At 39.6% G+C, this 72,089-nt stretch overlaps 1 protein-coding gene across 1 annotated transcript; it reads right to left on the reverse strand.

Moving 5' to 3' along the window:
• Nucleotides 1-12,805: 12,805 nt before the first annotated feature.
• Nucleotides 12,806-50,430, reverse strand: LRRN1 (leucine rich repeat neuronal 1). Its single transcript, XM_058563481.1, has 2 exons — nucleotides 50,254-50,430; nucleotides 12,806-15,571 (listed from the first exon to the last, which is right to left on the reverse strand). The coding sequence occupies exon 2, from the start codon at nucleotides 15,291-15,293 to the stop codon at nucleotides 13,143-13,145; it is 2,151 nt and encodes a 716-aa protein (XP_058419464.1). The 5' UTR covers nucleotides 15,294-15,571; nucleotides 50,254-50,430; the 3' UTR covers nucleotides 12,806-13,142.
• Between the last annotated feature and the right edge of the window lie 21,659 nt (nucleotides 50,431-72,089).

Below are 72,089 nucleotides of genomic sequence, written 5' to 3' on the forward strand. Positions count from 1 at the left end.
GTGGAGAAGGATACAGACTCGCTTTCTCTTATGGACTGCGTCAGTTCTTTAATGGTAGTTGAGGTTGGGAAATAGCCTTTCTTCTTGAAAGCGGTGCTTCTTTTTTTACTCTCTCTATTAATTCTAGGGAGGTCTGTTTTGTATATACAGACATGTGTCGCTTAATAACGGGGATACATTCTAAGAAATGTGTTGTTAGGCGAACATCATAGAGTGTACTTATACACACCTAGATGGTATAGTCTACTACACTCCTAGGTTATATGGTACCAATCTTATGGGACCGCTGTCATATATGTGGTTCCTTGTTGACCAAAATGTCATTATGTGGCACGTGACTGTATTTTGGACACTTGATCTATGGTCATAGATCCGTTTGCCTTCCTGAAGATGACATTGATTATGTCATTCTCATTGTTCAAAATCCTTCACTGGCTCTCCAATACTTGCAGAATAAAGTCTCAGGCCTTCACTCTGGCACTCAGTTTTCCTCATAATCAAATCCACGATAGTGTCATGGTTATGAGCTTAGATTCTGGGATTCTATATCTGATTCTTCCTCTTGGGTGACCTTGGGCAAATTGCTTAACCTTTCTAAGTCTCCCATTTCCTCATGTCTAAAATGGAGAAAACAATGGAACCTATCTCATGGGGTTGTTTTGGAGATTAAATGAAATTATGCATATAAAGTGCTCACCATTGTGACTACAACACTAAAGGCTCAATAAAAGTTTAGTTTTTATGTCTCTCTCTCCTGATCCAGCAACTGAACTAATTGCTGCTGCAAGCACTGTTGCAAGTACCCCATAATTTACATTTTCTTTCAGACTTTTTTGCCTAGTGCTTTTCCTCACTCCTTCTCCCCTTTCTCAAGTTCAAATGTTCTTCATTCTCTGATGCCCTGTCACAGTGTTGCGTCCTCCCTAAATGCTTCCCCAAAATTAACTCCTACTTTCCTGCTCTCCACAGTTCTAAGCGATCTCTCCTTTCTCTAAATTGCCTTGACAGTTTTTCTGAGGTGAAAGTGGCAGCCACTTGAATCAAGGACTTGAATCTTCTGGACTCCCACTTAGGTGGTTGAGCTCTGGCGCATGTTTCTTTCTTTCCCATGTATCTCTTGGATGGGGTAATGTCAGTCTTCCCTAACATGCTGCTTGGCCCTAACTAGTAAACACAACCACCCTGTGATCACGTCCAGCACACAGTAGATGCTCAATAAATATTTATGCAGGGAAAGACTCTTTGTGGAGTGAAAAGAACTCTTTGTGGCTACTACATATATCACTCCATTAGAAGACCTTGTTTCATCCTAAATTGAAATTCCTCAGGAAGTGTGTATAGTGAGATACTAGGAGCCTTTGAACTTTGAGCCTGATCCTGGGAGGATTTGGTGACATGTCAGATATATTTTATGGCTCATGAATTTAAGTTGGTTTTGGGGATTCTATACATGAGAGCTGAATCTTTGCAGATTAATGGTTCTTTTTTGTATGGCAGCTATCATTTTCACTCATGGTCCAGGTTACAAATGATTGCCTGGGAGGCAAAGTGCTTTGGTATTTGAAGAGATTATGATGGATTATTACTGTCTTGCCATCTTCTTCCTTCACAAGATGGCAGAAAAAAAGATGAAGTCCCCTATATTTTGAAAAAATGTCTCTTTTCAAGAAGAATAGAAACAGCCTTGGGGGCTGCTGCTTGTGGTTTTGCTCAATTGATCTGGGCAAGGTGTTGAAGTAATAATAGAAAGGAACTTCCCACGTATATTATAGGAGCTAAAAGCAAGACTGTCATAACTGGAACTGTATATGACCACAGATTATTTGTCCTTGACAGACTAAATGAAATAAGCCTAAGGCAATTATTCTGATGATGCAAGGTAGGAAAATTTGGAGGGAAAGCTCAAGTTTTTGTATTTCTGAAATTCAGAAGACCTTGGTTCTAGTTTCAGTTTCTCTACTCACTGGTTGGGAGGTCTTGGCCAAGTTAATATCTTTCCCTGGATCTCAGTTTCTCCATCTGCAAAAGAACAGTGTTGAGCTAAATGGTCTGTAAAGGTTCCCTCAACTTTCATTTATCAGTAAGCATTGATGAGATACCAGTAGATCAGAGGCACCCACTTGGTGAATGAAGAAAGCAGAACTCGCTTTGTATGTCATTGTGAAGAAGGTGCTCTACCTAGAGTTCACTATAAGAGCTGGCTAATTGTATGTACCCATCCAAGCAAGCCTCCTAAGAAGGACTTTTATGGGCTGAATTGTGTCCCCTCGAAATTCATATATTGAAGTCCTAATCCCCCAGTACCTCAGAATATGACTGTCTTTCAAGATAGGGCCTCTAAAGAGGTAATTAAGTTAAACGAGGGCATTAGGGTGGGCCTAATCCAATACGACTGGTGTTCTTATAAGAAGAGGAGATTACTACACAGACATATACACAGAGGGAAGACCATGTAAAGACACAGGGAGAAGACAGCCATCTACATGCCAAGGAGAGAAGCCTCAGAAGAAACCAACCTTGCAGATACCTTACGTCAGACATCTAGTCTCTAGAACAGTGAGGAAATAAATTTCTGTTGTTTAAGCCACGTAGTCTACGGCACTTTGTTATGGCAGCCATAGAAAACCATTACAAGGTTTGGTCTCTGTGCTCTCTAAAGAAAAGTAGCAATTCTATTAGGGGGCAGGGGGAAAATTTTAGAAAAATTGGGGTGAAAGGAGAGAGTTGGAAGGGCTGCCCCTGAAATTTTGTTTCCTAAGTGCCCAGCCTTGGGGCAGAAGTTGGACATATATTCACTCATTAATTGTGGGTGGGGGGAGAAAACAATTAAGAAGTTGCCCTGGGTCAGGCGCTTCTTAGTCTTGGGGATGCAGTAGTGAGTAGTGGTTCCTCCCCCTATATCTTCCAGTGTGGATAAAGTCGGCAGCCTTCACAGTTTCTAAGAAGGAGAAAACACGCTGATGAGAGAAGGTATTACAGGCTGAACTATCTTAATCTGAGAGTTTGGAGAAGCCTTGTCTAAGGAAGCTCTGAGGAAAGAGTGAGGATTAAACAGGGGAAAGAGAAGAAGGTCTTCCAGGGAGAGTGTGTGTGTGAAGGTGGGAAGGTAAAATCAAGGCTCTGAAAAGCAGACTAGTATGGCTGAAGTACTGAGAGCAAGAAGCAGGGATGTGAAATTTGAAGGTAGTGAGTTAGAAAAGATAAGCAGCTTAATACTTTTTATAAAGGAAGAGACCAAGACTAGGGCTGGGATTGAATCATCCAACCCATCCGGCTGTGACTGCTGGCCATTCTGGACCCTATCAATCATTCTCTGGTCTCCCAGAGGACTAGCCAAAGGATGCTCAAGCCAACCATGTGCAACTTTTAGAATTCATGGAAAGAGCTTCTACTCTGGATTTGTCTTTCTATATTCCCTGGGGAATTGGCTGGGACAACTTAAAAGAAAATGTAAAATTTAGGACCCTTCCTCCACTCTTCTAGGTCCAACTTTAAGTTCTCATTCTCCAGAATTGATGATGTCTGGAGAGAAGAAGAGAACCCAAATGAGAGACGGCTTAGGAGTAATTGTAGAAATGTCAGACAGCTTTGCTTAGAGAAAATGAGAAAAGGAGAGGGAAAAGCAGATGATTTGCAAAAGACCAGTTTAAAAGGCTCTTCTTTCAGCAAACTTTGATTTGTCCTTTCTCTGCTTCTACAATGGTTGCATGTTACAGAGCTTTGAGGAAAGGAAGTAGATTTCTGTCTGCACTCTACCCCTAAGCAGACTTTTCTGTCTACACTGTCCCCATTGTTTGGCATTTCTACAGTGGCTGCATGGCTCTCTTTCCATTTCTCCCCTAGTGTCATTATTCTTCCCGAAACTCCTCCCAAACCTGGTCATTGGTAGTTGTAGAACATGAGGGGGATTGTGTATGGATTCCTGCGAATCATCTTCAAAATGCAAGGTTTTTTGGGGGAAAAAAACAATAAAAAGGGGGATGCCTGTGCTAATTTGAATAAGGCTTCCAGGGTTTGGGGAATTGGGAAAGTGTACTCCACTGAACCATAAAGAATACGTGCTCAGGGCCGGCCCAGTGGCTTAGCGGTTAAGTGCGCGCTCGGCTACTGGCGGCCCGGGTTCGGATCCCGGGCGCGCACCGACGCACCACTTCTCTGGCCATGCTGAGGCCGCGTCCCACATACAGCAACTAGAAGGATGTGCAACTATGACATACAACTATCTACTGGGGCTTTTGGGAAAAAAAGGAGGATCAGCAATAGATGTTAGCTCAGAGCCGGTCTTCCTCAGCAAAAAGTGGAGGATTAGCATGGATGTTAGCTCAGGGCTGATCTTCCTCACAAAAAAAAAAACACAAAAAAACCAAAAAAAGATTAGGTACTCATTTGTGTGGGGAGTATTTGTGACTGCCAAATCCACTGACAGTTGCTACATGCCCAGGAAAGGGAAGATGTTGTGTTGTGTGTTCAGGAAAGAAGCTTGGGGGCTGAAGACAAATCCCAACAGTCGCACATCACCACAAATATCTCAGCCCACACAAATGTCCTGGGTTGCATGATTTCCACAAACTTGGATTGAATTTAAGGCAGAATTTCCCAGGCCTCCTCAATACAGAAGAGTAAAAGAAAGAAAGGAAATACAAGAAATGCAGTCTGTTCCCCTAAGCAACCAAATGCCAGCTTGCTCTCTGTAGCAGTCCAAAAATCTATTACCCGACAAAACAAAAGCTAACTAGGAAGATGAACTTAGTTAGAGTAAAAACTTATTATTCACTCCAAAGTCAAAGTTGTGAATGACTTCATTCATTCACCAAACCTCTATTGACTTTTGGATTGTCCAGTGTTTTTCACTGTCTATAAAACTGCCTGTTTCAATTTATGTACCTAATATGGGAAGCTAACTATAACTTAGCTTGTCTTTCTGGGGAAATGGATTAGAATGAAGATATCTGTAGAATGGTATTTGAATCTTTCCTCAGAAGAGAACAGTAATTCAAACGGTGGGTTGATGGAATCTGACAATAGGCTTGGACAAATCTCCAAATGATAAAAACACCATTAAGTATTATGTCCACCAATATACTTGTTCAGAGCAGAATTAGGAAAAAGAAACTTTTCTACCAGTCTCTTCTTGTTATCATGAATTTCTGTTCTCAGGAATTAATCAAGGTAAGAATCCAAAGGAACTCCCATAGGAATAGATTCTAGATTCACAAGTATTTTATATTAGGTTATGCTACAATGTCTAGACATCTTTTACTTTGGAAACAAAGGGGGTGCCATGTGTGAGTTTAGAGGTAGATGTATCAAAGCGTGGCTTGTTCTTTGTTGCTGTTCCCAGCCTAAGGCCTCCTTTGTTACAACACTAAAAAATTAGAATTTTTTTCTAAAGTGAGTGGACAGAAATATTTATATTTAGTGGGCAAGAAGCAAGTTGAACAGAGGATTAATTTGTGCTTTAAAACCCCACATAATCAGTTTTCATTTTCCAACCACGCACTTCCTTGACACCTCAACCTCAGAGCTGCAAGCAACTTACTTGAAATCACACAGCTGACACCACAGACACGGTAGATACCAAAGGAAACTTGTACTAAGTGCAGGCCATTGACTGGAGGAGATGTAAGCATTAAGGCAATCTCTTATCTGTTTAATGCTTGGGTTTTATGTATTACCACAGCTGAGATTCCACACTGAGGCCCCAGGGCTTGGGAGGTTTATCAAGTGGCTCTTGCAAGCTTCTCTTATCTCACCTGGAAGGCACTCCCCCAAGGATTACATGGAATGGCTGAAAAAAGTTAAATCAGGAGCAAAGCTCCTTCTGAGGACCATAGGCTCATTGTATCACCCAGCCTCTCCCTCTCATCTCTCCACAAAATCTTGCTATAGATTCTCTCCTTCCTCCGCTTCCTATTTAGTTACTCTATATTTTAGTAGCTCCTAGCCCATCACCAGAATGCCTCCAGAATCTCCATCTCCTCTTGGAAGAATTCTTCTATGTACTTGGAAGCTCTGTGATCAGGAGCATTTGCTCCCTTTGCCTAGGATGCCCTCCCTCTGGATGTCATTTCGTTGAACGCTCACTTCATCTTTTAATTCTGAGCTTAAGTAGTGAGATTTGAAGTTTGAGCTCCTCAAACCGACCACGGTTCTTCTTTCCTGTGTTTTGTGCCACCATTTCATCCTCTTGGTGGTAGTTCTCATACTGAGTGGTCATTTATGTGGATGTCCATCTTCCTCCGTGACTGTGCCCTAGAGAGCATGTGCACAGGAGGCTCATTTATTTATGCCCCTAGTGTCTGACATAGAAGAGGTAAAATGCTCCCAAAAGAAGGAATTGTTCAATCACTGGATATCCATATGATAGATGATTATACAAACTTGAACATCATGCTTTCCAAGAGAATTTAATAATATGGGAAGATGCTTATTTGTAGCATGAAGGGAAAAAAACAATATACAAAACCATATATACCAGGATTTTAATTTTATATTCATAAAGATGTATATTTTGTAATTATATGTATATACATATATAAATATACACATAGAGAAAAAAAGACTAGAAGTATACCAAATTTCACTTGTTATTTTGGAATTGTGGAATTATATACTATTTTTTCTTAATACCTATTTTTCTCCAGATTCTCCATAGTGAACATATGTTTCTGTTATAATCAGAAGGAAAAAAATACCATTTTAAAATAAATGGCAGATAGGAACTCTCTTATGATGGTGGGGCACACCTAAGCCAGTTAGAATAAAATTTGGTGAAATAAACCATTGTTATAAGTGTGTGATATTCTAATAAGAGGGAAAATAATATGGGAGCATATATTTTAGTTAATTTTCATAGTGGCCTTTTTTTTCATAGTTTCATCAGTAGAACACAAGATATTTAAACCAATTTGCCTCTTAGAAGATACAAAGTAATATATTTTTAAATGAAGGGCAATTGAGATCACAAAGATTTGAGATTAGGCATAAAACTCCTCACTTTAACAGTTCTCCAGGGAGTTTGTCTGCCCTGCACCCCCATCCTCTGGAATGATTTACAGGAAAGGTAAGATTAGACTACACGGGGCATCAGAGCAAGTGTTTGCTCTGGATGATGTGGTATAGCTTTAAAAATAGATCAGAGAAATGATTAAAATGTGAGACTAACTTTAACGGTTACAAAAGAAAAAAGAGTGAGGCAGCATTTTTCCTCTTACCTAAACCTGTGGCATTAATCCCATGTTAACAAACCTTTTGTGAGAAGGTCTTTGAAAGATCCTCGAAAGGTCATGAAACCCCTTTTCCTTGCTCCTCACTCTCAGGAAAGAACTAAATCAGTTAGGCAAATGAGATGGCAGCCCAGTACTCTGGGCACCTCTTTAGCTAGAAAACAGTTTAGTGGTTAGTCTTGGGCCTTGGAGTCTGACAGCCAGGGTTGAAATCTTGGCTTCATCACTAGGACTGATGAACTGACGCTCAGTTTCTCCATATGAAAAATGGGGATGTATCTACTTCATAAATATACCTACTTCATGAAGTTAATGAAGATTATGTGAGACGATACAGGTCAACTGCTCAGCACATCCGGATCATGCGAAGTGCTCACTATATGGCAATATGTGGTACCTAATCTGACTTCCACTGCCCATCCCCTTTTGTAACTATGTTTTCTTGCACAGCTTCAGTATCTTCCGTTTGTTTGTATGGAGTTGTCACAAACTTTGAATAGTTGTGCTTTACTTTTTCCTCTCTTTGGCTTGCTATTTCCATATATTGATCTCAGGTTTGGGTCTTAAATTAGACCCTGTACTCTGAGGCCTCACTGCTGGGCAGTGCCTTCCTTTGTGCCATTTTTCCTTCGTCTCGAGTGCCAAATTGAATTCTGGGCTATGTGTTCTACACTCCTGATCCAAATTTAGCTTGTAGACCATTTTATAGTTGAAAAACCTCAAGTTTTAGTCATAGAGACCTCGAGTTTTAAGTTCTGCCTCTTATCAGCTGTGTGATTTCAGTTAAGTTGCTTCCATCTCTGAGGTTGAGTATCCATTTTTCTCATCTCTAATGGAAGGACAACGGTAATCACCTCCAGTGGCAATTAAGAGGATTAAATGTAAATGATATATTTGATGCTGCTAGCAGAGGGCGAGATACACAATAAATGTTTCTCTCTCCTTATTCCTTCATAAGCCACCATTGTAAATGGTTTGTTTTCTTTCCTCCCATGACCACCCTGTCTTCTGTTTATATTAGTGAGACATGCTAATGTGCAGACTGATGTATTAAAATACTACTTAATTCAGGACAGCCCCCTTATTAGAAATTCATGACCATTCTGTCAGGGCCCAGGCTGAAATTTACCTTGTCAGTTTAATCTTATGGGCGAGAGACCGGGAGGCCAAGGTGGAAAGGAGAAGAGTGTCATGGTCTCACCCACTTGGCGCCCAGAGCTACTTTCATGAGGTGCGTGAAACTGGTTTTGCCTTATATTAAGTAGTACATAACTCAGAAAATGGGGTATGTCAAGAGGGCTGTCACATTTATTAAAAAAAACACACACACACACCCTTTTAATGTCTTATGGCCTCCAGATGGACTTTTTTCGAGAGAACAGCGAGTTTCCTGAGTATAAATATCCCACAGACTCCACAGACTTGGTGATTCTACAAAAGCCATGTTTCCAGGTGTGTCAGAAACCACCCTTGCAACTGCCTGATTGTATGAACTTCACATTTTCCCATTTAAGCTTGGGAGCTAAACACTGAGTTTGTCACTAATTTTACATAAGCCTTCCATGGTTGATCGCTAAGGAAAGAATGAGCCTAGAATCTCCTCCATAAAACCTTTACAATTTTTAGTTTTCAGAGTGGGTAACAGAGAGAACAGTATTGGGAGAATTGAAGGTTAGAATTAAAATTTACCCCAATGTAAACACAGTTTTGATGTGTATCTCCCAGATCCCCGATTTCTTAAGAGGGAAGAGAGAAATGCATTTAAAAACATAAAGCAAGCCTTCAGTGTCATCTCCCATGAGCTCTCCTTTATGTACTTACTGTGCCTTTCCCATGTGCCTTGTGCCCTCCAGCCTCTGACCTTGACAGATGCTCCTTGCTCTACCTTAGAAGGGCCTGGATGGAGGGAGAGGAAACTGGAAGTGAAGGGCCTCATCCTTGTCTTCCACTTACAGAGCTGTACGGTGTCAGGAAAATGATTACTTCTCTGGGCCTTAGTTTTCTTATCTGTAAAGTGGGAAGAATAATACCCAATTTACCTGGACTATTTGCAGGATTAAATTAAATCCTCAATTTCTCAGGATCTGTAGTACAGAAAAGGACTCTGAGATACACCAGTGGTCAAATGGCTGTGGGAAATGCTGTCTACTTTATATTAGTACCGTCAAGTCTCTGAGGAGTTCTACAATACCAGAAACACATTTAGTTCTGTTAACCTGTGCTGGGCAATGCTGAACCAGCAAGTACAAAATGATGAGTTCCCTTGCCATCTCCTTATTCTTACCAGGTACCCTAAGTTCTCCACTTCGAGTACAGAGAGAAGGAGCTGATACTGGCACATGTGGGGGCAGAAGAGGATGGTGGAGAAATCATGCCCACCAGATTAGATCAAACCTTGCAGAGATTCTAGGCCAACATCATTCTAGAGCTTCAGATGGTGATTCTAAAACTCATCTTTAAAGAAATATTTTTCTTCCAGCTAATCTCTTATGAATAATAATTTAAAAAGTCTATTTGTAAGCAGGGTGAGACTGGAAAAATTGAGGTGAAGAAAGCACTTTCAGATGTAGTTAGAATGCATCAGAAGCAGTTAAATTCTCCTTTTCAATGAATAGAAAACCAGAAAGTATGGTTTTCCTGGTAAAGTGTTGGAGATACAAAATGTTTTTTTTCCCCAGTGTTAAGAACAGTAATGAACAAAAGAAAATGCCTTGGAAGATGAATACAGAGACAGAAAGCAAACACTAAGAAAGGGATTGATTGTGGTGTCCTTAGCAAATAAAGAAATGAATGAACAATAAGTAGAAAACCACGTGAGAGAAAACAATGGACTTTGGTATTGTTTGTAAAGAAATGGAGATGATTGCTTTTTTCCAATCACAGCCAAATTAGAAAAATTGATAACCAAACACTGTATTTGTTTTTATATTCATGGCATCAGTTCAATTTGTCATTAATTAAATGGGCAAATTAGGAAATGCCTGTTTTAAGAAACTGCTCCAAAAATAACTTTGTAAAATCAGGTTAGAGATACATTATATGCCCTGAGGGCAACAGGAAACAAAAGGGAAAATATGAAATTAGAAAGTGACCTGTAACCATCACTTCAGTGGTAGAGGTGATATAAAACAACTAGGTCCATTATAATCAGGACCTAGTTTGATTTCTAATTTCACTAGCTGTCTAACTTATCGAATTAAATTAAGTACAAATGAAGAAGTACTTGGCTCGGGGAAAAAAGTACTATGCCATTTTGTTTTCTATCAACTGAAAACCAACCCAATTAGCACAGACAAGGAAAAATAAGCTCAAATATTTTATTGGAGGAGGAAATTAAAAGGGTTTTCCCCTAAACTAACCTGGCAAAAGGTAGTTGACAAAAACACTTGGATTCACCGGTGCTTGCTATATATCCAGAATAGAGAAATGGTTGTTTTCCTTCATTTATATTTGAGTACCAATTATTCGCCAGGTTCAAATCATTGCTTTATGGGATAAACGATGCCTCCTCCCTGCTCTGGACCTAATGCTTCAGTGTCACTCCCCTTTCACCACTTGCAGATTTAGCAGGAGAGCTGTTAGATGATCCACTACTCTCTGTAGGTATTTGAAGACAAGAATTCCCTGACAGGAACCACCCCTGCCCCCAGGTTGCATCCCAAGCATCTCCAATTCTCTCTGTTTCCCACACACACGCGGCAATACCAACAATGTAGCAGTTTTCCTGACACGGCCCCCCCCCCCCCCCCCCCCCCGGGTCTGCCCTTGTGCTAAAATTGGTCCTGAGTAAACTGGAACTTGAGGATATAGTGCATTTTTGAAGCAGGGACACCAGATGTTGTTGAGAACTGTAAAAGATGGCTCTGCATGGGAATCTGGAAGGATGCTGGACCCAGAGCAACAGATGGAGTGCAGAGTTCTCAATGTGCAGGAGGGTCTGACCTGGGCATGTTACACATCTTGCCTGGGTCTAGGTTTTTCTCACCAACAAATAAAGGCTGTGGGAAGAGATGCTGCTAGCTCAGATAATTGTTTTTCAGCTGCAGCTTCAGCATTTGAAATTCTTTTTTTCCCCCTTAGAAATGGGAAGGAAAGTGATGATCTCTTTGTGTAAGTGATTCATGAAACAAGGAATTTTACAAAGAAAGAAACCCTTCTGCCTGCCTCACCTGCACTTTCTTTCGGCTCATTTTTCCTTGCTTTTGCTCAGCTGGCACCTGCTTGCTCTCTGTCCCTTTTTACAATCTCATTGTTTCTGGTGTGACAGCATGTCCCTGGCAGCAGGTGCCATCTGGTAGGGCCTTTCTTTATTGCTCTGCTTTATCAATCCACATTTTCAAATAGGTCCTTTCTCCTTTAACTGTATCTTTAGCCACCACCTGCCCCCCCGCCCCCACAACACACACACACTTTGTGGAACTGGCCTCCTACCTAAATCTAGCCCCCTCTGTTCTAAATTTTACACACACATTTCCTGGGAAAGACTTAATTCTGCAAAACTGACTATATATATTATTTAGATGAGAAATGCCAATTGTACAGAAGTTGTTCTGTTTTCTATTAATCATTTACTTGTCTCAGCAGATATCTCCATACTGATATATGGAGTAATATGGATCGAAGGATATAGACAGCTGTTAAAAAATAACATGTAATACATTTTGGAATACTACATAGCTCTATGTTTTAGACTTTGATCGCAAGTGTGGATACTACTAAAAAAAATCAGATTTTAACAAAACTCTTACAGAAAAGGAATATGACATATCCAATGTATGTGTGTATGTGTGTATGTATCTATATTTTACCATATTTAGTTATGCACGGGATACAGTAATATACCTTTTTTCTTCATATGAACGTTTTCCTCCATTAAGTTCTGGTCAGTAATATTTAAAATACAGAAGTCTTATTCATTAAAAGATCTTCATTAAAATAGATAGTTCTTCCCTTAGAAAAAGAATTCAAAACTTTTTAGGGCCTAGTTTTAAAAAGCAACATGCTGTAGCTGATTTATTTTAGTGGTTTTTTTTTAGGGATGTGAAAACTATCACCACTGCAACTAGTAAGAACTATAAATGATACATTATTGCAAGTGTTCTAAAAAATCAGAACAAAACTAATTTATTATAGTTCTGTCTTCATTATACACCACATGTTGGTGAGTTAAACACAACAAAATTATTATCTTTTCTTTTAAAAGTGTCTACTAAAGATAAAAAGAATAAGGTAACAATTAACGTAGTTTGTTACATTAAAAAATCTGATATACATATTTCTATTGCCTGTTAGCTTGTTCTAAGCCTCTTTAACTATTACAAAAAAAGAAAAGTCATTGTTCAAAGGCAAACATTCAATTCAGTTGATACAACATTACAGTACAGTCAACTAACATCATTCAATGAAGGTAACAAGTCTAGCCTTAGCTTCTTGAGTTAAAAGTCTGTAGACCAGATTGCTACAAAAGGTTCAATGCTGCTTCACAACTGTGTTAGCTTTTTGGAGAACATGGTACTTTCTACTGATGGCTTCAGAAGAAGGGGTCATGCTACTGGTAAAAGCACAGGGGAACCCCAACCTGTCATTAATCATTTTATTGAGCACTGTAGTTAGAACAGCATTATTGAATTTAGCACAACTAAAACAAAATAATAATAATAATAATAATAATAATAATAATCATAATAATGATAAGAATAAAAACCACACACAAACTGGAAGCCTAGAGATGCTGCCAGTCTTGTCAAACCCTTGCGATACGCTATACTAAAAAAATTTGAAATATCCACCCATGCTCTCCACTCTGCCACAAACTAGCAAAGTCAAAAATACAAAAGTCTTCAACTTGTTACTTTTGCAGAATAAAGCAAAAACGTCTTTGTGCTCCTTACTACCAGAAGCAAAATATCCACTGAGTTACCACATGTAATAGCTTCTGGATGTGTCAACCTGGGTTGGCTTGGTGTCTGCAGAACCATCTTTGTCTTTCTCGCTGTCACCTTCCCAGAGGTTAATGAGTGGTGGGTATAGCTCATTTAGTGGGATTGAAGAGGTCTTTTGCATATACTTTTTTAATGAATGGTGGTAGCTTTTTCTCTTAAATCTTTTGGCAATGTACACAGCAATGGACACAAGACTAATGACGGCAAACATGGACCCCATTACTGCAGCAAGGGCTGTACTGGTTTCTTGATCAGAAATGTCCAGTGCGAAGGCAGCATTTTTGGTTGTGACATTAACACATGACTTTTGAGTCTGCTGATGAATATTGGACACTGTGAGACACACTTCATAATCTGTGGAAGGCTGCAGATGTGTTAGGTTGTACTCGTGAACATCTACTGGGACCCTGGCAGTATATGTTATGTGGGGGTTGTCAATCTTCATGGTAGCAGATGACCATTTTAAGTTTGATGTCATGACATTGGAATTAACTTTCCAGGACACTAAAATGGAATGAGATTCTGTCTGCTTGACATATATTTTCAGCACCTGGGTACCATCCAGAAGGGTTCCATTAACCTTAATTGTCACCACGCGAGTGTCTGCACCTTCGACATTCTGGGCAACACAGGTGTACCTTCCTGAGTCTTCAATTTGTATGTTAGCTATTTCCAAGGTACCTTCACTACTTAGCTTGTATTTATCTGCAACGGTTTCTACAGTTATCTTATTTCCAAGGGGAGTGACCCAGTAAATTTCAGGTTCTGGCTCAGCCATCGCCCGACAGTCTAGGAAAACTGTTGTGCCAATATCCATGTTTAAATGATTTGGGAATGTGTCATGAGATATCATTGGGAGGCACTGTTCACTTGAATCCTGGATTAAAACTTCTTTCACCTGCTGCCCTCTATATTCGGGCGGCATGGCACAGAACATGGATAAGGGCTCCATGAAGCGGATGTTTGTCTTGTTGGAGTTAATCCAGTGGATGACACAGTCACATCTCAGGGGATTGCTATGGATGCTGATCTCACGCAGATTGGGAAGGGATTCTACCGTCTTTTGATAAATGGCATTCAAGGCATTGTTGTTCAACATCAAGCTTTCCAGGGCAGGAACACTTCGAAAAGCTAAGCGGTGGATGTAGGATAATTTGGGGTTATTGGTGGCTTCTAGCTTTGTGAGTTCAGGCAAGTTATCCAGGGCATAGCGGTCCACGGAGACGAGATCCCCCATATTGTTGATTCCCAGTTCTTTTAACCGAAGCATATTTTTGAAGTCTCCTTCTTGGATTTTGTGGATGGGGTTTTTGTTGAGGTCTAAGAATTTCAAATTTGGAACTTTTTGCAGAGCAAGTTGAGGGACTTGGATCAGTTTGTTATCATAAAATGACAGACTCTCGAGGCTATCCAAGCCCACCAAGGCATTTCCAGGAACATCAGTGAGATACATTCCTGCCAAAACCAAGCTTCTCAAATTTGAGAGGGATTTGAAGTTCATATCCAGAATTCCAATCACAGGATTTTCCCCAATCATGAGAATTTCCAGGTTGGGTGTTGAATCAAACCAGCGGCTATCAATAACTTTCAATTTGTTAGAGTTCAGGTGGAGCCTTAAAAGATTTTTTAAGCCTGAAAAAGCATTAGCAGAAATAGTGCTAATCTGGTTATGGTTGATGTAGAGTTCTTGAAGGTTGCTGAGATCTTGCAGACAGTAATCAGTCATTTCCGTAATCTGATTTTCCTCCAAATGTAGAGTAGTGAGCTGGGTCAGGTTTGCCAGCCCTACCTCCTTAATATTTGTAAAGTTGTTTTGGGAGAAATCTAGCTCAGTTAAGTTGAAAAGCTGCTGAAGCTCATCCACGGTCTTGGCGATGTTATTGCTCTGTAGGAGAAGCACTTGTGTATCACTGGAAAGGTTGCTGGGAATCCTTGTTAAGCGGAGATCATTGCAATCAACAGTGGTGGCTTCTCTGTATGTTGACTGTGGGGTAAACCAGGGCCTAATTTCACATACACAAAGTTGTGGACACTCAGTATTTTGTAGCGAAGATCCAGTTAATGAAGTCATTAGCAAGCCCAGCACCAATTGGCAAGCTGCTAAAACAAAGCTCATCCTAGCCATGCTGGCTTGCTGAAAAAGCTCAACCCCTAACGCGCGTAAATTTTAACAACAGGTGAACACTATATAGTGATATGTAGCACAGCAAGCAGAAAATGTAAACATTCAAGCAAAGTCTCAGTTGAGATGTGTAGAATTCCAGAGTCCAAAGGGATGGTCTTCTGGAGTTTTCAAAAGGCAGGAAGCAATTTGCAGTCTTTTATCTGTGTCTCTCAATTCCAGGCATGCCCACAGCTCTGTGGCATAAGTTACTTCAGCCAAATCAAAGTCTGGAGATGTGCCTGAAAATTAGATTAGGACAGATGTTATGTTTATTCTCCATAGTTTCTACATAATAGCCTTTCTTTTGTCTACTAAAAAGGCATAATCACTTACAAATCTAATAACAGAACGTTCAAAATAATTAAGAAAGCTTTTACATTGCAAGATTCTTAGTATATTCCACTTACTAAACTAAAACTGGTTACCACTTTTACAATTAAATTGGGACTGCTTGTATTATTGGGTAAAATCATCAAACACACACACATACACTTAATAGGAACACTCAGAAAAACCCACGGATGTCATTCCTTTAAAAACTAAGGTGACTTTAGAAACTACATTATAATTATGGCTCCAAAGAAATCAAAAGGTCAAAAGCAAAACAAGAAAGGCAGTTTATTAAAGACTCAAAGGTCATCTTTAGTTATGTTTAAATTAATACCTCATTTGTTTTCAGCAATTCTGCCTTTTTCAAATGGTATATTCTGTAGACATATCCAGCCAATGCTTTTCTAGCTCAATTATTCTCATACAAAAAGTTAATTTAACACAACTACAAAAGGAAAATACCAGTTTTTCGTATATTCTAATAGCCACAACTGATCTTAACTGAATAAAACAGTAAAAGGACTCTATTCTGTCATACCACTGGTCTTCATTAAAAACACAAACATATTTATACATGTCTATACATCTCATGTATAATTTCATCAATCACATGGGAATGCCACTGGCCACTTAGTAGCTATAGACCGTGGATATAGTGGATATGTTATTTAACCTCTTGAAGCCTCATCTTCTTCAACTATAAAATAGGGTTGGTCGTAAAAGTACCTCTCTCTCATAGGATTATTGAGACAATTAAAGGAATCTATGTAAGGCTCTTAGTGTAGTGCCTGCCAGATATTAAAGCTTGTAGAGTTAATTATATTTATTATTATCTTATTATATCTCTCATCTATTTTAGTTTTAGCTAAATAGTGCTTGTTGGAGGACAAGTAAAAGAAGGAAAGCTGGGATATTTGATTTTATTTAGCCATCATCTACTGGTTTTAATAAGGTCTTCTGAGATCAAATACATATTGCTCACCTGCTTGTAAAAATATTAGTAGTTAATGGTTCTAGTTTTCTGGATTCCAATCAGGTGTAAAAAGCCATTATGGATCCAGTGTCTGGCTTGCTTTCCCACGACTAGGCCAGTTACTTGCTAAGGTATTAAAAGTAGAGTTTTTATGTTTCCTTACATTTGTCTTTCTGTAATGAACTTCAGCTTTGAGTATTGAAGGAATTTCAGAGACTAGTATTTTCTTTATTCTCTTAAGATTACTGTCAGGATTCAATAAAATAGAGCACATAATGTGCTTGAAGCCTAGAGTTCAACACATAGCAAGCTTTCAATTCATATTAGCTGCTATTATTATCTTTTTACTTTGCAAACATAGTTATCCTCGTGGTTGACCAAGAAGTATAATAATACAAATAGCCAGTCCTAAAAGTTCTGTACTTGTCATATTTTAGTAGAAAGAAAGAAAGAAAGAAAAGTCCTACATTTTTTGTTGTTGTTGTTTTATAAAACATGCAAACCAAGATACTGGTTTAACAAGATGGAATTTTTAAAAATCATCCAATCCAGATCTGGCAAGTTGGAGGTAGGGGAAGGAAATGAATGTGTTGCATAATGATGGATACTTGCTATTCTCTGTGGGGAAGAAACACATTGGCATTCTCCTCCCCCTAATCTGGTTACTTTACCATATATCATGTATGTGCAAAACTTTTCAATATTATAAAACTACCTGATTCTGACTTTTATCAGGACATTACATAAAATGAAAACATACCTCAGAGAATAACATTTTCCAAATATTATTACCTCCACCAATTTCTTCTATGCTTTTTGTTTCCATTTAAAGTAATCCTAAAAACAGGTGCAATGACCACAATACATGTTAAGAAAATTCCTGCCACACAGGAATTTGAATTATTCCTTATTCATAATTCAAAATAGAAAACCAAAAGAATAAATCTGCCCTTCATAACCCTGAGATGGAATTGCAACTAATTTTTTTTGTTTTGACTGAATTTAAGGAAACATAGCAAGAAGTAAAATATGCATTAAAGTTGTGTGAGACTCCCAAAACAATCTGTTACCATTGAAAAATATCTTTTATGGGGCTATACTTTGAATATTGTCACGAGTCATGCCTCTATTTTAGTTTAAATTATATGATTTGAGATAACTGTATTGCAATACTCAAATTTCTCTTTGATACATACACACACCTCTTTAAACCAACCACCAACAAGCCACACAAGCTCAGAATGCCAGATATCATATCAAACACAGAGGGAAGACATTTTCCTCTCCCCTGTCTGCACTTGGTTCCTTTGCCAGCAGAGAAATGAAACTTCCTTAACACAAAACAAGATGTTTAAGATGTTTCTATTTGTATACCATTCTAAATTCTCTTTAATGTATTTCCCCAGCCTAATTTTTGAACACGACATTATATATAGAACAAAGCTTCATAGAGTAAAACCATTTTATACATATAAAACAGAAGGCATGTCTCAGGAGCTAGTCACTAACAGTGTTTAAAGGTAAATCCATTTTCACAACAAGAGAAGAAAACTACAGACCAATATCCCTGATGAATCTTGATGCAAAAATCCTCAACAAAATACTAGCAAACTAAACTCAACAGTACGTTAAATGATTATACACCATGACTAAGTTGGATTTATACCTAGAATTGCAAGTATGGTTCAATGTATGAAAATCAATCAGTGTAATACACCATATTAACAGAATGCATGACAAAATCCACATGATCATCTCAGTTGGTGCAGAAAATGCATTTGACAAAATTCAACACCCTTTCATGATAAACTAGGAATAAACTAGGAATAAAAGGAAACTGTCTCAACATAATAAAAGCCATATATGAAAATCCCACTGCTGGGGCTGGCCCCGTGGCTTGGTGGTTAAGTGCGCATGCTCCACTACTGGCAGCCTGGGTTTGGATCCCGGGCATTCACCGACGCACTGCTTGTCCGGCCGTGCTGAGGCGGCATCCCACATACAGCAACTAGAAGGATGTGCAACTATGATATACAACTATCTACCGGAGCTTTGGGGAGAAAAAGGGACAAAAAAGGAGGAGGATTGGCAATAGATGTTAGCTTAGGGCCAGTCTTCCTCAGCAAAAAAGAGGAGGACTGGCATGGATGTTAGCTCAGGGCTGATCTTCTGCACACACACACAAAAAAAGCCCACTGCTAAAATCATATTTAATGGTGAAAGAGTGTAAGCTTTTCCTTTAACATCAGGAACAAGGCAAGGATGACCACTTTTGCCACTTCTATTCAACTTAGTACTAGAAGTCCTAGCCAGAGCAATTAGACAAGAAAAAGAAATAAAAGGCATCCAATTGGAAAGGAAGAATTAAAATTGTCAGTTTGCAGATGATATGATCTTATATGTAGGAAACTGTAAAGATGCCAAAAAAATCCCCGAACTGTTAAAACTAATAAACAATTTCAGTAAAGTTGCAGAACACAAAATACATAAAATCCAGTTGTGTTTCTATACACTAAAAATGGCCAATCCTAAAATTAAATTTAGAAAATAATCTGACTTACAATAGCATGAAAAAGAATAAAACACTTAGGAATTAAGCAAGAAGGTGAAAGACCTGTACACTGAAAACTACAAAACACTGCTAAAAGAAATAAAATATGTAAATAAATGGAAAGACATCCCATGATCATGGATTGGAAGACTTAATATTGTTAAAATGTCCATACTACCAAAAGTTATCTACAGATTCAATGCAATTCGTATCAAAATCTCATGGCAATTTTTGCAGAAATAGAGAAAAAAAATCTTAAAGTTGAATCTTAAAATTCATATGGAATCTCAAGGGATCCCAAATAGCCAAAACAATCTTGAAAATGAACAGAGTTGGAAGCCTCACACTTCATGACTTCAAAACACACAACAATGCAACAGTAATCAAGAGGGTATGGTACTGGCATAAAGATAGACATATAGACCAATGGAAGAGAGAGCCCAGAATTAAACTCTTCTGTATATGATCAAATGATCTTTGACAAAATTGCCAAGACTACACAATGAGGAAAGGATAGTCTCTTCAACAAATGGTGTTGGATATCCACAGGCAAAAGAATGAAGTTGGACCCTTACCCTATACCATACACAAAAATTAACTCAAAATGATTAAAGACTTAAATGTAAGACCTAAAACTAGAAAATTCCTAGAAGAAAACATAGGGAAAAAGCTTCAGAACATTGGATTTGGCAATGATTTCTTGGATATGACATCAAAAGCACAGACAACAAAAGCAAAACTAGACAAATGAGACTAAATCAATGTTAAAAACTTCTACATATCAAAGGACACAATCAGAGTGAAAAGACAATCTATAGAATGTGAGAAAATATCTGCAAATCATTTATCTGATAAGGGGCTAATGTCCAGATTATATAAGGAACTCTTACAACTCTACAGCAACAACTGCAACTCAACAAAAAAAAATCTGATTAAAAAATAGGGAAAAGATTGGAATAGACAATTCTCCAAAGAAGATATACAAATGGCCAATAAGTATATGAAAAGATGCTCAACATCACTAATCCTAAGAGAAATACAAATCAAAACCACAATGAGATATCACCTCCTACTCTTAAGGATGGTCACCATCAAAAGAACAGAAAATAAGTGTTGGTGAAGATGTGGAGAAACTGGAACTCTTGTGCAGTATAAGTGGGAATGTAAAATGGTGCATCCATTATGGAAAACAGTATGGACGTTCCTCAAAAAATTAATAATAGAATTAACAGATGATCCAGCAATCCCACTTCTGGGTATATATCCAAAAGAATTCAAAGCAGGATCTCAAAGAGACATTTGCACACCAATGCTTACTGCAGCATGATTCACAATAGTCAAGAGATGGAAGCAACCCATATGTCCATTGATGGAAGAATAGAAAAAGAAAATATGGCATATACATAAAATGGAATATTATGTAGCCTTAAAAAGGAAATCCTATCACAACTACAGTATAGATGAATCTCAAGGACATTTTACTAGATGAAATGAGCCAGTCAGAAAAGGACAAATACTGTATGATTCTACTCATATGAAGTATCTCAAGTAGTCAAAATCATAGAAACAGAAAGTAGAATGGTGGTTGCCAAGGGTTGTGGGAATGGAAGAAGAAGAATTAGTGTTTAATGGGTATAGTGTCAATTTTGCAAGATGAAAAAGCTTGAGAGATCTGTTGCACAACAATGTCAATATATTTAACACTACTGAACTGTATAATTAAAAATGGAAGATGGTAAATTTAATGTTTTTTTAATCATAATAAGAAAAGTAAATCCATTGTAATTCAGGCCAACTTTTATCATATACATACAAATTAATTATCTTAAATTCTAAGACAAACAAAAAATAGCTGGCATAGATTTTTAAAAAGTGAAATTGCTTTGTTCTAGTGCTGACTGGACTAAGTAGGTCAAATGTGAGAAGAAAATGTCCTGCTAATTAGCAGAATGATGTTCCACAAACAAGTCTGGCAGTTTAAAGAAACAATACCTTAAATAACAAACCATGGCTTTAAAGTCCTCAAATTGGCAAGGGACATATTTCAAAGAGATCCACAATTATGTAATTACATTTGATGCTTCTTCCAATAAGAAATGTTTGGAACACTCTGCTCTGAATATAAAATTCCAGAGGAAAGGGACTGCATGGTCATCACCATCAGTGAATTGGCACTGACCTCCATTTTCCCATGGAATTATGTCAGATGGGATGTTTAACAAAATCACAATATTTGGTAGGACTTTGGGCCAGGATCCTTATGCATTAAGTTCTTAAGGAGTTGGGCGAAAGAAATAAGCAGTCACAAGAACATGATGGTTATGTGAATTCTATTTATACTAAAAATCAGATAGCTCAGCTTATAGAACGAATTCTGTCCTGAGGGATCAAATGATCCATATTCAGATTCTGACTTCTTCACTTATTAGATGTGTTACTTTGTACAAACTATGTAAATTCTCTGTCTCAGTTTCCATAGCTAAAATTAAGGCTAATTATATATACTTCGTATATGAAAATTGTGATAACTAAATAAAATAATCTATGTGAAGGTGTTCAGCCCAGAACCTGGGAAAGAATCCAGCACAGAGCCCTCGAATATGTATTTGAATTTCTGGAACCTCATCAAGTTTGCCATTAAATTTCACACTCACCCTGTAGGGCTATTGTGAGGTAGTGAATAAGAAAATCTCTTTTAAGACCCTTGGGCATGATAGCTGTTTAGAAAAAAATCATCATTATTATTTTTTACCATTTCCATTATATTTTCAACCAGTGTTATTGGAATTAAGTGTTAAAAGTCCAGAGGCCAAATATTGCAGTAGGGCTAAATTAAAATGCTATGCGGGCAAGAAAATTATGAAATACAAATCTCCAACCTGGAAATTAACATCATCTGATAGACATTGTAGTTATAGCAATGAAGAACTAAAATTCTGATTCCCAAAATATGAAGAAAAATGCCTTCTTAGGACATGTGCTTTTATGCATACTTTCTTTGGTAGCCAAATTCACACCATGTACATAATGTTTAGAAAAATCATTCTTTTAGCTCTATTGGTCCCCCATATAGATCCAGGGCTAACGTGGCAGTCAAATTTTCTTATTTTCTTTTGGGAATGGCTTGAATGATGGGGAAATGAGATTTTCATTCAAGTAAGCTTTCCTTTTGGTTAAAAAATGCATTGTCTCAATATAATCCCAATACAAATTCTCCCTCTAGCCACTCTCATGGCGGGGGGGGGGGGGGGGGGGGGGGGGGTGAAGAGGAAGGACAAGGTGGAGCCAGACAGCACTCTATGGATTGACCTCCCAGAGGGTGTTCCCTTGTGCCTCAAGGCCACCCTGACTTCGGCTGCAGGTACTGGCTGATTGTTAGACTCCCAAGGGCTATAAGCTTTTTGAAACAAGAGTTTAGTATCGAGTTAAGAGTATGGCTTCTAGACAAACAGACGTGGTGTCAAATTCAGTTCTCTGACCTTGGGCAAAATTATCGAAGCTTTTTTTCTGAGTCTGTTTCCTTTTTTTAGAAAATGGAGAGCATAAATCCTATTTTGCAAGGGTGGTGAGAGAATTAGACTGAGATGTTAAATGTAAAGCTTTTGGCAAAGGGCCTGGCACATAGCAAGTGCCCAGTAGATGTTAGCTATTATTATTTACAAGTTTGATGTCTCATATTGGATCTGAGTCTTTTTATGGGTGTTGAGGATGAAAGGAAGGAGTGGGTAGTTGAAATCAGTAGAGGGTGTCTTTTGTGGTATTAGCAACTACAAGTTCTGAAAAAGGCCTGGCCAGAAGCCTTCTAACAATGTAGATGGCTAGTGCAGGTAGAGCCAGAGAGAGATATTACAGCAAATTCTTTATGGAGGGTATATTTTATTTCCCTTGGGAAGGAAGAAAGGTCTTGCAAGTACATTCTGGATGCTGAATTTGCATCAACTATTTTTAAAGGCATTAGTTTCTTGGACTTTTGTCTGGCCCCTGACCCTTTCTGACTCTTAGATTTCTTTCTCCAACCATTTTCCAAAATTGTGTTCCTTGTTCACACATTATCCAAAGCGAAAACACTCTGTCGTGTGTGTTAGTGATTGCAGATGGAGGGTGCATATGGGAGGAAGAACTATAACACTCTCCATGATGTGTTAAGGAAACAATGAAGTGTATCCCCTTGCAAGAACATAATGGAGCTTGCTGAGGCTCTTTTGCATAAGGAACTGTTCCTGAGACCCCACATGACTCATCAGCAAGCAGTGCAGCAACCTGCCTGAGCGGCCCACCCACAGAATGAGGGCGGGAAAGGGACTCTTAATTTTGGCTTCACCACAAACTTCCGAGGTGACCTTGAGCAAGTCTAGTAAATTCACGTCCTATTTTATTTATCTTAGACTAAGTAGGTTGAGAGGAAAGGTGGTCATAGCTGCCCAAGCCAAAAGGAACTTCAAGAAGTTATCTTAACCCATTCTCCTGGTGTCATGAAAAACCATACTTCTAGCCGTTTTCAGAGAGGCAATCCTTCTTCTTCCCTCCTTCCTCCTCCTTCTTACCTCCCTCTCCACTCCCTCCTTTCCTCCCTCTCCCTTTTTTGTTATTAAATTGTCGTGAGGGCATGGAGTTTGATTTTGCCAAAGACCTCAAATTCCAATGCCTTCAGGGCCTAGGTAGTGAAGTGAGTCTAACACAGTCATGTAAAAAGCTGGAGTGTGCGTGCACTCCAAAAGGTATTCAAAAATGTTTTCCACTGTGCAGGCCAAACAAAACCCATCTGCTTTCTAAGGCCTTTTATGGCCAGTTTGCAACCTCTAAATAAGTATGATAATAATATCACCTATAATGCTCAGCTAATGGGAGTATTTGATAACTAGATGATTAGACATAAATTTTAAAATATTATTGGCAACTACTGCATATGTGAAAACCTATAATTAGAAACTCAGTGTATTATAGTGTGAATCTGCTCTGAAAACTTTAGTGCTTTTTTAGAAAGCATTACATTTATAAAAATTCATTTTACACTCTTTTGTTTTGCAAGACCTACTTTTAAAGGCAGGCAGAACCTTAGAGATCCCCTAGGTGATCCAAGATGACCCAGTTAGCTGGCAGAACAACAAAATAAAACCCAAATGCCTTGATCTCCAATTCAGCATTTCCTAATTTTGACCACTTTAAATTTCTGTGTTGGTTTTCCTGGTTCCCAGGGAAAAATTTGATTGTCCTCTCCCTAATTTTATCTTCTTCTTCTCCTTTTTCTTCTTCTATTTGTTATTATTAATTAATAAAGTCTCAAAAATTCTCGGGTATGCTTGGGTGGTATAAATGCACTAGTGTGCACAGAAGAGGATGGACACAAGTGATCTTTTGATTCCCCCTCATTTTCTTCCTCTTTGGGGCCAGGGCAAATCCATCTCACTGCAGGTGCAGTCTCGGCCAACATCTCTGGGAAAAGCCCAAAGGCGCAGCTGGTCTCCAAGCTGAGCATAAAAGCTGGGGTCACAATTCATTCAGCTCCTGAGAGGAACTGGGCATGGACAGCACATTAGTCCTTGCAAGAGTGTTGGCCAGGCATGGTAAACAGGGCAGGGCTGGACTGGATAGACTGAAGAATTACAAAAGAAAACTTAAAAAAGAAAGAAAGAAAATTGAAAAGCCAAAAGCCCAAACAGAGCCAGCTGGTGTGAATCCAAAACCAAGTAGGTGGCTTGGCAGAGTCGGGAAAGGTGCTTGTGGAAAAGCCCTGGGGAATAACATCTACTTCAGATTCTGATTTGGCTTTAACTGATCAAAGGCAAGCAAGCTTGCCTCTGTGAGATATGAAAAACACAAACTGTGAAAGTTGGATAAGGTCTTGGAGATCACCTGGCACATCAAAAACAACCTCTCATTTTACAGAGGACAACACCTCAGAGAGGTGAGGCCATATATTTGGAGGCTAACCTTGACTCCATTCCTACTCTCCAAACACATGATCCTTTACTCTACACAACCTGGCACAGCTTCACTTAGTTAGTCTAGGCTGAGTTAAAATTTGTATTTTTGATCATTTGGGCAGGGTCTAAAACTCTTTGAAGGATGTTGCCCTCTAGCACTCCATCAATCAGTTACCATTTATTAGAAGCACAGGAAAACATCATTCAATTTAGGGAGAGTGCAGTGGCTTGTTTTCTTTAATAACCTCCATCCTGACCTTTGCTTAGGCAGATCAGGGATAGGGTGGACAGCTCAATCAATCATGCTGATGGTCAACTTATTCTAAAAAATTAAGTCAGGTCAGCTAAACAATGTTCATTGATTTTTTTTTTTTTAACATGGCAATGAATTGATCATAGTGGTTGATCTGTTCTACATAAGCACGGCCAAACTGCAAGTTTAATTTGTAAAATGCATAAATTAAATTTCTCCTAATTTGATGATGAAGTGTGTTGCAAACTGCATAAGGGCATAGAAATTCAAATGTAAGAAGTGTAAAGTGGATTTGAAAAATGAGTAGGAGTTGGAAGCAGGCATTCAAGATAGGAGAGACCTCATGAATAATATAATAATAATATGAATATAGCAAACTTTACTACTAGACTTACTTTAATAAAAGACTTACTATGTATTAACCACTATAGTGAGCGACTTACATGTGTATAGTATAAAGTCTGATCATTCCTATTTTTCAAGAAGAAGTTGTCACTTGTTCAAGATATCAAGTGAGAGGATGGTCAAGGAAATAGGGCCCATGCCCTAATGCTATCTAGCTCTGAATCCTACCTGGTTTGCAGATAGTTTGAGAAGCAGTGTGGTACAGAGACTGGAGCATTGGACCAACAGTTAGGGGACTCGAGTCCTAATCTTTGGTTTTGCCTCCAACTCAGATCATGCTGGCCATCTTCCCTGCCTGTAAGTGATGAGGTTGGGCTAAATTTAGACAACATCTTATGGCTCCTCAAGCTCCAGGATTTTAGATATTTAATGCTTCTTTTCTGGGTTGCTACTCTTGAAGGCACTCAGGTAAGCAGCACTCCTTATGACTGGGAGCAAAGCACTTGGTTCTGGTTTAAGAGAAACTGTGTTTAGTACTTTTTTTTTGTGAGGAAGATCAGCCCTGAGCTAACATCTGCCAATCCTCCTCTTTTTGCTGAGGAGGACTGGCCCCGGGCTAACATGTGTGCCCATCTTCCTCCACTTTATATGGGACGCCGCCACAGCATGGCTTGACAAGTGATGCAATGGTGTGTGCCCGGGATCTGAACCCCTACGCCACCAGGCTGGCCCCTGTTTAGTATTTTTTTTAAAAAAAAAGAAAGGCATGGTCTTAAGAGGCAGACAGAGCTAAATCCATATCCTGGCACTACCTATGGTGCCTTGGACAAATTAGTCCACCTCTCTGGGCCTTGGTTTCCTCATCTGTTAGAAGGAGATAGTTATATATCTGCATCATGTGGGTGCCTGAAGATTGTCTCTCAGGTCATGAGAGAACCTGTCTTAAGCAGTGCCTGCTACATAGTAGAATCTCAACCATCATAAATTTCCTTTTGAAGTTCTCAACTTAGAAAATTAGAATTGAGTGCTGAAAACCTAAGTTAATATTTACTCTTCCAATAAGGAAATTAATGCACTTCCTGAAAATTATCTGGAACAGATTTCTTTTCTTTCTTTCTTTTTTTTAAAAACTCAATCCTTATTTGCTGCTTTATTTTTTCCTCACAACATCTCTGGGAGGTAAGCTGTATGATCATCCCTTTTCACACTGAGGAAACCGATGCCCAAGACACACAGCTAGAAAGTGATGGAGCAGGATTCAAACTGAGACAGCCTGGCTCCAAAGCCCATGCCCTAAACACCACCTCCCACATGCTACATTATCATCCCAATGAACACCCAATTTGGAATTGGATGAATGGGGCTGTCCATGAAGTATCAGAAGTATAGATGGAGAGGGAACTTGCTGGGAGTATTTACAGCTCTTGAAGGCAATAGAGATTCTTCCCAAATGACTGGAGCTCAACAAATCATAGTGAAGATCTAGGGATGGTTCATCTCTTTGCCAAATAGCTTGGGTACCACTGAGACATCCTCTATTCTTTGGGTAAGGACAGATTTCTAGAATACTAGAAAGAATTTTAAGCAAAGGCACAGGAATATTTCTGCAGTTTGGTTTGCATTGAATCTTATGGGATAATCTGGTAGGTCTCAAGATTTTTATTTTATTTTATTTTAATATGATATACAGGTATATAAGCAGGTGTACTTTTCCCTCAGACCAAACAATGGGCAGGACTCAGACAAGGCTCAACCTGAAAACTCCCCAAGTATCACATGACTGCCTTTAAAATTCAATCCCCTCTTTCCCAGCCCATTTCTAGAATGTACTTTCAAAGGCTATGTCACCTTTGGAAGTAAGAAAAAAGTCACACATTTATTTTAACGAGACAATGCTAATTAAATCTTTGCATGCTAGTTACTTAGGATTTCAATTTTGTAATTTGATGGTAAGTCTCTTGAAAGGATTCTCCTTTGCAAGCACTATATTAAAAAGTGCATACCTCTCTACACTAAGAGAGGTGGAATGACACCCAAAGCATTTCCATTCCTAATTGTCTTGGAAAGAAGTGTTCCAAATGAGTTAGATCCTTAAAGGAGTTACAGCTCAAACAAACAAAGAATAAACAAGAGACGGGCATTTACCAACACATTTACATATCGATCTTAGTTACTCTGGAGGCAAAGATATAAACCATAAGCAAACAGAATTAAATTGTTAGCCCAAGAAAGACAGGAAGCATCCTTTCCCAACTGAAGTATTTTCTATCCTTATAGACACTTGTCATTTTTTATATCTATGTTCATTGCAGGGTCGTTTTGGCTGAGTAGTAGTCATAATAATAACAGCAGTTAGTACTTACCAATAGCAGTTAGCTCTTACCATGCAACATGCACTGCACTAAGCACTTGACGTAAATTTTTATTTAATACTTACAACCCTATAAGGTGGGAACCATTATTTTTCCTATTTTTATGGATGAAATGGAGACAAAAAATGAAACATCCAGGCCAAAGTCTTTCGAGTCAGTACAGTGGAGAGGTTCTATGTGAATCCAGGCATCTGAGGCCAGAGCCCAAATCATACTCCTCTGCTGTCTCAACCTGTCTGTGCAGGGGGAGTCCTTGCCAATACTTTAATCTGCCAGGACTACACTGAGTCTCCCCCCGGGCAGGGATCTTGTTTCTGTCTTGGTCACAATGAGTCATCCAGGGCCAGGCACTGGCCTGGCATCTACACAGTGGGCACTCAATAAATAAATAAAATAACTGTCTGAATCAATTAAAATGTGCTTTTTAGGTGTCCAAATATGACGCCATATTAAGCTTGCAAATATTCACAGTCCTGCTGGGTCTCTTCTACATTTGGGCTGATACAAACCCTGTGCTTTTAAAAGAAGTATTCTTATTTAAAAAAGAAAAAAAACTTGCAAATCAGCACATATCTGCTCCCCATCTATCCTAATGCTTGTGATTTAGGAAAAACCTGCTCTCTGATTTATCCTTTTCTCCAGATCTTGATGAAATCTGGACTCAGTCTAAATGCAAAAGAGGTCCAATAAACTGGTGCCTAATTTAATTAGATTAACTTAATTAAACAAATACTCCTTGGGTGTTTACTGTGTCACAGGGCAGAAAGACCAGACTCTGCCCTTACAGAGTTTATAATCCTATGGGGAGAGAATAAGACAAATACACAGGTGACACTGTAAAAGAAGATACATGTCAAAAGGGAGGAATGAGTGAGTAGATATGTGGATCCTTGGGAAGGAGAGATGAGTTGCCTCCATGTGATGGCTCCATCAGCCCTGTCCAATACAATTCTCTGTGATGACAGAAATGTTCTATGTTGGCAACTGCTCCATAGAGTAGCCACTGAGTATCTGAAACGTGGCTGGTGTAAATGAGAAATGGAATTTAAAATTTTATTTTAATTTGTTTCAATTACATTTAAATAGCCAGATGTGGCCAACAGCTACCATATTGGGCAGCGCAGCCCTAGATCCCCAAACCTACCTGTTCATTAACCCAGGAAGCTTTTTAAGAATGCAGATTCTCATGTCTTATGGAGATTTTGATGACATAAGTCTGTAAAAAAAAATATATATATATGTGTGTGTGTGTGTGTATATATATATACACACACATTTTTTTTTTTTTAAAGCTCCACAGAGGGCTCTAATGCAGACCAAATTTAAACACTCCAGCTTTAGGCTGTCCTGGCTCAGCTATGCCCCCCACCCCATTACAGGTGCAGAGAGTCTGGCAAGCACACTGGCCTGGGCCTAGTAATTGCAAAGACGTGGCTTGACCTGGCTTTCCTCTAAGCCACTCTGTTTCCTTCCTCTACCCACTCATCCTAGTGTTCTCAGAGGTAACCCAAACTCCAAGCTAACATATAATTGAGGTCCAAGGTTATGTTTTATTCATCTTGGTAGATACTGTGCCTAACACAGTGCCTGGCCTATGAGTGTTCAGTGAACGTTGGTGGAAACAACCAAGGTATGTCACAAGATACACTGTAGAGTCTTCCACCTATGGGGCTGCTGCACCAGAGGACAAAGGCCACCTCAAACAGGTGTATAGACAATGGAGTGCAAAAAAGCAAACACAAGAAAGCCAATGCACTCTTAAAAAGGTTCATAATTTGAATCCAGACAGGAAATTCAAAAAATTCAAAAAAGAATTCTTTTGTCCAGAATCTCAGGATGAGGCAAGCAAAAGTTTTCATCAGAATAGAGCTCTTGTGTTCAAACCAAGTATCAGTGTGCACCACTGTTCTCCTCACTACTGTCTTTGAAAGTAATAGTTGGCAAAGAACATTTTGCATAGAAAATGACCTAAACAAAAAATGTTTAACTCTGTACCAAATGTCATGACTTTTAGCATATTTCCTAAAGGAAAGGCTGATTGATTATCTGAAACTTTTTAGAAATTAAGAATTTTTGATGGCAAGTTTGCTACACAATACTTAGTAGAGTGCTGAGCAGAGTGGGCACTCAAAAATGATTGTTGAGGGGCTGGCCTGGTGGAGTGGTTAACTTCGTGCGCTCTGCTTCGGCGGCCCAGGGTTCATAGGTTTGGATCCCGGGCATGGACCTACACACCACTCATCAAGCCATGCTGTGATGGCATCACACATACAAAATAGAGGAAGACTGGAACAGATGTTAGCTCCGGGACAATCTTTCTCACCAAAAAAAAAAAAAAAAAAAAAAAAAGGTTGTTGAATGAATAAGCCTTTTTAGGTGATAATGTACTGATCTGTTTTGTGTTTGAGGCATTTTAGTTGCTTCCCATAAAAAAAAAAATTGTCATTTCTGGATCATATCCTTGGGTGAGAAAATTGCAGAAGATACGAGATAAAAATAATTCTAAAAACTGGCAAGGCAAATTCATATTATTGTGAGAAAGGTGGAAATGGTTTTTGAGAACTCAGGAAATTATCTCTATATTTCCCGCTAGAAGAAAAGAGGATGGCAAAACATGACCCCCAAGAAGGCAGCTCTTCTGAATATGAGAATAAACTCAGGCTTAGGAGCCAAAAGATTGAATGAAATCCAGCTCTGCATGCACACATGTCACTTTTCTAGTCCCCAGGTCTTCCTTTGAGAGTAGTGTCTGCGTCCTTTCTTCATGGGGTCGTTAAAAGGCTCAAATGAGTTAACACATAGAAAATTCCTAGGATACTTACCATGAGTCCTATGATCTGGAACAAAGTGCTCATTATGGGTTGAATTGTGTCCTCCCCCCAAAAGACACGTTGAAGTCCTAATCCCCAGGACCTCAGAATGTGACCTTTTTTTGGAAATAGGGTCATTGCAGATGTAATTAGTTAAGGGGAGGTCATACTGGAGTAAGGTGGGCCCTAATACAATGTGACTGGTGTCCTTATAAGAGGGAAGATGATGTGAAGACAGAGACATACAGAGAAGATGGCCTTGAGAAGACAGGGACACAGAGGGAGAACGCCATGTGTCAATGAAGGCAGAGATTGGAGTTACGCAGTTGCAAACCAAGGAACACCCAAGTTTGCCAGAAAACCCCCAGTTGGCTAGGAAGAGGCAAAGAAGGATTCCTCTGCAGCTTTCAGAGGCAGCATGACCCTGCTGATATCTTGATACCTTGATTTCAGACTTCTAGCTTCCAGAACTGTGGAACAATAAATTTCTATTGTTTAAGCCACTCAGTTTTTGGTACTTTGTTACAGCAGTCCTAGGAAACTAATACAGTGCTGTACATGCATTAACTACTTTCCTAATTATTTTCATATGAATGCTTATTTTATTAAATACTTAAGGTGCTAACTCTCCTCACTCTCCTCCTCCCCATTGCATACCTACTACACACAAGAACTGATTATGAAAGGAGGTTGTTTTCTACCGTTACCTGTAAATCTTATGGATAGAGAGCTACCCATTTCTTAATTTTAAAAGCTGTGGTAAATTTGATGAATTTTGCAGCTTCTTCTTCTAGGACCTAGCAAGCAAGACTAATACTTATTCATGAACTATCTCAGCTCTAGGTCAAAATTATTTTTCCTCCGATATTTTGATATAGTTTGAAGAATTCTTGAACCTATGGTCTTTCAAATCCTTTTTAAACCTGATATTCTGTGACAGGCAAAGAAAATAGGACCAGGAAAAAATTTTTTTCTGTTTAAATCGCTTGTAGGATCAAGAAAGTTTGTTTTTTTCTTTCTGTGGAAGAAATGAGCTATTTGCATAGCTGGAATCATAGAGTAGCAATTTAACATTATTGAATTGAGAAACTGACAGAAGGCTAAACAGAACAAAACATGAATCAACAACTGGGCTATTTTTATTGCTCCTTTTTAGTACCAGCAAGTGCGGTGATATAAAAACTACCATGAAATCAATTAATTTTAGTCTTTTTACAAATTATTTTAATTCTCCTCCCATCATATGTCTATATGAAATAATTGCTTTGTAATTACTGACATGATTAAATGTTAAATAAACGCGAAATCTTCAGTTTGGCAGCCTTAATATGCCTAGAAGGCTCAGTTTCATTACTCCTTTTTAAGTACTTCACAGTATATTGCATAATATTTTCACTGCAGACAGAGATTTCACCATGCCATGTTAATAAATGTTGCAGAAGGAGCCAGTTGCTTCAATGGCTCTTGATTATACATTCAAAACTACAGATAGACCAATGAGAAAATAGATTCATCATGGTTGATACTGAAAGTGCCAATATGTTGGCTGCTAATACCAATACCGTAGATTTTTGGATGCTAACCAAGGCAAGCAATTTCATTACTGTATCAGATTTGCTTTTGCTCCCAGACCGAAGTAAAATTTAGTTTGTAATAGTGAAAATAACTTTTCAGAAAATGGCAAACATTTTCACATCTATTTCAGAATATTTATTGCATTTTTCTTTGCTCAAAGAGAGTTCTGTACTTTCTTTTGTTATATTTTTAACCTAATAGTAATCTTTATTAACTGACATTTTAACAAAATTTTTATTAAAAAAAATAAAACATCCAGTATCCTTAAGATAGGAGCCTATACTTTCAGGTCTGATCTGGTGATATTTCTCTCAAGAGTCTGCTTAGAATTTGCCAATTAGAGGATTAAGTGCTGTTTAAACTTTAGACTGAGAAAATGTCAAGAACATATCACTTCCACATTAAGATGTTTCTTTAAAATTTGGAGACTAATATATGGAAATGTACATATCTTTAGCATAAAAGTTCCCGCTACTCAAGGTTAAAGACAGCAGTATTCGGGTGAATGACAGTATTTGCCCTTCGACTTGATAGTCTTCAAGCACATTGTATTTCCACGGAATGCCATTTTTTTAAAGAAGCAAAATAAAGCCATCTGTCCCTGAACTCTTAAAATAAACCTGGTTTCAAGTTCTTTTTCTAAACTATTTTTATATGACGGTTCTAATAAGGGCTTAAAGAAATTGATTTTCTTCATTACTGGAAGCGAATGAATATAGCAGAAAGTATGTCTGCCTGTTTAGACCTTCCCTCTGAAGGCTTGGGGGCTGCAGTGGCTTTCTAAGGAAGAGTCTCACAACAGCCAAAGGACAGAGATGGGGAGCAGGATAAAGAACACGAGGGACAGCACCATGGAAAGTGCTTTACCTACGTTCTCACAGCACTATGGAGGTAGATATGATTATTCTCATTTTACAAATGACCTTAGGGCTCAGAAACTAAGTGACCTGTCAGAATTCCCACAGCTAATTAGTGAAAGAGGTGAGATTAAACCCAAGTTTGCTGCCTTCTGAAGTCAGGGTCCTTTCTATGATACCACCTGCCTCAATTATCTTGTTGGACCTCCAGTAAATATTGTGAGTGCACTGCAGCATTCTCTCAGGTACATAGAAGAAAACTAACTTGTAGTGTAAAACCTTGGTTGACCAGAAGATTGGGCTCAGGGAATGTGCAAATTCAATTTTCTGGGTAGCTGAAGGTTTCCTAGAAAGCTTTTAGTTTCAATCTTTAATATCTACTTTCCTGCCTTTAATAAGGATAGTTCACTTTTTGTTTTTTTTAAAGATATTTTTCTTCAAAGCCCTGATAAAGAACTCATATTGGAATTTTTTTTAAATCTAAAGGCTTGATTATTAACTTATTTTCTTTCAATTTTCCCTTTTCTTCTAAAAGTGGACTGCAGAGGAAAAAAAATTCTAGTTAATTACGATTTCTGGTAATCAGGTTTTTAAATTGTTTTGGTAAATTAAAATCAGGTGAAAGCTACTTCCCTGAATTTGAAAGTTTATTATAGATTCTCCTTGATGCCAGTGTGTTCCCTGATGTTAGTATGCATTTGAAACTAATGGTCCAATACTCAAAGCGCTCAGATCGTTGATGACCTGGATGCCATAAATCCACCAGAGCACATTAATGGGATGGTCCTTAATTACACAGTTTAGGCTTTGTGTAATCAAATGGTGCAAAGGAACAGCTAAGAATATTAAAATGTCAGCAGGCATTATAAATCATAGTGCATTCTATCGTCTCTCTTCAATTTACGTGTTTTAGTAAATTAAAAGTAAAAAGAATAGTTTTAGTTGAATATCCATATTCTCATTCATAACTATTAAAATATAAAATAATCTAATGCTACTATAAGATCATTTTTATTACTTTACCTCCTACTGTGCTAATAGAAACTGTAGTTACTTTTTGAACTTTAAATATAGGAACCATTTTTTTAATGAAGCAAAATTAAAGTTATCTCTTAGAAAGGTTCACTAAATAAAAAGGTTATTTCTCAATAAAATACATTTTAGAAAAAACTGCAGTGCAATCTTACCTATCTAGGACTAACATGTACTTTAAAAGTTTTCTGTAGAGTTTTAGGTTTAAGGGGACACAATTTAAACTGTGGAATGTTCAAATGGTTATAATAGTGAGGAAATGTATTTTAATGGTGGTTTATTACTTCAAATTATATTTAAATGAGGATAATAAAGACATAATTTGAAAACAAGACCAGCAAATGAGAACTATTTTCTTGGAGAATTAAGTAACTCTAAGTAGTAAGCTTCGGCAACTTTTGGCATAAAATGTGGACAGGTAGCTTATTTTTGCTTCAGGGCTTTTAAGTCTCAGAAATCTAACTAGCACTCACATTAGCACTCAAGAAAATTCTGGGTTAAGAAGTATTACCATCAACATGTGGCTAGTAATTCGGTACCATTCCAAAATGCCCACAGGTGTAACAGAAATGAATTGGAATAGTTTTCTGAGCAGCAATTCTGTGTAAGGCACTGGGCAGTGGTGGGGAGTTGGGGTGGGGGGCATCCTAGGTAGAGGGAAAGTTGTTGCAAAGAAGTGCTGTCCTGAGTCAATTGTGAGCCTTTCTTTCCAAATTCAAGTTCACAGACATCATGTATGTAGCTTAAAATTGGTCATGGTGAGCATATTTACACCACAGAAATTGGCAAACACTACAAATCAGAGCTCATCTTTTTGGAGAGCTGGCTGTTAAACATTAACCAGCACACCACTGGTGTAAAGACACCAAAGCAGCAGAACTGGAGTACATGGAATAGGAATTGTTTCATTCTGAGTGTGATGTAAGGTCTGCCAAGATAGGAATGGAAATCAAGACATAAAGTTAGGACGATGCCTGCTATGAGTTTTCTCTCAATTTATTACCCATGTCAGAGACCTAGCAGAAAACAGAGGGTACACTCAAAAGGGAGTGAATAAAGAAAGTCTTCAAAAGAGATCATTTATAAGGCATGGACAAGGTTAAGGTAAACTCACAAAGGATGGTCAAGGACCTCTCAGCTAGCTAATGTAGGAAGCATAACCCAACAGGAAACCAGATGGCAAAAGACCTATTGATACTGTCCATACAAGTCTAATTCCCAGAATACAATAAAGAAGAGAAGGGTAGTGTGGAAATATCCAGCACAATCCCATAGCCAGTGGGGACGAATAAATGTCTTTCCCTGTCCTTAGTGCAGGGAACTATGGGATAATTTCTATAGTTCAGAAAGATCAATCCATCAGCTGCGTGTAAGACAGACTGGCGTGGGAACATAATGGACATGGGGAAACCCACTAAGAAACCCTTACAAAAAGCTAAATAAAGGGTAATGAGAACTGGAATTGGGACTGTGGTGATAGGAACAGAGAAGAAGGGCCATATTTAAGAGATATTAGAGAACCACAACTAGAGAAGTATCTATTAGATACTACAGAGAACTAGATGTGGAGAAAGGGGAAGGAACAGCTAAAAATAATGCCAAGGTATTGAGTCTGATGACTATGATGATAGTGGTTCCCAAAACAAGATAGGGGCATGCAAGAGCAAGAGGTCATTTTGGAAATGGGATGAGTTTCCATTTGAGGGATAACAGGTGGAAAGAGAGAGGGTGGAGTACTTATCCCTCTGGTTCCCTCCCTGCTGGGCCAGTTTGCAGTGGCTTTGTTCTTCTGCAGAAGGCTATGGCTTCCTCTTGTACAGCCACAGCTCATTCTAGGTCCTAGAAACCACTGCCTCCTCTTGACCCTTCAGTGATGTTGTGCTTTTTAGGGTGAAATGATCCAACAGGCATTTGGAAATACAGGACTGGAGTTTGGGAGTGAGATTATGACTAGAGAGAAATTTGGATATTTTTCTCATAAAGGTCTAGTAGAAGACTTAAGATCTCAAGAGGCATAGAGAGAAAAGCAGGTTAGTAATGAAACGGGGGAAAGGGAGCCAGAGATGTACCATAAAGCATAGTACAAGTATGAAGGATAACGCTGCATCTTGCTGAAAAATAAATGACTCTAACTCCACCATCTCCTTTGATAAGTATTTGGTAATAGTGTCTGAATTTAGTTATATGTCAATACAAAGATGGAGCTAAAACAAATTATTACAGGGGCAGCATGCTAACTCAGTGTTGAAATGATCTCTGTATTATGAACCATAATAATTGAGATCAGGCATAAAAGTAGATCTGTCCACGGAGGCCAAATCAATAACAACTAGGTTTTATGGTCATTAGCACCCTAATCAAATTACTCACCATCTAAAAATCTCTTGGAGGATCTTGCAAACTCAACATCAGTCACCTCTTTCATGTTACCACCAGCCAGATGTGGTTAAGTGCAATTTACATAATGGCAATCGTGACCAAGAATATTCTACACATGAAGCATTTGCATGCCAAGCAAGAGGGATTTTTTGAGATATTCCCAAACGAGTATTAAAAAATTTACATCTGTGGGCAACACAAGTGATGTGTTTTCAATAATCCAGTGTCTTAATCAGTTCATCCACAATAAAAGGAAAATGTATTACCTGGGGCAAAAAGACAATGGAAAGCAGAAAATAAAAGAAGGTAAACTAACTTCCTAGAAACCAACTATATATCTTTCCATTCTCACAATGCTATGATGTTACATCTTTTTTTTTTGTTTTTTACAACCAAGAGTCAGAGAAGTGAAGCAACATGTGCAAGACCACACAGAAATGAAAGAGAGACTTTCTCCCTGATGTGCCCTTCAGCTCTTAGAGCTTGACATGTGCCAGTCCAAATATGCCAGGCACTGGCATTGCCACTCAACCAGCCAAGACCCCTGAACCCTTGTTCATGCAATTCCTTTCTCCAGGAATTCAAGCCTTTTGTTGTCTTCCCCCTTCCAAGACTAGATTTGACACATCCCACCCCTTCTGCATAATAACACAAACTCTCCCTTTGAGGAACTTCATACGAGTTCTGTCGTTTCTAACCTCCAAGCGTACTTTGGAGGAAGGGGGAAAGGAAGGTCTGGGATTAATGCTTCCCCTTTTGTTTTATTCTAAGCCACACTGGTCTTCTCTCAGTTCCCCAAACCCATCAATCTCCTTCCAACCTCTGGGCCTTGGCTTGCAAAGCTCTACCCCTGTGCCTGGGTAACTATTACTTACCCTTGAGACTTTGGTTTAAATGTCACTTCTTTAGGGAGGTCTTCTCTTAGAAACTTCCATGTATATTCTCTTCTGGCCTCATGTACTTCTCATTCACTGGACTTAATACAACCATACTTTCACATTTACTTGTGTGATAACTGGATTAATGCTTTTATCTCCCATCAGATGGCGAACTCCACAAGGGAAGTAGTTTTGCTCACTACTATATCCTCAGCTCACAGAAAAAAATCTGCACAAAGGTGGTGCTGCCAATATTTGACAAATGTCTGAAGTACATGACTGTCATGTTCTAAGCATTGTATTGAGTGCTTCCCCCCATCATAGCAACTCTGTGGGTTCATATCGTTCCTCCATTCTACAGAGGAGAGAGCTTGGAGGTCAAATAAATTGAGTCTTTTAACCAAGATCACAGAGCTAGTATGTGACAGATTTGAGATGCAAACCCAGACTCATCTCGTCTGAGTCTATTTTTTTCTGTTTTGTTGTGGAATTTCCACAGACGATCACTTAATTATTTTCTGACTTGTCTCTATTCGTTCTATCTCCCCAATGAGTCTCGAAGCTCATTTGGGATGGAAGTAACACCATGTACATTTTTTTCATCCCCTACATCACCCCTCTAATAGCACTTGATATTCTACATGCATTTAATGAATACTTTTTGATTAGTAACACTTCCTTGGCATTAATATCATAAAAGCATCCCCAAATGAGTTCAACTTTCTATAAAAACCTCTCTCAAATAGTAATGCATTAACATCTCTGCTATAACACAGGTTTATGATCTCAATTCTAACAAACTATATTTGTTCTTAATGCCATTGAGTTGATTCCAACTCCTAGAGACCCTGTGTACAGCCGAGTGGAACTCTGCCTGGTCTTTTTGCACCATCCTCTCACCTTCTGGTGCTACATCAGACAACGCTCCATGCTATACACAGGGTTTTCATGGCCAGATTTTTGGTGGGCGGCCAGGTCCTTCTCCTACACTTAGTTTGGAAGCTCTGCTGAAACCTATCCACCGTGGGTGACCCTGCTAGTTTTTGAAACACCGGTGGCATAGCTTTCAGCCTCAGCAACATGCAGCCACCACAGTATGACAATTGACAGATGGGTGGTGCGGTTCCCTGATGGGGAAATGAACCCAGCCTGCAGCAGCGAGAACATCGAATCCTAACCACTAGACCACCAACCAAACTATATAGAAATAATTCTGTAAAAATTGTTTAGAAGAAGCAGTATGGCAAAATGAAACAGACATATGATATGGAAATTCTTTTCCTCTTGCATTCACTGAATGTTTGCTAAGTGCATTTTCCATGTGCCAAACGCTCTTTTAGGTGCCAGGGGCCCAAGGCTGAGTAAGTCATAGTCTTTTCCCTCAAGGAGCAGTTGGTGGTGGTGGTGGTGGTATCAGAGCAATGCAAATAAATAATCCTATATTAAGATAACACATGCTATACTTGAAGTGAGGACAAGGAGATGTGGGAGAATAAAGGACAGTGTGACTAACTCAGCCTGGAGGAAAACCAGAGTTAAGAGTACGTGATCCCACACACTTACTAGCTATAAAATATTGGCTGAATTCCCTATCTCAGGTTTTCCCTCATCTTTACAGTGGAAATAATACTTACCTCCCAGAGTTGCTATGCACTCCTCTCAGCACACTTAGAAAATGCTATTTATTGGCCCACAAGGGTAGCCAGAGGTGACTAGCTGGGTGGTACCGGCTGTCCCCAAGAACTAAGAGTACTGATATCTCAAATGACCTGTAAATGCAGCCACCTACCAACTGGGAAGCTCTGATTAGGAGGATTAAACAAGACAATGAAAATGAAGTTCTCTGTAAATAATTATTATTTCCAGCTCCCCAAGAATTCAAAGAAAACGAGGCACTTAATTAATAGTATTCTCAACTCTCCCCTTCATGTGTATATGAAAATCTGCTAGCTGTAATGGGGTAGAGGCTATAGAGAGGCTAAATCATAGCCACCTGCCCCTGTGTCAGTCTACCAGGGGTCTCCTTAAGGGTCACACGGTTGGCTTGCCTGGTGACTTTCTCTTGCTTTGTGACTGACCCTGCTCCCAGGAAGACTCTTGGTTACACTGTATTGGGTTCTAATCTGGTCCCAATCAGAAGCCTTGCAGTTTGGTCAAGAAGCAAGATGATGATGTTATGAAGATGATGATACTAAGAATCAACAATAACAATGGTAGCAGCATGCTTTATTGAGTACTTACAAGATGCTAGCCATTGTTCTAAGAGTTTTACATGCCCCAACAACTTTATTATATAACAATGGATCCCAGAGCGTTAAAGCTTTTTGGTCTGCTCTGACAATGTCTTGAATTCAGTTCCTTTTGGGGGAATGGTAGCTCTGAACCAAACCTGTTCTCCCCAGTTGGAAAATGTGATTCTATGAATGACAACTCAGTGACATTATAATATTTTCAGAGAGAGAAAAGAATCTAGAAACAAACAAAAAAGGCTCTGATGTATTTACCTGTTTGCCAGTTCTTTCAAAGCACATCAGCTGACTCAAGATTTCTTGCATGTCTGGACAAATATAAAGCTTCCTTGGGGTCTACCACAAAAGGTGACAACCATGTGCTACTGACTTCACAAACATCTAGTCTGAATCTTGTCTCTTAAAATCCGTCCACTTGCCTCTGAATGAGCATCCTTGGAATGCAGACACCATAGCAGTCAGAAGTGTCAGATTTCAACATAATAATACCACTTCTACTCATTGCTACTATTTACTAAGTACTTACCTTGGTGCAGAAACTGTGCAAAGGGCTTTATATGCATGATCTCATTGATGAGTCCAATGATTCTATAAGGCAAGTTCTCTTGTTATCCCCATTTTACAGATAAGGATCCTGAGGCTCACTGAAATCACTTCAGACCACAGAACTAAGATGCAGTTTTGGAACTAATTCTTTCCAACTCTAAGACCTGTCTAGTTAGCACTCTCTTTGCCCTGCCTTGGGCTGTACATCCTGTAACACCATGGCAGTGACTCAAATTGTTCTGATGCATCACTGGCATGTCAGAAGGACCCCTTAAAGCAAAACAATCTTTAGAAGCAAATCTCAAATAGGTTTTAATATTGCTAGCAGTTTTAAGCTCTCGTAAAAATCATTCAATACTTATAAGATTCAGCAATCTACTTATCTATGCAAATATCAAAGACTATCGTTTTTCAAAATTAATCATTTTACTTCTGTCTTTTTTCTCTGTAACAGAAAGATGCTTTTCAATTTTTAGAAACCTTCTAAATTTAGACAATGATGATATAACTTAATATGCAGTGTGATGGTAACGGTTAGTAGAATGCAATCTTTAAGTATGCATTTTCATCCATTTAAAATTTTCTTAAATACAATTTAAAAATATGCTCTGTTAATAATTACAATATAATTTTAAAGGATAATTCAATGATGATTGGTTAAATTAAAATATCAAGCTAGATTTCAAAATTTTAAAGTAATAAAAAATACCTCATGTTTGATTTTACATAAGCCTTACTTTAATAATGGAATTATAAAATTTTTAGAGCTGGATGCATTATGAGGGCTAGCCTAGTCCAATCCTTTTGTTTTATAGCTGCAATTGAAGGAAAAACATAACCCAGTGCTTTAACGGTGCAGATCAGAGTCAGACAGACCCAAGTTCACATCCCTGCTCTGCCACTTACTTCATCTGTCATCCACAGTCACACAGCCCATTCTTGCAAGTGCCCTGCCTAGAAAGCAGGACTGCTATAAACTGAGAATTTGAATAAAGGACTCTCTCCTCTAAAACACTTGTATATTCATTCATTCATTATTCATTCATTCTACAAATATTTACTGAGTACACACTACTTGTATGACCTTGGGCAAGTTACTTAATTGCTTTGTGCCATGGTTTCCTGAGCTATAAAGTGGGTATCTACATTATAGAGTTGTTGCAAGGATTAAATGAGTTAATACATATAAGGGGTGTGGGATTCCGTCACATTGGAAAGGCACGATAATGCTGGATATCATTATCTTCCTCCTATTGCTACTACACTCTATATAAGGTAATAGGGTTGGCTCTGGGGATATAATTTGGGAGCCCTATGTAATATTTTCCTCCTAATTACTAAAGCATCTCACTGGCCTGGAGCAAATCTCTCACTCCATTGTTCAGTCCTGAGGGAAGCCATTTGGAAACTTCTTCACTAGGGTTCTATTTTGACAGTGCTAGCCTTCATATCTGAAGAGAAAAATATCTCACCAGCATTTGCCCACATACTTGGTGTTTTTCCTTCAGATGGCTTTGAAGAGACCCAAGTTCTTCACCTGACTTCCCAGGTGAGAAATGATGAGTTTGTGAGTATGTGAGGAGGTTGGCTGGGATTCCAGAGATAGGCTGTCCCCACAGGACAGAGCAAAGCTAACTGGTCCTTTGGGGGGGGCGGGGGGAGGATGTTTAAACCTCACTGCACAGAACCATAATCAGCTGGAAGAACAAGCAGAGAAATCCAGTTCATTGCCACCCCAGCGTCTTCAGTGGTTCTGTCATGGTCAAATGAGTTAATATAGATTCCACTAGTGTCCTGCAAACTCTAAGGACATGGCTGAAGTCCTCCATAACTCTTGCTCGTGATCTTGGAAATCACAGAATTATGCAGATGAAAAGAACCTTGAGTGCTCATGCAGCTTTTCAGTCTTCCTTCTCATAAGAAAACACTATACCATCCCAGAAAAGTGAGAGGTCCCTACATCTTTAAGACCTTGAGAGAAGGCTCTCTCCAAAACTCATTTTGATGTGCAAGTCTTATTATTAAAACAAAACATAAACTTCTCAGTGTGGAATCTAATGTGCCTCGCCTGTTGTGTGTATGTGTGTGTATGTATACACTGGCCATCATTGTCTGGGAGAAAAGTTAAAATAACCCTGCCAAAGAAAAAAGCAAAAATCAAACAAAACCAGAAAACCATACCACTACTGCATCTCTTTTCTAGGCAGAACATCCTTAATTCTTTCCATATGTTGTGGGTTGTCTCATTTTCTTACCCTAGCATCACTCTCCTATGAACATTTCTTCCCAGCTTGTCACAAGTATTTTTTTAAGCTTCTAAGGTCAGCTTAAGATAAAATATTAGACAGCAAGTCTGATTAATCCTTAGGTGTCTGGGAAACCCAAGTTAAGTTTCCCTGCATGATACATTTTAATTGATGCATCCCAGGTCCTTGCTCTCTTTGGTAATCCAAGAGCTAGAATGCTGAGTCACTGTCATATTATTACCTGTTCTGACTCCACAGTCCAGGAAGCAGCCTCGGAGTGAGTAGGAAAGGCACTGGGTCTGAGAGAGGCAGGGAGCCTCAGGTCTCACCCCAGCTTCGGTTTTTCCCTAGATGTGTGACCTTTGACAAATTCAACTTGCTGTAGGAAGAGGAGCCTTGCCACCTTTCTTCTTTTACAGCTAAACCTTAGAGATGTATTAAGTGACTTGTCCAAGGTCACACCGAACCTCTCCAAGGCTCTGATCCCTTAGTAATTGAAAAAAGGGAGAAGGAATGATAATACTTTGTGTCTCAGAATGTTACATGTCAAATAAGATACATATTTAAGGACTCTGCAAAATTTGAGGTTTTAAAACATGAGGCTTTGTCAGCTCAGCCCCATCTTCTCTTTACGCCGCTTGCACAGTCCTATGTTTATTTCTACTGATCTTCGTTCTGTTTCCAGTCTCCTCTTCTGCCTACTCGTGATACTCTGAATTCTGACTGAGTCCTACAAAAAATTAACAACTCCATCCCCAGTTTAGAGTTCTCGACAAACTTAAGGAGTCTACCCTCTCTCAACCAACCATCCAACTCACTTGTGTTCAATGAGATTAGATCTAAAATTGTCTCCTGCTGAACACTTGTGTTCCAGGTGATAGCCTGTTCTGTGAATTAACCAGTATGTTTCTTAAAACCTTTTCTGGCAGCCAAAATCTGAATGAAAGCTCCTTCTTCTATACTTCTGTAGCTCACACTTTCACCATCACAGCACACTTCATTGCACTTGCCAGTCTCCTTTCTGTAACCCTGACTAAACTCATTGACGGCAGAGCCAACATCTGCTAGAGGGAGGGTTTCTCAACCTTGACACTACTGACAAGGTAGATCAGATAATTCTCTGTTGTGGGTGCTGTCCTGTGCATTTTAAGATGTTTAACATCATCCCTGGCTTCTACCCACTAGATACCAGTAGCAACCCCCATCCCCACTTGTGACAATAACTGACAAAAAATGTCTCCAAATATTGTCAAATGTCCCCTGGGGGCAAAATCACCCCTGGTTGAAAACCTCCATGCTAGATCTACCAGAGTGCCTTTTTCATACCGAGCATTCAATAAATATTTGTAGAAGAATACATGACTGATGGAAACAAAACGGTTATGATGGATTTAACGTACAAGCTGCAGAAAAATCAAGCTAATTTCTTTTGTTTTTAGTACCTCCTATAATGTCTGGCACACAGCTGGTGCTCAATGTATATTTATGGGTAAGCAAATGTTCCATGATCATAAGCAGCTTCCTTTATCCCAGGTACAATTCTTTCCCTCAAGAGAGCCCAGGTGAGGTGGCGGGGAATTGTCATATTACAAGGAGAAATTTTTAAAAGAATAAAAAAAATTTCTATATTTGATCTTAGCCAAAAGGCCGAGAAGCGATTATAATAAAAAAACATTTCTTAGCTATGGGATTAGAAAGCAGAAAAATCACCTTCCCAAAAAGAGCATCATGGCTGTGTCCCCCAGACCTTTAGTTCTCCATTTAATCATGGCATTTGGGGCAGAAATCAAATTCTTTGCAGCGGTAATGCTAGAAATGTCTACCAGCGTTCCTAGATCCTTTAAAACACAACTCGGATAGGGACACAAAGCACCAGGGGAGTTGCAGGACATCTAGAAGGTCACATTCAGTCATTAGTGTCAGAGCTGGGAAATGAGCCTGTGCCTTCCTGACTCCCTGTACAATACTTGATTACAGTGATTATTATGGATGCAAATTAAGACATTACTATTGTGAAATAACAATGCAGGTTAATGATATTCTTTATTGCCACACTAACATTTTTTCTAGAGGGGAAAATTATAGGCATGAAACCAATTAAGGAACCTTTCTTTCTTTGTAAAGCTTTTTTAGTTTTCCTAAATGAAGATTCTCTCTTTGTGCTTACTGCTTAATAGTGCAAACTGATTTTTTGTCTCCTCGGTCTTACTGAGATGGATGCTAATACTGCTGCTGTCCATTTTTTCCTGTATGAATTGAAAATGACTATGCTAATAATACATTATCTTACAAAAGGCAGTCATAAACAGGAGAAGCAAACATTTTGAATATTTAATGGACATCTTCCTGTAGAGGTTAGACATTGTTGGAAATCTTTGTTAGCCAAAGGCTCGCGATTGCCTTTGCTGGATACCACTGTAGAACGGCTCTCCTCTCATGATTCAAATGGTGGCTCCATGAAACACGGCAGATTAATTTATGTATTCCCCAAACTTTAAACAGTTGTCCTTTACTCTCAGGTCTACAAAATCTTGGCCACAAAAACCTTTCATGTAGAAGGATGTCGTGTCACATGTATATTGTTAAAGTAACTATGGTAACCAAAAAATGCCACCAGTGTGTCTGTTTCATACACAAATGAGGGGACAGCTGTGGAGTCCACATGTCTGCCAGTGGGATAATAGATGTGAGCTAGGATGGCCTGGGTCAGAAAATTACAACTCATTTATATTAATCAGAGCTTTCAAATAACATTCCAACCCCTGTGCTATAAAGAGTGTAAATGGAAGGCCATAAGCCACTGTAAAGGCAGTTTTCACTTAACAGCTTTCAAAACTAAATGTTCAAAGTAAATGCAACAGCATCTTTGGAGGGCACTCCCAAGTCAGAGTTGACAGACCTTCAGTGTGTATCATTGCAAGTTTAAACCTATTTAAACCTAGTTTCTTTGCATCGCAGGGATGATTTTCAGTGTATTAAGTATAATAGCTCCATCCAAGTTAAATGTTTAAGTTAGTTGTGGTACTGGAGGCTCAGCCTCTACAAACCTTTTAGCAATCTCACTGACTATGGTAGTTAGTCCTTCCAGCCCTATTTGCCCAACCTGTCATGTTACAAATGAGGAAACTGAGGGTTAGTGGGGTTAAGAAACTGACCCCCGGTGGCGTAGCAGTTAAGTGCGCGCGCTCCACTTTGCCGGCTGGGGGTTTGCAGGTTCGATCCTGGGCACACATCGACACACCACTTGTCAAGCCATGCTGTGGCGGCGTCCCATATAAAGTAGAGGAAGATGGGCACGGATGTCAGTCCAGGGCCAATCTTCCTCAGCAAAAAAGAGAGGAGGATTGGCATTGGATGTTAGCTCAGGGCTAATCTTCCTCACCAAAAACAAACAAACAAACAAACAAACAAGAAAGAAAGAAACTGACCCAAGATCACCTTGCTATGACTAGAAAACACCTTGCTTAGCAACCAAATAACTGATAAACTTGCTAATAACATTCTACCTTTGCTACACCTTTTAAAAATAGTCAAAAAGTAAAAAATATAATAATATGTAAGTCTGCATATTGTTTCTTTTAAAAAAACACTGTAACATAAAATAGTATATATTTTAATTATTGAATAATATATATGCTTCATAGTTCTATAGGGTGGTCATAAAGTCTGGAAATATATACTATATTATTTTATCATGTATTATAATTGCAATGTCAGTAAACCATTTATTATGCACTTATCTAAGTTTCAAGACTTGGAGGCTACACTCTGTAACATATCCATAAAGCAGGTGAATGGTAATATGCTAAAATGAGAAAATTTATAAAGCAAACTTCATTTAAGAAGACTTATAGAACGAATGGTTCCCTTGGTCACTAGAGTATTGAATTTTACAGATAGGGTTTAACTTTTGTTTGTCTCTATTCTGCACTTTGAGCCAAAACAAGAGAGAATACATGTTTTCCTGACTTCATCTATATAATTATAATTTCATCCTGAATAAAATATTAATCAAAGCTCTATTCATGACTTAAAGATACTTCCATTGTTCCCAGAAACCAAAATATGATTCTAAAATGGAATCTGCTTTATCTCCAGATTTGCTTAACCGAAAATAGATGTTCAACATAATAATTTTGAAAAATTAAATACAATATTTGAGCAACCTTCCATTAGTGCTCAAGTGAATCATTCAAAGAACTATTATTCTGTAGCTTAAAAAAGTGCAAGAAAGCATTAAGAAAGTCTAGTAAAAAATAACATCCAGGTCCTATAATTTACCATATTTTATTTATGGCTTATGACTTATTTATGGTGGCATAAAAAGCCCACCATTCTGATTATTTATAGTCATACCCAACTGACTTGGGAAGTAGCAACATAACTCTCTATGGGAAGTAGCAATATAACTCTGTAGAGGCAGATTTTCTTTAGTACCTATTGGGTTTGTTCCCATGAGTGTCACTGCTTTAGAATATGTGATAAATGTTCCAGCGGTTCAGGTCAAGAAGTTAGCCTTTGCAGGGTCTAAAACCAGAGAGAGATCAATGGTTGAGTCTTCTCTTGCTTTTTTGGGAATTCCAGACACTACCCAGAGCTACCTGTGTTACTAAGAACCAGAGTCTGCAGTTGGATCTGGTCTGATTTTATTTAGTAGAGTGATCCTTTTCTAAGTACTTCATTACTTTTATTTACCAAGGAATGAGCTCTAATCTTCCCTTTCGTTAGACTTGCAGAAAAAAGATTTCACACAGGCAAGACAGTAGCCAAAGATAAGTTCTCACAAATGTGAGGCTTTGGTCATTTTAAAGTTATCAGGTTTATTTAAAAAATACCTAGATGATAACTTTACAATAAAATGGTTTATAGCCTAGTTTAGAAATGTCAACTGTATTTTATAGATAGCCCTCAAGTCCATAATGAAGACAGAATCCCAGGCCTAAGTCACAGAAGAGTTTATTATAATGATTTGTTACTTTCTGACTTCTGAGATAGCTCTAAGACAGAAAATGTAATCTTGGCTATACCATTTTCTTACTTAAATTTGACTCAATTCATTTTTCCGCTCCTGGGAAAATACTGCCTTATGTGTAAAAGTCACTGAACCAGCAAAAATAACTTGAGGAAACATGTAAAATAGCAGACTAACATCTGTTGCCCACCCCTCTTCCCCCAACAGTGAGCTCTCAAAACAATGTTGCCTTTTTTTTTTTTGGTTGTATTTTAATGTCCCTTTCAGTGAATATATAGAATACACGGGCAAATGCTGCTCAGTGAATAGGTTCTTTTTCCCTTCAACAGTGTTTGAGACTGACAAAAGAGGCCACTGGGCTGGCCTGTCAGTAGGTATAATCCCAGTGCTCACGTGCGGCCACACCACCCGCTTTCTGTTCGGCCGTTGCACAATGCCAGGAGGTGAGCAGTGCTGTGCTCTATAGCTAATGTTAGACAAGGCAGAAATTTCCCTGCTTTGGAGTCTATTGCATGACTGCCTCCCCTTTCATTGTTCTGTCCCGTGACCCGAAAACCCCTCAGGTGACTAGGAGCGTGATGGTTTCATCACCTGCAGTTCTACAAGTTTGGTGCCTTAACAACTAAAATAATTTTGACTGGACAGTGAACATGCTTGTGAGATCTTCGTGTCGGTCAACTACAACTGTCTTCTCCTATATTGTATATCTCTGAGGATGGAGAGCAAATGTGAGCAGGAGGTGGAATTACTAAAAGAAGCAAAAAGAAACTCTAAAAGTTGAGGGGTCAATTCAGAAATCACTTCAAACCACCAGAAGTGGATTAAAGTTACTGTCTGCTTCATATAAACATTTTCCTCACTAGCTCAGAACATCCAGCTTCAATGTTGCACAGAAACACACAGCCAGGTAAAGAGCAAGCAGTACTTGGAGCTTTCTCTACAATAGCACTCAGAGAATTTGGCTCTTGAATAAAGGTGTCAGCAAGACATGGAATTCCCAAACAGAAAAACTCACACTGCGCCTTTATTCCATTTTCTTAAGGTCTATTGTTAACTAAAGACTCCTTGTCTTTTCAAATTCCTTCATGTGAATGGATGAGGCCAGACATCTGCCAGGATTTGCTCACATTTGCATGCAAATCAGAGACTTCGGGACACACATGGCCCCGGAGCCAACAACACCAATTTTACTCCAGACTTATACTGATCAAAGTACCTTCCTGAACTTTCCACTGTAGTCCTAGCTCATAAAAAAAAATGAAGTAGTAAGCATATTCGAGTAATATTAATTATTTAGACCATCGTGGCAAAGCAAATTGCAAAACAAAACAACATACTGTCTTTCAGAAAATCCTACAAGAAAAAACCCAAGTCAGCAATATCTGTTCCCATACAGAATCCCACTTTTCCTTTATTATCTAGACCTGAGAATGAAAACGCTAATGGTGGCCTGAGATTTAGAGAGGGGTCCATTTTCCTGGACTCCTGGCCTTTGCCTGTGTGGTTCAGATGCCTCAAAACCATTCACACCCCGGTCATTAATTCACTCAGTACCAAGCACTGTTCTTGGCGCTGAGGCTACAGCCGTGAACCCAAGAGGCAAGGTCCCCCTCTCCCAAAGCAGGTGCCACCGCCGAATCTCCCAGTCTGCGTATCCACACCGGCTCCCTCGCAACCGTCCCGGGACGGGTTTTCCCATCTGTCCCAGATGCGCGGCACCCGTCCCGCTGCTGGATCTTTCCACCTCACCCCAGTCTGCCAGCAGAGACTCCCTCCGCGAGAGGCGGTCGCGGCTGGGCCCTGGGAAGCGCCGAGCCGGCGGCTGCCCACACCCTCTCCACGCAGCACAAAGGACACTCGCTGGCAAACTTTCCTCGCTACTGACCCCGACCGCGCGGGGAACCCAGCTCTGGCTGCGTTCCTGAGCGGACTGAGGCTTCCCGGACATTTCAGCATCCCTTGCAAGCCTTCTGAGGCTGCCACCCTTTCTGGACTCATAATTGTGTAGGGTGAGGTCTTTTCCCCATTTAGACCGTCCAACAGTTCAGTAGATTCTTCAGAATGCTCTAACTTTAACATACTCAGTGCTTTGTGAATTACGCCCCTTGCCCCATGCTTCACCGACAAGGCCGCCGCTAAGACGTCCTTCCTCTTTTCTCTTCCCACAACCTGTCACCTTCCTTTACCTTCTTTTGGTCCTCTTTCCAACTCCCCGGGCTCCCTTTCCGCGCTCTTCTCGGGCCCCAGCTGCCTTCCCCAGTTCACATTCCAGCAGCCCTCCTTCCTCCGGATCCCCGGGCATCACCCACCTCCGCGTGGGTCCTTGAAATCCAGTGGGCTCGCCTCCTGTCACTGCCTTTTGCCCGTTACTCTCTGGCCTTCCTTCCTAACTAGCACTCTCTCCTACCCTTTTTTTTGGAAGGAGGGGATTACTAGATTCTCGTTTCTCCGACTTCGTCATTTTCCCCAGCTCCGTGAGCCGCGCCCCCTCGTCCCCCTTAGGCCCGCGATCTTATCCCGCGATTCCCCAGACCCTCTCGGGTCCTCCACGCCGCCAAGTTTGCCTCGACTTCCCCTCGCTGCCGCCCACATCTCCCGCCGCCGCCCGGCTGTGAGCGAGCGCACTTACCCCGAGGCCCGGCTGGCGGGGGTGTCGGGGTGCGCACGGGCTGGGCACCGGCGGCGGCAGCAGGAGGAAGAGGAGGAGGAGCACTGGCTGAGCGGCGCCTCCCTCCCAACCCGCAGCGCACACTGGCTCCTTGGGGGGTCCCCCGGCAGAGCACCAAGACAGGAGGCGAGGCAGCGACACGAGCAACAGCTGCTGGGCGGGCCTGGGCTCAATCCGGCTCTCGGGGGCCGGGGAGAGGCAAGCAGGATTGGGAAAAAGGGTAGGAGAAGTGGGGTGCAGAGGGAAGGGCAGCGAGCAGCCAGGTCCCGAGGAAGGCGCCTGGGGTGCCTAGGGATGCCACCGCACGGACGTTGCCGCCTGGGCTGACGCCGCCGGCCCCTCTCCCCGCCCGAAGGGCGCTGCAGCCGCGGGCGCACGGGCCTCGCCTAGCTCCCCAGCTCGCTGCCGGCGCCCTCGGTATGCCCCGCTTTGTGCTCCCGGCAGCCGGCGTGCACCTGGTGTAAGCAAAAGCGGTCAGCTGATGGGCTGCGCGCCGATTGGCTGCTCTGCGGTCTCCTCCCCTCCCGCCCGACCCCCTTCCCGGCCTCCCCCTCACGGCCTCCCGCCCCCGACAGCCACCCCCGGCTCAGCCCCGTGCTGGGGCACCATCTGTAGCCGGCCCAACAAAGGCGCGGCGCCGTGGGTCTCGGGTAGCCCGGTCGTCCTGCGCCGCCGCCGCCGCGGCCGCTGCAGGGAGCAGCGGGCCGCCGCTTTTTGTCTGGGGGACGACAGGCTGCGGCTGGGTTAGGGAGGCAAAGCACACTGCTTCTTTCTTAGCAAAAGACATACCGCAAAAAAAAACAAAAAAAACAAAAAAAAACACAAAAAGCCGGTGCTAGGAGGTCGGGTAGGCACAATGGGGCCAGATCTCTGCGCAACGTAGAACTTGGGCTCAGGGGCTGAGAAGCAGACAAAATTCAACCCGAGAGAGAGCCAAGTTTCAGTATGAAATCTGACCTTTAAGACCTTTCGTCTTAAAATGCCTGGTGATTCTTTGGGCTGTATGTACATGCCTGGGTGTGGGTACACGCGTGGTTGTGGAACTGGTACGGGCCGTTGCCACGGGCAGTAGTGTTCCGACACTTAAATGAATGGCAAAACCACTTCCAATTTAGGAAGGCTTTCAGAAAACGTTTCTGAAACTTGGTAATCACAGCTTTCTGATTTGTTAAGTGTGAAAGTTGTGTTCAAATAAGTGGAGGATTGAGCATGTAGTCTGAAGTGGGGAGTTTCTGAGAGCAAGGGGTGGAAATGGGTCTTTGGAAACTGCAAATGAACCTGAGTCTCAATTTCCAAGTGGCTAGCTTAGAGCCAGGCTCAAGAGCAGACCTTGGTGCTTGTTCTTGGGGAATCGGCTTTAAGCTAGAGCATTATTAACCCTTCGGTACTGAACGACTTTGAGCAAGAGAATGTAGTGACATTTCTTGGTGATGTCCGAGCTTAGAACTTCTGGGGATTTGGAAGGATATATTATTACAGAATCATCTTTTGAATTCTTTGAAGACATAGTATGAATTTAATAACAATAATCTTTTATCTTGATCCCCATAGTATTTCTTGGTGTATTTCATAGATGTCTGGGAAATGTTTGATGCTCCTATATGTCCATCTACTTTATATTATTCTAAAACTGTCATGTAGACAGCAGTGGGTTATAGTATGCCTTAGAAGGCTCTAGGGAATGAAGATATTAGGATTCAGGGTAGAAGGTAGATGGAGAGTGAAAAGACAGCTATACAAAAAGGCCCATTGCAACTAAGGTACAAAAGGTAGGAGGGTGCTACCTATAAATGCATAAGATGTAAGAACTTCCAAAGCAAATTGAGTTTAGAACCTTTCTCAAGAGTCATATTTTTGTATCTTTCACCCTTTCCCATGCTGATTGTATGTAGCTTGGAGTTTGTCTGAAAGAAGGTAGACCTCTGGTGAAAATACAGAATTTGAATGATAGGGGAAAGGTAGAACACAGGTTTCTTAGGAAGTATCCCTTAGGTTTTCTGGCCTGTCTTTCTGTGAGTAGAAGGGAGATGATGCTGTACCCTGCATCGTGGAGTTTTACAGAGGTAGATCTTGGGGGACGGTTGAAGCAATTAATGGTGGTGGGAGTTACTCTTTCTAGGAGGCAAGATCTTTAACAGCCTCCAGGTTTTGGAAAAGACTTCATGAGAACGGTATGAAGCCCAGCTAAGAAGAAACCAAGTCAGGCATGAGTGAATGAGCTTTGAAACCAGGCCAACAGTGCTTTAAATCCCAGAAATTTATGAGCTGTGTCTCTCTGGGCAAGTCACTTTACTTCTTCAAGTCTTAGTTTCCTTGCTATAAAGTAGAGTTAATAACAGTACCTATCCCAAAGGATTGTGCTGGTTAAGTGAGAGTAAGCATGTAAAATGCTTAGTGCAGTTTTGGGTATATAGTAAGCATTCAACAAATGTAAGCACTATGCATTATTAGCTAGGTAGTAAAGACTAAAGCAAGACATCAGGCAGACAGGTGGAATGATATTTTACAGAACTGACACAAGTGACAGAATGCCTTAAAGGCTCTAGCAGTTCCAGTGAGAGAAACTGTTCAATTCACTTCTTTTTAAATCAGTGTATCATTTATTTAAACTAATTTCCCTCTTGCACAAGGCAAGAGTGAGAAAGGAAGCTCTTTCCATTTCTACTTGATCGTCGCATTTATTTGATTCTAGACAGAAGGTGTATTATCATTAGGAAGAAATGTATATGTCAGAGATGGGGAGGGGGCTTGAGCGGGAGGATGGGGTGTGTGTTGGAAAGATTGCTGTGAGACAGAAAAGGACAAATGTAGGCATGGCATATACAAAGGAGTCTGAAATTTGGTAGTTGTTGGAAATTTGATGAGATGCCTAAATCGTTAATTGCTCCAAATTTTAGGAACTGCCATTTTGTAACTCTACAAGGGGGTTTCAGGATTATTTTACCAACTGACACTTAAACACCCCTTCTCATTGGGATGAAGAAAGAGGAAACTCCTAGTCAATGGACCAGCATAAGTAAACTAAACTCAGTTTTTTCTTTCTTAGAATCTTTAAATCTGTCTGAATTATTCCTAGTGAGCTCACCCAGTGCTGGGGTCCCGAATTTATGAGCAAAAAAGGACTTTATCTTAATGTTTATTCGTTTAGGGCATTATAGAAGACCTTGGAGGCTTTGGAAGAGCAAGGAAATGGATAAAAGAGCCCAAGAGTTCCCAAGAGGGCCAGGTCTTACTGCTGATGTAAGGAGGTGTTCTTGCCCCTGGAGCTGGCCGTGTTGAGACACTACATATCCCTCTGGATTCCCCCACTCGCCCCTTGAGGTTCTTTAGCTTCAGTTTGAAGAAACATTATAATTGGTATTAGCCTAATTGTACTGATCTATGGGGTAAATGAGGGGAAAAAAGAGCGATGAAACTTTAGAGAGTGATCCTATTAGAATAATCTTTAAAAGAACATCTGTAGTTTGAGAACAAAATTATAATATGCCGTTTAAAACCACAGTTTTTAAAAGTTGAAAATATGTCTCTCTCTAATTGAAATATTAATAGAGTGCTGGCAGTCAGTGTTCTTTCAGTCTTTGAATTAATATTATAGTTTTAAAACAACCACCACCAAGCTCTTAGAGGGTGATGACTGTACAACTCATAATTATGTAACTGTTGTGATCATTATTAAGTTTCATACCAACTGTGTTGTTTCTTTGAAAATTGTTGACAATTGAGAGGGTTTACTACATATACATAGTTCCTGTTCTTCCAGTTTTGTACTGCATACAAAATCATTCCAACACAAAATAGGTACCCGTTGAGGATTCTGTAATTAAAATTAATTTTAGCTTTTAAGTCTAGTAATTTGACATTGAACTAAGGTGACCAACCATCTCGGTTTATCTGGGACTCTCGGGGTTTTAGTTTTAAAAGTCTCGCATCTCAGGAAACCTTCAGTCTGGGGCAAACCAAGATGGTTTGTTGTTCTAAATGTTCTTTTGTGTGACTGGATCAAGAATCCTGTTTCCACTTGTAGAAGTTAATTGCTGCTGAGCTCTTGACAATAATATAATCCAAACTCTTTATTTTATGGATAAGGAAACCAAGTCCTAGAAAAGGACTCTGCCAGTCTGTTGACAAAGCTATCACTAAAAATCTAGACTATATACTGTTTGAAGGCACAGACCAGATGGCCAGCTCCTGGCCCAGCCCGCAGCATTTAATAGATACTCAGTAAACATTTTTTGAATGAATGAATTGAATCAATTAATAAATGAATGTCTTTATGTGATTGGAACACATTATATCATGAGCATTTTCTTCATATCATTAAAAAGTTTTTGAAACTATAATGCTTAATGGCTATGTAATTCCACCAATCTTCTGTTGATGAGAACTAAGGGCTTTATCAGTTATTTGCTATAACATGTATTATAATAAACATACTTATTAGAAATGCCCATTTTGGTTATTGAACTGTAGATACATAAACTACAGTTTGGATTATCAACTTAACATATTCAATTTTTTCTATTTTTTATTACTATTTACCTTTAGACAGTCAGACCTTACTAAAAAAAGTAAAAGGTTATTTAGGTTTTTTGCTTTTATATTGTTAAGATTTTAGTTGATAAGAGAATTTTAGAATCAAGTTTTTTTGTTTTCAATTATTTGCTCTCCATTCTGATTCCTCTCTTTTGCCTGTATAATAATAGCTAACATAAATTAGATACTCACTCTGTGCCAGGTACTACAGTTAGTAGTGTTTCCTATATTGAGAGAGGCACTATAGTATAATATGTGCCACCAGGTTTGTATTCCAGCTCAACACAGCTGTGTGAATTTTAACAGTTACTTAAGATCTCCATGTTTATAATAGTATCTATATCATGGGGTTTGTGAGGATTAAAGAGATGTCTAAATGCGTAGCGTATAGCAAGCATTCACTAAGTAGAAGCATATTGGTTGATATAATGCTAGCTGCTGGAACAAATAAACCAAAGAACTCCAGTGGCTTAAATAAGGCAATTTATTTCACACTAGTGTAACAGAGTGTGTTTCTGGCTGGGTGGACTCCACAAGGTCATTCAGGGCCCAGGCTGCTTCCCTTTTTTGGTTCTTCTGTCTCTTTCTGCAGACTTCCTTCCATTTACACAGAGGGTGGGAAAGAGAGTGAAGAAAGGACCGCATGGGAAAATTTTATGGACCAGGCTGAGAAATGGCTTACATGCCTCCACCTACATTCTATTGGCAAGAACTCAGATACATAGGTACGTCTCATAGCAAGGAAAGCAGGGGAGTGTAGAGCAGGTGTGTGCCTAAAAGGTAGAGGAAGAAATTTTGCAACATTTAGCGATCTACATTAAAAATATAGCAACAGGTGTTAGAAATACAGCAATCTCTCCTACTGTTGGCTCTCATCTTACTTAGCCCTCATAGCAAGTCTGATAAGGTAGGAGGAAAGAAATGACTAGATCAGAGTCATACAGCAAGTAAGAGGCCGTCATTACAGCAAACAAAATATATATGAAACAGCTACTAGACAGGCTTTCCAATTCTTAGTTACTCTTAAAACTGTTCTTGGGTGATCGCCAGCCTGGTTACCATCACCACATTGCCTTCCCAAAGTTCCCAGAGACCTCAGGCAGGGACAGGAAGACCATCAGCTGCCCCATCAGCAGCTTATACTCCTTTTTCTTTCAGTAACATCCTTTTTCTTTCAGTAACCATAAAACTTTAAGGAAGTTCACAATCGTTCCTTGTAAGAAAATGCTTAGAGACTACTGCACTGGAATTCAGTGCCCCTATTATCATAAATTTAATATCCACACGGGCCTAGGGGCCTACCAGGCTATAAAAGAAAGATTGGCAGGTAGAGTAGACAAAACTGATTTGTACACATTCTGTAGAAAAACTGAAGCTCACAGAATTTCCCTCCGTTTCATCTAACACCTTCCTCTGTCAAGTTTGTCTGCATTTTGCTGCACGCACTTCATTTTATTTTCATAATAGAGACACTCACACTTTTTATCTCTGAGCATGTTAACAGTCTCTTCTGAGTAAAACATTGCCTATATTCCATTTTCATGGATAACTAAGTACTTGTCTACCAGATTAATCATCTGTTGAAATCCTTATTCTGTTAAATTTGATTCATGTTGTACCCTTGAGTCTGTATCCCTGCCCAAACCTTGCACTGCACACACACTGTCTTTCAGAAAAGGGACTTAATTTTTGAGTTTTATGACTTTAGGAGAGAGAAAAGCAGCAGAGGAATATGTGATGTATAATGGTGACTTATGCTAATCACTAGAAGCAAGGCCATATTGCAATTCAATTCAGCAAGTACTATTCGATTTGAGGGCTGAAAAGAACCTTAGAGATTATGTGGCTCAACCTTTTCATTTTACAGATGACCAACTCAAGTCTCAAGAATACTAACACTTCCATATACTTCAGAGCATCTGGGAAATTTGGGTGGATTCAAACCCTTACCTAAGGTCATCCCACTGGTTAATAGGAGTGCTAGGCCTAAATCTAGTTCTGTTGATTTTTGGATGAGGGATCTTTCTCTAATATTAATGTAACTTTAAGTGAGATCCTCAGGCCTCCCAGAAGTTTGTGGATGTGCTCTCAAGAGTCTGCTAGGTTGCTATAAGAAATTTTTATTTTTGTAATTCCAATAATCTGAAAAATTAACATAAGCATATTCTGAATTGTCTGAGTGACCTTCTTATAATTGAATGCAGAGAGATGAATCTACTGCTAGTGTCTATGTTTGTGTTTATGATCACGTTGATGCCAAGCAGTACCACTTAACATATTTGGAACCAATGAGAGAAAAGTAGGGTGGTTTTTAATTTTTTTTTAATTTTTTTTAATTTTTTTAATTTTTTTGTTTATTGCAGTAACATTGGTTTATGACATTGTAAAAATTTCAGGTGTACATCATTGTACTTCTATTTCTGCATAGATTACGTCATGTTCACCACCAAAATACTAATTACAACCCATCACCACACACATGTACCGAATTATCCCTTTCACCCTCCTCCCTCCCCCCTTCCCCTCTGGTAACCACCAATCCAATCTCTGTCCCTATGTGTTTGTTTATTGTTGTTATTATCTACTACTTAATGAAGGAAATCATATGGTATTTGACCTTCTCCCTCTGACTTATTTCACTTTGCATTATACCCTCAGTGTCCATCCACGTTGTCACAAATGGCTGGATTTCATCGTTTCTTATGGCTGAGTAGTATTCCATTGTGTATATATACCACAGCTTTTTTATCCATTCGTCCCTTGATGGGCACTTAGGTTGCTTCCAAGTCTTGGCTATTGTGAATAACGCTGCAATGAACACAGGGGTGCATGTACCTTTACAAATTGGTGTTTTCAAGTTCTTTGGATAAACACCCAACAGTGGAATAGCTGGATCATATGGTAGTTCTATCCTTGATTTTTTGAGGAATCTCCATACTGTTTTCCATAGTGGCTGCACCAGAAAAGTAGGGTGGTTTTAATGTATAAATGATGTCTTCTCACCAGGTGAAGGCCAAATGATGTCTCAGCACATTCCAAGAAGGAAGGGTCCACAGAAATGTCATGAGTCAAAGGTGATGGGAGGAAAAAAAGGATGAGAGAACCGAGTCACCCCATAACATGAAGTAGTCTAAGCATGCAAAACAAAGAAAATAAGAGAGAGAGAGAGAGAGAGAGAGAGAGGGAGAGAGAGAGAGACTTAGCTTCAATACCATATCCACACTTCAAGAGGTGACTTCATTTTAGAAAAAGGAAGGAAAAAAGTTCACCTATTCCATAAAATTGATGGTTGAATGTGGGTTTAACTGGTTTGGGGTTCTTTTTTCTAAACAGTTTTGTTTAGATATAATTGCTCATATGAGTTGAATTGTGTCCCTCACAAATGTGGAAGTCCTAACCCCTAGTACCTCAGAATGTGACCTTATTTGGAAATAGGGTCGTTGTAGATGTAATTAGTTGAGATGAGTCATACTGGAGTGGAGTGTCTTTATGAAAAAGGGAAAATTTGAACACACACATACAAACAGGGAGAATACTATGTGAAAACAAAGGCAGATATCAGGGTGATGCTTCTACAAACCAAGGAACAAACCAAACAAAGATTGCCAGCAAACCCCCAGAAGCTAGCAGAGTCCTAGAACAGATTCTCCTTCACAGCCCCAGAAAGAACTAACCCTGCCGACACCTTGATCTCCAACTTCTAGTTTTCAAAACTATGAGAAAATAAATTTCTGTTGTTTAAGCCACTCAGTTTGCAGTACTTTGTTAGGGAAGCCTAGCAAACTGATACAATTGCCATACAATAAACTGCGCTTATTTATTTATTTATTTATTTATCTGTTATTTTTTTTTGTGAGGAAGATCAGCCCTGAGCTAACATCCATGCCAATCCTCCTCTTTTTGCTGAGGAAGACTGGTCCTGAGCTAACATCCATTGTCAATCCTCCTCCTTTTTTTCCCATTTTCTCCCCAAAGCCCCAGTAGATAGTTGTATGTCACAGTTGCACATCCCTCTAGTTGCTGTATGTGGGACGCCGCCTCAGCATGGTGGGACAAGCCGTGCGTTGGTGCGTGCCCGGGATCCGAACCCAGGCCGCCAGCAGCGGAAGGCGCGCACCCAACCGCTAAGCCAGGGGGCCAGCCCAAACTGCACATATTTAATGTACAATTTTGATCTTTGTGTACACCCTGAAGCCATCATCACAATCGAGATAATGAACAGATCCATCACCCTCAAACAGTGCTTTGTGCCTCTTTGTACTCAATTCCTTCCTACCTGCCATAGCCTCTTCCTTGCTGCCTGCCCATCCCTAGACTCAGTAAACTTACCTGCTTTCTGCCATTATAGATTAATTTGTATTTTTCAGAATTTCTTTCACTCAGGATAATTATTTTGAGATTTTTCCATGTTGTTGTGTATATTAATAGTTTGTTTTTATTGCTGAATAGAACTCCATTGTATGGATATACCACAATGTGTTTATTCATTCACCTATTGGTAGACATCTGACTTGTTTCCAGTTTTTGCCTATTACATATGACGCTACTTTGGATATTTGTATTCATGTCTTTGCCTGGATATACGCTTTCATTTCTCTTTGGTAAATAATCTAAGCATGAAATGACTGGATCATACAATAGGTGTATGTTTTGCTTTTTAAGAAGCTGCCACACTGTTTTCCAAAGTGGTGGTAGCATTTTTCAGTTCCACCAGCAGTGTGAGAGTACAGTTGGCTTGCACATTAAAAACTCTTGAAGGGGAATACCTTTCAAGGTATTTTTAGATGATCTCAGTCACCACCCTGCCTATTGCCTTACACCAAGCTTGATTCACACACTTGTTACCCACCTATGTGGTTTTGAATGTGCAACCTCTGATTGATAAATTGATTCAAAATTGGCTATTCAAATATGTTAGTCACACATTGCATGTGTACAAATCTCTAAAGAATCTTGGACCAAAGTCAGAAGACACAAATGTGCCATTGACCAGTCATATATCTCTCAATGTGCCATCGGCTTTACTGTGCCCTCTGAAAAGTCAGAGTAAAGACGTCTGTCCAGTAAAGACATCTGCCTCCTCATAGGGTTGTTTTCTGGATCAAATCAAACTTTTATCAAATCAAGTCAAGGAAGCACTTTGCAAATTGTGGAATATGTAGACCATTTTTTTCATGATGCCGGGATAAGGGAAGGCTCTCTGAGAGGTGGGTTTCCAGAATGCGGTTCCCATAGATTGTGACAGTCTACACAATGTGGATGGTGTCTAATGTAGAGTGTACCGGCCAACTCTACCTGCTCCCTTCCCTCTCGTTCCTGGGCAGAAAACAAGGTACTAGCAGACCTTGGGACAAATGACTAAATGCCATGTAGAACAGTTTGTCTTGAAGTCTGAAAGGAGTCTGAGATTGGAAGGCAGGAAGCAATTTTCTCTGGAATTTTCCCCATCATAGTTAAGGTTTTGTTATAATAATAATAATAATAATAAAATGTAGCAGCTCACTCTTATTAAGCATGTATTATATACTAGGCATGGTGTAATTTTTGCATGAATTCCATGTAATTCTTACAACAATCCCATAAGATAGGTGGGTATGATTCTCACTCTTGTTTTTTCAGATGAGGGAGCTGAGATCTTAACGGAGTTGATAACTTGCACCAGATACCAGAGCTCATCTTCCTAGCTATGACATAATCTATAGATCCTATCTCTGCTGGAATAGTATAATCTGAAAGGCTGTACTGTTTTGATCATATTGACAGAGATACGCTCTGGAAAAAAATTTAAAAATTAAACAAAACATATTGAAAAGTGTCCCAGGAACTGTTCCTAAATATCTTAATACTTTCAGAAAGGAGGAGGAGGAGGAACACTACTCACATTTTATTAGAATAACAGTGACATTCACAAAATAATAAGATTTGAAAGTCAACAGCAGGGGATTTGAAAATTTTTGAAATGTAAAAGGCAACGAAATTTCTATTTGAAACACCAGAGCTTTTTGACAGGTGCGCAGGAAGAGCCAGCCATGGGCCACCTAGTTGATTCTTAAGGGGTGAACAATCATATGGGATGAAGTTTGCCAAGAACAGGTATTGGTCATTCCTGGAACGCCGCTTGGCCAGCCTATACTACCAGGAATGATTAGAGCTGGATTCTAGAAGAAGCTTTAGCACTAATACTTTCACTTATCTGAACCCCAAGTTCTTTATGTGTAAAATGAGGCAGCTGATAGAATGTGTGATTTTCACATTTTGTTTCCCCCAGAATTCTTTGTTTAAATTAAATTATACAGAAATACCACATCAAGACATAAAAGTAAATTTGTCTGGGTTCTTGGTTGCAACAACCTGATCTACTCAAGGTAGTTTAAGCAGGAAGAGATTTACTAAAAGGTATTAGTTAGTCTGTTGGGTCTCTGGAAGAGCCAGAGAGCTGGGCATGGATGTTGCCCAGCTGGGAACAAAGCAGCTAGAGAACACACCCAACCACCATGCATCTATTCTGGTGGAAGCACCGTTGTCACTGTTGCCTGTCTCTTGATACCTACCACACTATGGACTGGAATCCAGAAACTCTACACAGCTCTCCATAATGATGCTGCTGTCGTCCTTGCCAGAGGATCTGAGCCCGCAGTCTGTGGCTACCTTTTCTTGTAGCTCATGTGTACCTACGTGTTGCTTGACCAAACTCACGCCTTGTGCGAGACAGTAAGTCAGCTAGAAAAGGGTTGGACTGGGTGCTGGGTAGGCCAACTCACAATATCTGCCATCAGTGCTCTTTGAAGATGGCCAGAGTAGGAGCCCCTACTCAACCTTCACCATCACCATTCCTTGATGATGATGGGGCCCTGTGGGCTGGTCACTTACTAAACAGGCCCCTAAGGCCCTGCAGACCAAAGTTAGAAAACCACCAAGCTAGATTATTTCTAAGGTTCTCTCTAGTGCTAAAATTCCTTGATTCTGTGCATTTCCAAGGTTAAATTAAAGTTGGGGTGTTTAAAGAAGTATTTTCCAGTAGAGCTTAGCTAATTCCAATATATTCTGTGTAATTATCAGTAGCTAAGAATATTATACCCAAGGAGTATGGTTTCATCTACATTTACGTTTTGGTCGATTCACTCAATTAGGTATATTAGTACACGAACATCCAATTCACACAAAAGGAAAGGGGAGGGAAGGGAAGGAGAAAAAAAGGGAACATTTGACAAAAATGTTGTATGGGATTTCTTTTCAGAAGGGTATATTTTGGGCCTTTCAAGGGAAGCGTTTTTAAGTTGTGAGTACTTGCAGATGCAGTTATACTGCTTACAGCATTTGGCACAAGTTCAGATCTACAAACTCGAAGCACAAAGCTCCAAAAATCAAAAGAAAGAGCAGGCAAACCTAAGCTACCCTAAATTATACAGGGATCTGTTTACATAATCTTTTGCTCTCTAACATCTCTCAATTAGCAGAAAATAACTATTCTAGTTATCGTCAAGGCACCCCAAAGACATCAGAAATCAGCGAGGTACCATGTTATTAGGTGTGGTATGTCCATCAACTATGTGACACCTTGGGATGTACTATATCGTTGTGCTTAAGAGCTTGGGCTCTAGATTCAGTCCCTTTAGAAGCTCTAGTTAACTTATCCATAAGATGGGAATAATGATAGTTACTGCCTCATGTTGTTGCAAGTATTAAATGGGATAATATATATTAAATTATTAGCACATTGCCTGGGACATAGGAAATGTTGTCTAGTACAGTCACTGGGGCACCTACCCTGGCCTTTGGTCCTTTGGAAGCCAATTGATGTTGGCAGCTGAGCAGTGATTTGGGGAGGCTGCTGCCCAAGAGAGCAAAAGTGGCTCCACCAATTGATCTTCTAGAGGAGAGAGATGTGATGTTTGTAAATGTGCAATCGACCCACAGGTCCTCCACCATCACCAAGTCATAGTGATGGATCGCTCCTCTTCCTTGGAATCTTCTTTAACTCTTTGAGATTGCTCTTACCATGTATCATGGACCAATTTTGTCTATATTTGATTCAGTAAACATCGATGAGCATTGACTACATGCAAAGCATTATGGCCTATGAACTGGACAAACATGGACACCAATTCAGCAAATATTTGTTGAGTTTCTACTATATTCTAGGGACTGTTTTTGGCTCTGAGCTTTAGCTAGACTCTCTAGGATCAGATGTGGGCTGTGGTGGGGACAAGGGGACATGATGTTAAAGAGGCAGATATTGGGATTGACTCTGTCTTTATATATGTGGGAAAACCACAAGTAGGGTGACCAACTGTTCCGATTTGCCTGCAACTGAGGTGTTGCCTGGTGCATAAAACTTTTCCTTTTTTAAACTGAGACTGAATGATTTCCCAGGATATGGTATTTTGGTGCTAAAACCAAGAAGGTTCTGGCTAGACTGGGATGAACTGGTCATACTAACAGGTTTTAAATCCCCTATTGGACAGCCTCTGTACCATGGAGGAGTTTAATTCTCTGCATTTAAAATGAGAAACTCTGCACTGGGATGTAGCCATGACGTGATACAAAGAGGTCTAGAGTAGGATTTAAGAGAACAGCTGAGACCCTGGCCCTGGCTCTTGCTATTGTGATGACCCTTGACAAATTGATTACCTCTCTGAACCTCAGCTGCCTCGTCTAGAGAAGCGGGGTTACCCACCCCCTGCCTGTTTTAACAGGTTCAATGACATAATATGTGCAAAAGTGCCTGGCACAGAGAGGAAGTGTAATAATTTTTTAATTTTCTATTTTCAAATAAGAAAACATACTACAATGGCTTAAAAATAAGAAATTTCATATACCTATGCTTGTCTGTGTTAACCTTCCATCATTTGTGCTTCATGTATTGCTCTGATAATGCTCTTCAAATGTTTTCATTGAGTGAGTTCCAAGTTACTCCCCAAGTGCAAGTCTGATTTTTTAATATCTTGAGTATCTCCTAAAAGCTTCTAGAACTTAACATGGTCAAATTTTGGGAACACAGAGTGATAAGGTTGGTTTGTATTGCCCTGGGGATAAAATATGCAACAAATATTTCATCTATTTTTTTATCGCATTTTAAACTGCAAGTCTACTACTATGAATGTTATTCTTATATAAATAAAAGGAGTCAGCTCAGATCATATCCTTGTGAAGCCTCCCCCTTACTTAAATTATTGCATTTGAATCCCTTTATCTGTGTGATTTTCTTGCCATGTGCAAATCTAATGGAAAGGAAAGGTGACAGAGACGGGACAGATGGATACCTTGCCATGTTAAGTAGACAGAAATCCTTCTGTGCCCGTGAGGCTGAGAAAACACAGTTGAAATGTCAAAGCTAGCAGCGTGGGTCCTGTAGTTTATAAGCAGCAACAAGCCAGCACACACAGCCCCACATTAGTCAACTGGAGATAAACGTCTTTGTAATTTCTAATTTTCTGTTAACATAATAGGTTAGTGGGTCTGCTCATTTAGGAAACCCTAAAGAGCTTTCTTTAAAAGTACCAGTCAGGAGAGAAAATGTCACCCATTGGTAGCTAGCTTGTCTCTTCCTGTAATAATTCCCCTTATCTCTTTTTCCAACCTCCATCCTTCTCTTTCACATCAGGCAGTTTCTGCCACTGATTTTATGCCAAATGTTCATCCAGTATCTTGACATATGTTGTTGTGTGATGGCTGCGTTGGTCTTCACATTAGGTCTCTTCTCCTGATGATTTAATCAGCTGGGCCAGATGCTCTTATGGCTTAAGGCACTGCAGATTCTGAGAGATGGCTCATCACCAGGTCATTGGGATCATTGCTTAAACCAGGCTGGAGGGACACTAAAATCGCATAACTAGAGCCATTCCCTTCTGATGCTTGAAGGATATTCCTGAGTTTGTGCCCATGGATTACAAGAGGTCATTCCTAGTGTTTTATTTTTAGGGTAGGAGAAGGGGGGAGGGTTCAGCTGAAAGATTATAATTGTCAAAAGAGCCAATGTGACCTCAGGCTGTATTAAAAGAAGTATTGTGTTTGAAACAAGGGAGGAGAAGTTTAGCAGAACATAAGCAGCTGTCTTCAAATTAAATTATTCATTTATTCAACTAAAATGTATGACATCTATTCTGTAAAAGGCACTGAGCTGTGAAAGATACAAATATAACAAGTAGCTCACTAAGACAGATGTAAGTTGTATTAAATGAGAGTTCTGCGAGGGGTCTGCTGCTTTTCTGGTTTGACTCATGGCGACTGCCAGAATCTTTAGTATAGCAATCACAAACCAAGATGTCTACAGGAGGCTGGCTGACAAGTGAGGAAAATGGCTTGGGCGGGACTGTGACAAATTGGAGAGAGCACACCGTGTTTCAAGTGGGCAGCTGCTCTTCAGTACTATTAGATTTTCATCTTGTGAGAATGTGGATCTGGTTTTGCCAAGAGAAACTAGACATCCAGAATTTTGTGTGAAATATTTCATTTAAAAATATTGTCAAGATGGTAGCTAATTTGAGTGTTTAAAAGCTCTGTAGAACTCTTTTTTTTTTTAATTTTATTTATTTTTTTTCCCCCAAAGCCCCAGTAGATAGTTGTATGTCATAGCTGCACGTCCTTCTAGTTGCTGTATGTGGGACGCCGCCTCAGCGCGGCCGGAGAAGCAGTGCATCGGTGCACGCCTGGGATCCGAACCCGGGCCGCCAGCAGCGGAGCGCGCGCACTTAACCCCTAAGCCATGGGGCTGGCCCAAAAAGCTCTGTAGAACTCTTAAACATCCTTTGGCTCATCCTGTTCATGGGCTTCCAATTTGTAGATTCTGCTCTAATCACTAGGGTTCACCCAGTTCAAGGTGTATTTGCCAATATTTAGAGGGGTTCTTTCACTTGAGACTTCACGTAAATAACCAATTGGTATAGAACCCCAGGACTTTGTAATAAGAAGAATGACTCAATTTACTTAATGTAACCAGTAGGTGAAGAGAAATGAATGACATATGTGTATTTTATATGATTTTTGATGGAGGGAGTTGGTTCTCCACTCATAGTTGAAAGTTTTAGCGTATTTAGCTGCCTCTGACCTGGAAACATTTCATACTTCCACTGGGACAGGTAAGGAATTTTTATTCTCCGGGACTCCACTTCCTAATTTGAGGGTGACTAAAGCTATTTCTCTGGAGGTTTCTCAGTATGGATTTATGGTGACCTCGGGCCAAATTCCCTGTTGATGCTTTGAATGTGTGTCTGGGGCTCATATCCATTACAAAGGAGCTTGCCTTCTCTGTGTCTTGGCAAAAGAAATGCATATGCCCAATTACTGGGTCGTGGCTCTTGAGTAACTTCTGGAATTGCCTGGATGGAACCTCTATTCCTCATGGGCTACAACCAAATTCTACCTCTTTATCTGCTGCCTGTATCATGCCAAAGATAGAAGTGCCCTGACTAAACCATGTACGTGAACTAGCCCCATGAACAAGAGAAGCAATGGGCCATTTTCTCCTCAGTTATTAATTATATACAATAAATTTGCGATATCAAATCTGATAATGGTTACCACTTTATTCATTAGGGTAGAATAGAGAAGAAAGATGATGTATGCTTCAGTTGATTTTTTTTTTTTTTTAAGGAAAATAAATGGAATAATGGATGCCATTTTCAATGAAGGATGATCACTCACTAGTTGTAAAGTGGTGAAAATTCAGCTGGTAAATTTGTTCAGATTTGCCTTTCCTAGAGTGGGAAAGCTAGAATTCAGGTAGAACCTGTGACCCACATAGAGACTGAATTTAACTCTTTTACCCATGGTTCACCTAGTTTGGGCAGTCTTCTTATTAGCCAGGCTGTCCCACATTAGTGTAGGGAAAGCGTGATTCAAATGCTTTGGCAGGGGCTCGGGGAGCGAGGGACACATTTTATACTTGGCCACAAGATGAGCAATTGAAACATTATTAGCTGTTGAACTTTTCATTTTTGTTTTTATTTTCTTAATGAAAAAAAGTGTGATTTTTACATTTTTCACATAATAAACAGCAGAATAAGTTATGTTTCACAATTATTTGTGAGTGATATAATGTACTTTGACAAGTCTATCACATTTTCAACATTTATAATTTTCTTCCAATTGGGAGTTGAAGTTTTTGTGCCTTTTTATCTATGTTCATGCAAAGCGTGTTTTCCAAAATTCTTTTTTGTGTGTATGCTTTCTAAGCCTAAGCACTTTACAAAAATCAACCTATTATTCATCCCAACAATCTCATGAGGTAGATATTGTTATCCTGCTTTTCTTTGCAAGAGCTGAGGCTTAGAGTAATTAGCAACTTGTTTGAAATCTTGCTGTGCATTAACTTTAAGAGACAGTGTTTGAACCCATCTCTATCTTATTCTCATAGCAACACCATTATCAGCTATGAAATATCCACCTAGCCTGTTTAGGTCTCAGAAAAACTACTTTTATGTCGACTTTTACCCAGAATATAGTTAATTTGAGTTCAGATATTTTTATCAAATACATTTAAACTGGGGAGTTGATTAACACTTAAGAGGCAGAGATGGCACAAACCCAGGCTCCCATTAAATTTAAAATTGAACAGGAATACAGTCAACACCTCTGTTTTTAGTCAAGTTAACTGATGTGACCGAGTAGAAATTACTCTCTTCCTTATGGAGATATGGTAGTTGGATCTGCGCTCTTACTTTATGAAGAGGTAGACTGAGGCTTGGGTAAAGAACTCATCTAGGTGCCTGGGCTCCTGGAACTTTTAGGCAAGTTGTTTAGATCTGATCTCATCAAAATGGCTGTGTCAAAATGTATGTAACCCTAAGTAAAACCTAGTACTCTACATAGTCCAGTCCTTGTCAATGTTGCCTTAGAAGAAAATTTCAATCCATCAATCAAAAGTAATTTAGACAATTTGAATCTTTACCAGAATCTCTTGAATAATGTTAAGGCAGAAACAATCTGAAACTCCCATCAAAGACAATTAAAATTGTTTTTCCCTAGTTCTCTCAAACACAATATCTCTCAGACCAGTAGCTGATCTTAGAATTTGCTTTCTCCTCACTGTCAACAGTTCAACTTTTTTTTTTATAGCTTAAGCAAGTCTTTTGTTTTCAATACCTTATTCCTTTTCCTTCCACCACTGGTTCCTTTTCTTCCATAAGCAAATCATGATTTTTTTTTTTATACTGCCTCTCTCTAGCCATTGCATTGCCCAGATTCTCCATCACAAAATCCCAGGAACCAAGCTGTCAAAGACAGAATTCTCATTAGAGAACTGAGAAAGGTAAGGCTGGGAATATTAATACTTAAATCACTTTTGCTCTATCACAGGTAAAAATACTATGTGTAGTTACTAAGGATTGAACATAACAGACAGACCTAGACATACTTTATCCATGAACCCCCCTTGCATCCTCACTGTGGACAAGACTAAGGAATAGCGTGAGGTTCAGGGATAGTATGAGAGTCACGAATGATGAGAGATTCAAGTATGTGGTGAGAGGTGAGGTCAGGTTCACAGGTGGACTGAGTAACAGGCCTGGGTTGAAACTCAGCATTGGGATGAATATGACAGTATGATAGTGTGATTTTTTTAGAAAAACATTTGATGACTTCTGTTGTGAGCAGCACAAAAAAATCCTGTGCCAGAACGTCGTTTACTCTGCCTTTGTTGCACTCTAACGTTCTTGCCTCTCTCTTTTCCGCTTGTATCAGTCTTTCCCAATTCCTAGGTACCAGATCAGATGTTAGATTGGAATCCTAGAATGTCAGGCTTGTAAAGATAAAGGTCATGGAGTTCAGCAGTTCCAAAATCTCATACCTGGGCTGCTTTTTCAAAATGCACATTCTTGTATTCCACCCCTCAGAGGTTCTTATTTATTAGTTTGCTGTGGGACTCTAGAATCTGTATTTTTTTTAAAAAAAATCCTAAGTGTTTTTGTTAACCATTCTGGTTTGTGAAATTGTGATCAAATTCACCTCCTTCCATCCCGCCTAATGCCTGAATTTCCTCCGACAGCATAGCTCTTGGTGGTCAGCCTAGGGATAATGGTGATGGTGAAGGAAGCTCAACTGTACCAAGTGCTTACTAATTGTTGCGCACTGAACTAAGGGCTTTATCTAATTTGTCTCATTTAATACATATAGCAATCGCAGGAGCTAGATAAGATTATTATACACGTTTTACCCCAAGTCTTTGAATTTGCTCTGAACTTACTCTCTTCTAGGTTTTTGCTCATGTATTCTTTGCCCTGTGAGGCACTCTCCGCCTAATCTATACCCTTGGTTACACACCTCTCCTTTGAGCTTCTGCAGCATCTATAGTTACTTCTATTCTTTCGTATTTTATTGGGAAGACAGTAGAATTTAACAAGTTAAGGGCGTGGATTCTGGAGCCAGACTCTGGGCTTAAACCCAGCTCTGCCACTCTCTGGGAATTGCTCTGGGCAAGCTAACCTTGCTTTGCAGTTTCCTCATCTGTAAAACAGAGATTTAAAATAGTACCTCCTCACAGGGCTCATGTGAGGATTAATGCGTTAATGCGTGTAAAGCTCCTATAATAGACCCAGGAATGGAATAAAGTCCTGATAAATGCTACCTATTATTATCTCACTACACCAAACTTTAGTTGTCCATTTACTTGTCTTTCTCACCTACTAGGCTATAAGCACTTTGAAAGAAGAGATTATATCTTGTTCAATTTGTATCTCAAGTGTACTGCAAGGCCTAGCAGATAATGTGTTCAAGAATTGGTAATTCTTGATGTAATTCAATCTGTAAGAGGGTTCAAAATAAAACATCCTAAAGACCTTCAGCCCACACACTGATTTCTCTGAACATTTACAACTCTTCTAAATGATATCATTCCACTATCAATTAATAATAATTTATTTTATTGTTATTCAACCACGTGGCTCTGTAACTTTACTTACTGCTTTGCCTGTCAGACAAACCTGGATTTGAATCTTGCTTGCTTGCTTCTCTTGCTCTCTTGGGTTGGCATTGGACGGGTCTATGTACCTCTTAGATCCTCGTTTTCCTCATCTGTGAACCTGAGATGAAACATCTACCATGCAGTGTAGTAGTAGAATTAACAGTGTTGTGTGAGAGACATGTTGTATTGTGCCTGTGACGGAAAAGATGCTCAGGAAGAGGCAGGTAGCCTTATTGTTGCATAGAAGGAGTTCAACACGCATGTCTGTTCATATGGTCTAGGCCTCTGTTCAGTATTCTTCGTTCACATGTCCTGAAATCTTTTGGACTCAGATTTCTTTAAGTACTGTGATGATTGAATTGTGTCCCCAAAAAAGATATGTTGAAGTCCTAATCCCCAGAACCTCAGAATGTGACCTTTTTGGACATAGGGTCATTCAGATGTAATTATTTAAGATGAGGTCATACTGGGTGGGGGGGGGGCTAATCTAATACCACCCAATGCCTTATTAGAAGAAGAGAAAGAGACAGAGGGAGAGGAATGCCAAGAGATGACGGAGGCAGAGATTGGAGTGATGCAGCTCTAAGTTGAAGAACACCAAAGAATGATACCTACCACCAGAAGCTAGGAAGAGGCAAGAAAGGATTCTACTCAGAGTCTCAGAGGGAGCACAGCCCTGCTGACACCTTGACTTTGGACTTCTAGCCCCCAGAACCATGAGAGAATATATTTTAAATTGTTTTAAGCCACCCAGTTTGTGGTATTTAGTTATGGCAGCCCTAAGAAATTGATACAATTATGCTAAACTTAATGACCATGACTTCTCAAAGTTACTCTAGAAAAAAGAGAACATTTGTGATACTCATAAAAATGAGCAAATTGGGGTTTTCCATAGACACTAGATTTTTCTATCCTAAAAAACTAGTATAGCTGTAGAATGACTGGTAGATTTCTGGGGAAAAGAGGGAAAAACAAATCCTTGATCCATCACACTCCTCAGAGGATTCCTTTTTTTTTCTTTTCCCCTTTAAATTCCAAACTTTTTTTTAAAGAAGTTTGGGTCCCTGGAGGACCAGAAAGCTTTCAGTCGTACTTGTTCAAAAAGGTAAGAAAATCCTGTTTGCATTTACTATTTATGAGCTGTGGTTTCATATTGTCACGTGGCCACGTAATGCTTGCTTTTAAGAACCTGCAAATGAGACCAGATTCATTATTTTTTAATGTAAAGAGGATGATGGCAAACTCTGCAGTGTAATATACAACCAGGCCGTCACTCTTATCCTAGAATTTGTATTAACATTGTTCATTTAGAAGCTAGTAAACTACACGCCATATTTACGAACATCATATTTGACATAAAAGCAATATTTGTTGGAAATAGCATTCAAGTGTTTAATTGCAGTACATGATTCATGGGAAAATCTTTAAGTCGAAGCAATTTTGTGATATTAAAACTTGGGAGCACATTTTTCCATGTAAAGCCCACATCTCATATTTCTCTTTCAGCAAGGGAACAGCTGCCATTTCTGCTGCTAAGTAAGTTTCATTCCAATTCTAAGTACAAGGAGAATGAAATTACAGTAGTCAAATGAGTTGGGGTAAAAACTAAAAACTAACCTTATGGTGATCCAAACTGTTCTGGAAGAGAATTTAATTTGTATTTATTTCTAAAAAGACTTTCTTCTGGGGAAGAAAGTGGTTTTTTGCAGTCTGAAGTAATGAAATGGGAGTTCAATCCTGTCCTGGGAGAGCTGCCGTCCTCCGTCCTTTGCATGTGTTCAGTTCTCATGTGTCCCTCCTGACTTCAGCTTCAAGGAATGTCTTAAGCTGTGGAATGATGAAATTCCTCTCTTTTGAAGGAAGCAGCTCCACATTTCCAGGGGTGAATTTTTGGCCTAGGTTACTACTGCACAGTTGTGATTTTTTTTTAGTATTTTTCACAAGTTAACATTTTTTCCCCAAATTTTCCTAAAATAGCTGGGTTATCATAGAATTATTTTCAAATCCATTTTCCATTGCTCCCGGTGTTATCTATCTCTGTTCCCTAAAACACTTAATAAATCATTTTCATTCATTCATTCATCTATAGTCTACCACCTGAGTTGACAAACTAAAGCCCCAGCTTGTGTTTGTACTACTTGTGAGCTAAGAATGTTTTTTACATTTTTAAATGGTTAGGAAAAACAAAAAGCAAAAAAAGAATAATATTTTGTGACATGTGAAAATTATATAAATTCATATTTCAGTGTCCAAATAAAGTTTTATTGGAACACAGCCACACTCATCTGTCTAGGTATTATTTATGGCAGGTCATGGCCTAGAAAAGCCCCATGGCCAGTCTAGTACCTCAGGAGTTCTGCCTCCT

The sequence above is a fragment of the Diceros bicornis genome, chromosome 2 (assembly GCF_020826845.1).
Source record: "Diceros bicornis minor isolate mBicDic1 chromosome 2, mDicBic1.mat.cur, whole genome shotgun sequence".
NCBI lineage: Eukaryota > Metazoa > Chordata > Mammalia > Perissodactyla > Rhinocerotidae > Diceros > Diceros bicornis.

Coding starts and splice junctions, on each gene's coding strand:
- LRRN1 (XM_058563481.1), bottom strand. CDS start 15,293: ATGGCTAGGATGAGCTTTGTTTTAGCAGCTTGCCAATTGGTGCTGGGC.